The 71,420-nt window shown below is 45.7% G+C and overlaps 2 protein-coding genes, 6 non-coding genes and 1 pseudogene across 8 annotated transcripts; 1 reads left to right on the forward strand and 8 right to left on the reverse strand.

The window, feature by feature from the left end:
• Window positions 1-19,710: 19,710 nt before the first annotated feature.
• TRNAG-CCC (transfer RNA glycine (anticodon CCC)) lies at window positions 19,711-19,781 on the reverse strand. The gene has a single exon. It is a non-coding gene; the product is annotated as a tRNA-Gly (tRNA).
• A 78-nt stretch (window positions 19,782-19,859) lies between these two features.
• Window positions 19,860-19,932, reverse strand: TRNAA-AGC (transfer RNA alanine (anticodon AGC)). Its single transcript has one exon. It is a non-coding gene; the product is annotated as a tRNA-Ala (tRNA).
• Window positions 19,933-21,512: 1,580 nt separating this feature from the next.
• TRNAG-CCC (transfer RNA glycine (anticodon CCC)) lies at window positions 21,513-21,583 on the reverse strand. The gene has a single exon. It is a non-coding gene; the product is annotated as a tRNA-Gly (tRNA).
• A 78-nt stretch (window positions 21,584-21,661) lies between these two features.
• Window positions 21,662-21,734, reverse strand: TRNAA-AGC (transfer RNA alanine (anticodon AGC)). The gene has a single exon. It is a non-coding gene; the product is annotated as a tRNA-Ala (tRNA).
• A 2,780-nt stretch (window positions 21,735-24,514) lies between these two features.
• On the reverse strand, window positions 24,515-24,587 carry TRNAA-AGC (transfer RNA alanine (anticodon AGC)). The gene has a single exon. It is a non-coding gene; the product is annotated as a tRNA-Ala (tRNA).
• Window positions 24,588-26,764: 2,177 nt separating this feature from the next.
• LOC125528857 (RNA polymerase II transcription mediator) lies at window positions 26,765-30,635 on the reverse strand. The gene is made up of 8 exons (XM_087534064.1): window positions 30,306-30,635; window positions 30,024-30,222; window positions 29,820-29,933; window positions 29,409-29,494; window positions 28,935-29,322; window positions 28,314-28,778; window positions 27,894-28,217; window positions 26,765-27,342 (listed from the first exon to the last, which is right to left on the reverse strand). The coding sequence occupies exons 1-8, from the start codon at window positions 30,392-30,394 to the stop codon at window positions 27,013-27,015; spliced, it is 1,995 nt and encodes a 664-aa protein (XP_087390190.1). The 5' UTR covers window positions 30,395-30,635; the 3' UTR covers window positions 26,765-27,012.
• Window positions 30,636-35,975: 5,340 nt separating this feature from the next.
• Window positions 35,976-40,338, forward strand: LOC147957735 (uncharacterized; annotated as a pseudogene).
• A 2,637-nt stretch (window positions 40,339-42,975) lies between these two features.
• LOC147957736 (uncharacterized) lies at window positions 42,976-43,919 on the reverse strand. The gene is made up of 3 exons (XM_087531845.1): window positions 43,728-43,919; window positions 43,490-43,636; window positions 42,976-43,356 (listed from the first exon to the last, which is right to left on the reverse strand). The coding sequence occupies exons 1-3, from the start codon at window positions 43,782-43,784 to the stop codon at window positions 42,976-42,978; spliced, it is 585 nt and encodes a 194-aa protein (XP_087387971.1). The 5' UTR covers window positions 43,785-43,919.
• Window positions 43,920-49,080: 5,161 nt separating this feature from the next.
• TRNAA-AGC (transfer RNA alanine (anticodon AGC)) lies at window positions 49,081-49,153 on the reverse strand. The gene has a single exon. It is a non-coding gene; the product is annotated as a tRNA-Ala (tRNA).
• Between the last annotated feature and the right edge of the window lie 22,267 nt (window positions 49,154-71,420).

Consider the following 71,420-nt stretch of genomic DNA (forward strand, 5'->3'; position numbering starts at 1 on the left):
ATCCTATGAATCAAAGGACGAATGTAGGAAAAATTCCAAAGGATTTCAATCCTCGAAAAATCCTATAGGATTCCTTGAATCAAAGGAGCCCTTACAGTATATTCAGATTGGAAAAAATACTTTTCAAGTAGTGTGGCATCAATTCCCATACCTCCTTGCATGATAAGCAAGCCCTCTACCATCTGAGCTACACCCCCTTTTATGTTAGTATCTATTAATGAACCACTTAAATACCTACCTTGTTGAAAATAGAAACTGTCAGTTAAAAAATAGAAATGTGTGGTGTATAAAAAGGTGGTTAGAGCATCTACAACCGGACTCCACAAATTAATCGGACGGATGCAGGACCACTGACCGGACAGGACAGAGAAGGAAAAGGTTGACCCAACCGGACCCCTCAAAGCCTCCTTAAATGTCCGGACTATCCGGCACTCGTCATATTACCCTCATATACGAGATGAGTATGAGGAGTGCCAAGGTGTGTCCTGTCAGTGGTCCTGCGTTCGACACATAGGATTTGGCCAAACATGTGTTGGAAATATGAGCAATTTACCGAATGATTTTATTAACAGAAATACTAGATAAAGCATGACTAATATAATAGAGATAAAACAAGTCATGCGTTCGGACAGAGAGAAGGTAAAGAGCATCTGCATATATGAACTTGAACTAAACACATCTAGAACAGACACTAGATGAAGTTGCATATATGAAGTAGAACCTAACACATGTAGGACGGAAAGTAGAGCAAAGAACTGTGTCATGACATCTAACAGAAAGAGCAAGAACACGTATGGGACAACAGCAGTGGAAGTGCTGGACTTGGGGTCGGTGTCCTCGCCTACCATGTCGTCGAGGAGATCGTGGACGTCGGGGAAGAAGTCGTCGTCGGGGAAGTAGTCGTCGGCGACCAGATCATCCGTGATGAAGCAGCCAGTAGTCGCGCTGAGCGCTCCCCAAAAACCTTATCACCCTTCTCCCGTACAGGACTCAAAAGGTGCGGTTTCGGAGGCCTACTGTCCCGACCTGCGGTGCACGCCGCAAGCCGGGATGGGGAAGATCGTAGCAGCAGCGCAATGCTCAAGAACTTGTGGCGAGAGGAGGAAGAGGTTCTGGTGTGTCTCTCTGGGAGGAGCGACCTCCCTTTTATAGGCGCAAGAGAAGGAGGCGAGAGGGCAGCGACGGGAGGCGAAACGAAGAGACGGAGGCGAAGCGAACAGCCAGCAGCCGAAGGGCTGCACCGTTCGCATTCGAACTCCACTTTCGCAAAAATCTTTTTAGCTTCCGTGTGACCTTTCGTATACCCATAGTGCGTGGAAAAAATTTAGATATCAGCTTGGCTCATTCCCGCAACCCGCGGCGCATCGTGACGAGGCGTGGCGTGGCGAGGCGGGCGGCGGAGGAGGAGCGCGCGTGGATATCCCTCTTGTTCTCATGCTCATACATGTGGGGAAAGAACCTCCCTTATAAGGAGGTCCAACTCCCACTCAACTAGCAATGTGGTACTAAACTTTAGTAATATCCCTTGCCTTGCACAAATGGGCTAAGTGGGCCTCTAGGATTTATTAGGAATTTCTGAAACTGCTATTGGGCTAGGCCCAAAATAGAAAAAATTCCAGCAATCCCCCACCAGATCCCAGAAGCACACAGAAATTGCCTTTGGTTCCAAAACACTGTTTTATATACCGGTACTGCAGTGGAGACTGTTAAGTTGAAGTTCCACCTAGAACTCTATGCTACACTAGTAAGCAACTTGAACAGTGGACTGGGCCTTGAGCTGCAAGTTTTCTGCGAATCTAGCTTCACATAAAGCCTTGACCGATACGTGGCTACTGTGGGTCTTCCCCGCGGGTGAAGCTTATACGTCATACTCCGTGACCTTTCATGAGTTTACTAGAGAGAACCCTACTCTCATAGATTGCGACGTTTGACAACCAGACTCATATAGGTGTGTTCTTCAAAAGATGTTCTGCAGGATAACATCTCTGCTTTAATGAGCCACTTAGAACACATTAAGATATATATCAACCTGCCATGCAGATTAGGAGAGTATTACATCTTCATGGAGTGGTATTGTGAATAGTAAGGATACTCTCCTCTCAGTTGACCAACAGCTTGTCTTCCACATCTAATTCACGGGATCTCCGATCACAAAGAATAGGTTACCACTATGAACAACCCATATTGTGGGTCTCATACCCATCTCCCTCGATGCATTATCTATCGCATTACGTGATAGACCCTTAGTAAAAGGATTTGCCAGATTTTTAGACGTTTGGATATAATCCAATGCTATAACTCCAGAGTTTTTCATTTTCCTGACAGACTTTAACCTTCTCTGAACGTGTCTTGATGACTTCATGTTATCCTTTGAGCTGCTCACTTTCGTGATCACAGTTTGATTGTCGCAGTTCATAAGGACACCCGGTACAGGTTTCTCAACAACCGGCAAGTCATTCAAGAGCCGACGAAGCCAATCTGCTTCCACCGTAGCTGTATCTAGTATTGTGAGTTCTGCTTCCATTGTTGACCTCGTTAAGATGGTCTACTTGCAAGACTTCCAAGAAACAGCGCCACCTCCATGAGTGAATACATAACCGCTCGTGGCCTTTATCTCATTAGCATCTGAGATCCAGTTTGAGTCACTATACCCTTCAAGCACCTTTGGGTGCCTGGTGTAGTGAATTCCATAATTTGCAGTGCCTTTCAAATAACGCAAAACTCTCTCTAGATCTTTCCAATGCACATCTCCTGGTTTTGAAACAAACCGACTCAGTTTGCTAATAGCAAAAGAGATGTCAGGTCTTGTAGCACTGGCTAAGTACATAAGCGAGCCAATAATCTGAGAATACTTCAATTGGTCTCTAGCAATTCTTCGATTCTTTCGAAGCAACACACTAGCATCATATGGTGTTGGAGAGGGCTTGCTGTCACTGTAGCCAAAGCGACTCAAGATCTTTTCCACATAGTGAGATTGAAGTAATGTAATCCCACCATCATCGTCTCTCAACAACTTGATGTTTAGAATGACATCAGCCACTCCTAAATCCTTCATCTCAAAACAACGAGATAGGAAATCCTTGACCTCCTTAATAACATTCAGATTTGTTCCGAAAATCAGTATGTCATCAACATACAAGCAAAGGATAACTCCCTCGCCCCCACCATGGCGATAGTACACACATTTGTCAGCTTCGTTTACAACAAAGCCTGCAGCTGTTAAAGTTCTTTCAAACTTCTCATGCCACTGTTTGGGTGCTTGCTTGAGTCCATACAAAGACTTCAGCAACTTGCATAGTTTTCCTTCCTGGCCAACAGTACAAACCCATCTGGTTGTTCCATATAAATTTCCTCGTCCAACTCTCCATTTAGGAAAGCAGTCTTAACATCCATTTGATGAACGAGAAGACCATGTGAGGCAGCTAGTGAAAGTAGAACTCGAATAGTGGTCAGTCGAGCCACAGGTGAGTAAGTATCAAAGAAGTCTTCACCTTCCTTTTGGGTATAACCCTTTGCCACGAGCCGAGCCTTGTACTTTTCAATAGTACCATCAGGCCTAAGCTTCTTCTTGAATACCCATTTGCATCCTATAGGTTTGCACCCATAAGGACGATCAGTTATCTCCCAAGTTTCATTCGCCAAGATGGAATCCATCTCGCTACGAATCGCTTCCTTCCAGTAGTCAGCATCTTCAGATGTATAGGCCTCTGAAATAGAATTGGGAGTGTCATCTATGAGATACACAAGAAAATCATCACCAAAGGACTTTGCAATCCTCTGTCTCTTGCTCCTAGTAGGAACTTCATTGTTCTCCTCCACAGGACTTTCAAAGTGTTCTATCGAAATGGCAGGTTTGGTAATTGTAACTGGTTCCTGATTCGATGAACTAGGCATCTCCTGATTAGATGAGGTAGCCATATCCTTCATGGGAAAGATATCTTCAAAGAAAGTCGCATCATTCGACTCCATGATCGTACCGACATGCATGTCAGGTACCTCAGATTTTACAACCAAGAATCTATAGCCAATGCTATGAAAAGCATATCCCAGGAAAACACAATCCACAGTCTTTGGTCCAAGCTTTCGCTTCTTTGAAATTGGAGCATTGAGTTTCACCAAACAACCCCATGTTCGCAGATAAGAGAGTTTTAACCTTTTCTTCTCCCATTGTGACGCCCCCGATTTGACCGTACACTAATCATGCACGCAAATGTGTACGATCAAGATCAAGGACTCACGGGAAGATATCACAACACAACTCTACAAATAAAATAAGTCATACAAGCATCATATTACAAGCCAGGGGCCTCGAGGGCTCGAATACAAGAGCTCGATCATAGACGAGTCAGCGGAAGCAACAATATCTGAGTACAGACATAAGTTAAACAAGTTTGCCTTAAGAAGGCTAGCACAAACTGGGATACAGATCGAAAGAGGCGCAGGCCTCCTGCCTGGGATCCTCCTAACTACTCCTGGTCGTCGTCAGCGGGCATCACGTAGGAGTAGGCACCTCCGGTGTAGTAGGGGTCGTCGTCGACGGTGGCGTCTGGCTCCTGGGCTCCAACATCTGGTTGCGACAACCAGGTAGAAGGGATAGAGGGAAAGAAGGAGAAAGCAACCGTGAGTACTCATCCAAAGTACTCGCAAGCAAGAAGCTACACTACATATGCATGGGTAAATGTGTAAAGGGCCATATCGGTGGACTGAACTGCAGAAAGCCAGAATAAGAGGGGGGATAGCTAATCCTTTCGAAGACTACGCTTCTGGCAGCCTCCGTCTTGCAGCATATAGAAGAGAGTAGACTGAAGACCTCCAAGTAGCATCGTATAGCATAATCCTAACCGATGATCCTCCCCTCGTCGCCCTGTGAGAGAGCGATCACCGGTTGTATATGGCACTTGGAAGGGTGTGTTTTATTAAGTATCCGGTTCTAGTTGTCATAAGGTCAAGATACAACTCCAAGTCGTCCTGTTACCGAAGATCACGGCTATTCGAATAGATTAACTTCCCTGCAGGGGTGCACCACATACCCCAACACGCTCGAACCCATTTGGCCGGACACACTTTCCTGGGTCATGCCCGGCCTCGGAAGATCAACACGTCGCAGCCCCACCTAGACCAACAGAGAGGTCAGCACGCCGGTCTAAACCTAAGCGCACAGGGGTCTGGGCCCATCACCCTAAGCACACCTGCACGTTGCGTACGCGGCCGGAAGCAGAACTAGCCCCCTTAATACAAGAGCAGGCTTACGTTCCAATCCGGCGCGCGCCACTCAGTCGCTGACGTCACGAAGGCTTCGGCTGATACCACGACGCCGGGATACCCATAACTACTCCCGCGTAGATGGTTAGTGCGTATAGACCAAATGGCCAAACTCAGATCAAATACCCAGATCTCGTTAAGCGTGTTAAGTATCCGCGAACGTCGACCAGGGCCAGGCCCACCTCTCTCCTAGGTGGTCGGAACCTGCCCTGTCGCTCCGCCTCAAAGATCCACTCGCGGGTGCTCCTCAAGCCGACCCGTCTTTAGTCACCACATGTATCATGTATAAAGTATATAGTATATACCCGTGATCAACTCCCGAGTGATCACGGCCCGATAGTATAGCATGGCAGACGGACAAGGATGTAGGGCCACTGATGATAAACTAGCATCCTATACTAAGCATTAGGATTGCAGGTAAAGGTAACAACAGTAGTAGCAAGGACAGGCTATGCATCAGTATAGGATTAACGGGAAGCAGTAACATGCTACACTACTCTAATGCAAGCAGTATAGAGAAGAGTAGGCGATATCTGGTGATCAAAGGGGGGGCTTGCCTGGTTGCTCCGGCAAGAGAGAGGGGTCGTCAACTCCGCAGTCGTACTGGGTAGCAGCGGCGTCGGTCTCGGTGTCTATCGAGAGAAGAGGGGGAAGAAACAATAAATATATAAGAAAGAATATGCATAGTGATGCATGACATGACAAGTAACGACGTTAGAGGTGCCCTAACGCGGTATTAGGTGATACCGATGAAGGGGGATAACATCCGGGAAAGTATCCCCGGTGTTTCACGTTTTCGGACAGATGAAATAGAGGGGGAAAGTTGCGTGTTCGCTATGCTAGGGATGCGTGGCGGATAAACGGGCTGCGTATCCGAATTCGACTCGTCGTTCTGAGCAACTTTCATGTACAAAGTTTTTCCATCCGAGCTACGGTTTATTTTATATTAATTTTAAAAGATTTGAATCATTTTCAGGATTTATTTAATTATTTTAATACAACATTATCCAGAACAGTGCTTGCTGACGTCAGCATGACGTCAGTAGTCAACAGAGGTGTTGACTGGTCAACTGACGTGTGGGACCCACTGGTCATTGACTGTTTAGCCTAATAAGTGTTTAACTAAACTAACAACTGTTTAATTAAACTAATTAGTTAGTTAGGTTAATCTAATTACGATTAATTAACTTAATTAATTAATTAATTAATTAATTAAATTATTATTATCTATTTATTTATTTTACATATTATTTTTAATCTTAATCTTTTTTTATTAAACGTTCTGTGGGGTGGGGCCCCCGTGTCTGTGACCAGGGGAGTCCATAGCGGGTTCTGGGCAGTGGATACGGGGCGGGCGCCGGGTGCCCGCACACCCGAGCCAACAGGGGGTTGCAGGCGAGGCTGCAGAGGCGGGGTGGTCGCCGGAGCGCGGCCACGGCGAGTACGGCGGCCGCGCGGGAGGGCAGGGGCGCATGCAGGGTCGCGCTGGGCGCGGAGAGAGGGCGGTGCGAGGGGAGCAAGCGGGCACGGCAAGGGGTCAGTGCGGTGGCGCAGCGCAGGCCGGTGGTCACCAGTGGGGCGGCGGCCGCGGCGCGAAGCAGACGGCACGGCGCAGGCAGCGAAGAGTCAGGCGGGGGGGCGCGAGCGGCGAGCCACAGTGCAGAGCAGGCGCGGTGGCACGGCCGGGCGAGGACGGCGCCGGAGTAGGGGCGGCCCCAGACGACGGCGGCCCTGGTGGGCGCGGCCAGGCGTTGCGGGACGGAGGCGATGGTGGTCGGGCGCAGTCACGGACGGAGATAGAGAGAGGGAGAGGCCGGAGCCTCACCGGCGTTCGTGGGGGAAATGGCAGCGGGCTCGAGCTCGAGGAGGACGGGGACGACGGGCGGAGTGGGAGGCAGTCCGGTGGAGGAGGGCGAAGCAGGCCGGCGAGGAAGAGGCGCTCCGGGCGGCGGAGGCCAACAGCGACGGCGAGGCGCGTCGGTGGCCTCCTCTCGATCCCGATCCAGATCGGGAGAGAGGAGGGGAGGGGATATTTTGCGGGAGAGGAGTGGGGGTGTCGGTGGAGTGGGGGGGTGAGGATAAGGCGTGGCCGGCTGGGCCAGTTGGGCCGGCCATTTCGGACGGCGAAGGCCAGCTGGGCCACTTGGCCCAGCGGGGGGGGGGGCTTACTGTTTGTTTTTTTTTGTTTTTCTTGTTAGTTTAGTTTTTCTTTTTTGTATTTTCTTTTCCTTTTATTTATTCTTTCCTGCTTTATTGTAGTTGCATTTTATTTTAGTAAAACATACACTTAGTATCTAAATTAGTATTACAACCTAGTCCATAGTCACAAAAAGTTTAGACCCCAAATAACTTACTTTGACATTTTATTAAATATAAAAGTTATTCAAATAATCTTTTTACTACTGTTTTATTCATCTCATGGTATTTAAACATTTTATAAATGTGTGGTTTTTCCCCCATAATTATCTATGCAATATTTGGTTCACTCCGAACATTTTGGTTTTAATATTTGAAAACTTTTATTGTTTGCCAAATTTTGAATTTGAATTTGAATCGGTTTCGAACTAACTGGAGATTAGCAAATATAAACGAGGTGACGTGGCATCATTAGCAGAGGATCTCTGTAGCTTAATTACCCGGGCGTCACAATTCTCCTCCACTACAAGAAATCTCGTCCCGAGATTTAAGAGGGGGGTAAGGGGGAAAGTTCTGGTTACGATATTCTAACGGATCTTCTCGGTCTTGGTTGCTCTTCTCTAAAAGGTCGATCCACTACGTTGATGTCTTCATTCCTCTGCTCCGGGTCATCATGATGAAGCCGGCATCCTTTTCTTCAAGATCTCCATCGTACATACGAAAGGGTAAGAAGGGAAAACTCGATATGGATGGATTCTAACAAGATCGAGCATCAGACGGTTAACTCAGGGAAGAAGCATAAGTATCTCTCAATTTGAAACTTAAGAAGATATTGAGAGTGAAGTAAGAAGGTACCATGAGAAGCTTCAAACGGATAGGCAATCGTTCGATGCCTAACCAGAAGGTGAAAGGGTTTCAGGGCAACGAGAATAGGTATTGCGCCTCATACCAGAATAGATCACTAGACAGGTGGTCCGTGAATTACATACGAAGTCAAGCGCGAGGAACAACCTTGGAAACAGGGTGTATAGGAGAGTCAGGTTTCGATCCTGGGAACTGTGGGTTATGGGCCCACCATGTGGGTTAAAACTAGGAAGGGCGTTGACATCTTGCACGATCATGTGAGCAAGGCATGTCAGAGGATAGTCCGTCGGTTAAGTCAGCAACAACATCGGTACCAAAGGGACGAAGAGATCCATTCTCCTGCTCGTTGAAACAAGGCGGACCAATAGGCAAGTTCTCGTCCATCGGTGGTTACCGAATATCATCAACAATCGCAACAGGGTCTTGCGGACAGAGTGGTACAACGAGGTGTTTACACAAGCAGGGAAATATTACTGGTTATATATTATAGATCACAAGGAGGTTTAAACAAACCAATGGAAGGAAAATGTGATCATCAGATCAAACCGAACAGTGTAAAGGATAACGTGTTTGACACATATACCAGGGGTATACCCTTCCCAAGGACAAGCAGAGTATGATATCCATGACAGGATATAATGTAGAAAACCTTTTAGGTAGGGGAGAGAAATTTCATGACATTATCCATACAACGATGTTTGGATAATTTGATTAAGAAAATTTAGCTTTGTGCTTCAAGTGTTCTTATCGATGATAGGAGTACCACATACATGCTTCGAGATAGCACTGACATGGTCTTCAAACAAAGGTCGGGCTTTGGATATACAAAGGATTCATCAGGAACAATTTATAAAGAAAGTCATTCCATTTCCTCATGGAAGAATGGTTAACCTTGCTAAAAAGGAAACTAAAACATTAGGTCCTCCGGTCAGGTGGGCTAGGCATGACATCACCTTACCGGGTCATATAAGGACCAATGATATGTCTCTTGAAGAATGTTCCAACCATCATACCTGACCAAGATTTAGATCTGATTGGTGTCAGGATACCTCAGACTCAGGATGCCTGAGAAGAAAAGGTGCAACACAATTGACGAGACGAGATTGTAAGATTCTCGGGAAATGTACTATGGTAGCGAGTTCCGAAACAAGAGTTCATCATTAATCCATGGAGAGGATGAGGAGGTGGCTGATGGACTCAGCGACAATTCAACGGGGTATCGAAAAAATGGATCTCCACAATTATGTGGATAAGGAGATAACATTTGTCAGATCAAATGATATAATGAAATATGCTCGAGGAAAACATACACAATTAAACCTTGGTTGAAAGGTGCACCCGAAATATGGGTTGGGCTGCACGACCAATGTCAGAATGGTGATTCAATAATCAATAGTCCAAGAATGAACGGCCGACCATTAACTTCAAAGCAATAGGGTTGCTAGAAGGGCAGAATCCAAACAGCACCGTTCACTTGTTGGTACCCCGGTTGGAATCAACACGAGGACCAAGGAATGAACGGAGATGGCAGGAAGTATCACTTGTACAAAGAATTCATAAGGGTGGTGATATTCTCATGACATTCTTGGCAACAAAGGTGGTAATACTCCAAGGTAAAGGAGAACAATTGCTGGATAGCAAGGATCTTAAGGTATAACACCAAACACGGACAAGCTTGTGTTGAACAGAAGGCAATAAAGTGGTCGATGTTAACACAAGTCATCCAGAGAAAAGGGTGGTATTTCTCCTCAAGAATTCAATAGATATTTTGGAAGAGCTCGGGATGTTGATGATGTTCACGACACATTTGTCGCGGGATTTCATGAAGATGTAATCGATCAGCGACAACATCAGTTCAAAGGAATGATGAAGCGAAAGGTTATTGGAACCACGGGTACATCACAAGCTCGGAATCAAGCTTGTTGAATAAGGCGAAATGATAAGACGAGGAAGGTCGACGTAAGTTTAGCTCATCGTCGAAAAGTTGTGCTCCGGGAAGAAGGACCAGGTAGCACAGTTAAAAGTTGCACGATAATGATATAGCCGATCAGGCTAGGAATGACTTGAAGGGTTAATAAACTCATAAGCAATGAGGATTACTTAGAGTTATTGAATGGAATTGATTCACTTATCGGCATTCTCGATTGACAACAACACAGAACCCGTGGAGTGAATATGACGGGGAAAGGTACTACTTCATCATAAATTCATAAGATGAAGTGCAATGGGTTGATATTCTCGAGATACCAGAGGGTAATACTCGAAGGTAGAACAAAATAGAGGCTAGGAAGGCGTACTGATCTGCAGAAGGCAAGTACTTTAACTTGTCCGAGAAATAGAATCAAATGAGAACAACCATGGTCGGAACCACAGTTGCAAAGGATCAATTCACAGATACCAGATGATATATATCAAGGAAATGGTTATTATTACAAGAAGTTTCCATGATAGGATCTACATCATGTCCATGGGCATGAACACAAAGTTCAAGGTTGACTCCCACTTATTTAATGCATAACCTTTCATTCACTTCTCGTCTTCGAAGAAGTTGCAGTGTTGAAATTTTATCTGGCGAAGCACCAGAAGAGTATGTCTCGTGAAAACTTTCGGGTTCACACGGTTTTAGAGAAGGTATAGGTTCAACCCGTCAGGGTATCGGGGAAACATATACCACAAGCTTCAATAGTAAATACGACCAGCTCGAAAGCAGAGCATGGTTGGCCAAGCAGATGATACCATTTACCAAATGCATTATGTATTTGAGGGAAGGCCCACAAGGTTATTGAGTATGAAGGACGCTGTTGGATAAAACCCAACAAAGGATCTGCCGGTCCATAATGGAGCTGATGTGAGTATCGTCACACGATCAGAGGACAAAACAAAGCAAGGGTTTGAATTATCGAAACAACTGACTAATCCAGAGCTCAAATGCAAAGGGATAATGATTTTTAAATCAAAGGATCATAAGCAAACGCTTTGATTAAGGATGGATAAGTTGAGTAAGCTTAGGGGTAAAATCGACAACAATTTGATGGGTCGAGATCCAGCTCATGTTTAAAATGACGTTTGAGCCGAAAGGATGAATTCTAGGATCCAATTGAGGATTGCGAGCATTCGCAATATTTTTGAATCAATGGACTCAAAATGATAGAGACAAAGGCTGCCAATAAGATTACTATACTTATGGGCTTAACCATAATGCAAGCAAGCAAGAATTTCAAGAGCAATAAGCTGCTAAGGATTTTCGGAAGATCGAATATTATTTCGAAGACCTTAGTGAAACACATAAACAACGGGGAAAGAACGGATATCTGGTAAGTGTGAGGAATTATCCGTAGGGGGTATTCATGTGGCAAGAACTGCAAGGCAGTGGGCACAAAGTATACTCGAAACATTATAGAGAATTTCGGGTTATCTTGTAATAACAAGATCAACTGGGAATAAAAGTAAGAACGACAGGTGTAAGTATTTATCCATAGGGATATTTCGGTGCAAGGGAATTGCAAAAGCAACAGGCACAAGGTCTTGAGAGAATATCAAAGAGTATCTTCGAAATCTTCTAGTGCAGCCAGTGATCATCTGGACTGAAGGGGCTCTCTGGGAGAAATTATTTTCGAGAACCTAAAGTTAGATTTTAGTAAAAATCGTTTAACCCGAATAGAAGAGAGTTCAGAATCCCAGAGTAAAGATCGAGAAGTAAAAGATCCTAATACCACCCGATGGCGACGTGGGCCCGTAAGGCACACAGCCAAGTTAGTAAAAGCTTTTGCAATGTCTAGACTCGACTTCGGCCAAGGAGTGTGGAAGGGGGGTTCCTACAGGCAGTCGGCTCTGATACCAACTTGTGACGCCCCCGATTTGACCGTACACTAATCATGCACGCAAATGTGTACGATCAAGATCAAGGACTCACGGGAAGATATCACAACACAACTCTACAAATAAAATAAGTCATACAAGCATTATATTACAAGCCAGGGGCCTTGAGGGCTCGAATACAAGAGCTCGATCATAGACGGGTCAGCGGAAGCAACAATATCTGAGTACAGACATAAGTTAAACAAGTTTGCCTTAAGAAGGCTAGCACAAACTGGGATACAGATCGAAAGAGGCGCAGGCCTCCTGCCTGGGATCCTCCTAACTACTCCTGGTCGTCGTCAGCGGGCATCACGTAGTAGTAGGCACCTCCGGTGTAGTAGGGGTCGTCGTCGACGGTGGCGTCTGGCTCCTGGGCTCCAACATCTGGTTGCGACAACCAGGTAGAAGGGATAGAGGGAAAGAAGGAGAAAGCAACCGTGAGTACTCATCCAAAGTACTCGCAAGCAAGAAGCTACACTACATATGCATGGGTAAATGTGTAAAGGGCCATATCGGTGGACTGAACTGCAGAAAGCCAGAATAAGAGGGGGGATAGCTAATCCTTTCGAAGACTACGCTTCTGGCAGCCTCCGTCTTGCAGCATATAGAAGAGAGTAGACTGAAGACCTCCAAGTAGCATCGTATAGCATAATCCTAACCGATGATCCTCCCCTCGTCGCCCTGTGAGAGAGCGATCACCGGTTGTATATGGCACTTGGAAGGGTGTGTTTTATTAAGTATCCGGTTCTAGTTGTCATAAGGTCAAGATACAACTCCAAGTCGTCCTGTTACCGAAGATCACGGCTATTCGAATAGATTAACTTCCCTGCAGGGGTGCACCACATACCCCAACACGCTCGATCCCATTTGGCCGGACACACTTTCCTGGGTCATGCCCGGCCTCGGAAGATCAACACGTCGCAGCCCCACCTAGACCAACAGAGAGGTCAGCACGCCGGTCTAAACCTAAGCGCACAGGGGTCTGGGCCCATCGCCCTAAGCACACCTGCACGTTGCGTACGCGGCCGGAAGCAGAACTAGCCCCCTTAATACAAGAGCAGGCTTACGTTCCAATCCGGCGCGCGCCACTCAGTCGCTGACGTCACGAAGGCTTCGGCTGATACCACGACGCCGGGATACCCATAACTACTCCCGCGTAGATGGTTAGTGCGTATAGACCAAATGGCCAAACTCAGATCAAATACCCAGATCTCGTTAAGCGTGTTAAGTATCCGCGAACGTCGACCAGGGCCAGGCCCACCTCTCTCCTAGGTGGTCGGAACCTGCCCTGTCGCTCCGCCTCAAAGATCCACTCGCGGGTGCTCCTCAAGCCGACCCGTCTTTAGTCACCACATGTATCATGTATAAAGTATATAGTATATACCCGTGATCAACTCCCGAGTGATCACGGCCCGATAGTATAGCATGGCAGACGGACAAGGATGTAGGGCCACTGATGATAAACTAGCATCCTATACTAAGCATTAGGATTGCAGGTAAAGGTAACAACAGTAGTAGCAAGGACAGGCTATGCATCAGTATAGGATTAACGGGAAGCAGTAACATGCTACACTACTCTAATGCAAGCAGTATAGAGAAGAGTAGGCGATATCTGGTGATCAAAGGGGGGGCTTGCCTGGTTGCTCCGGCAAGAGAGAGGGGTCGTCAACTCCGCAGTCGTACTGGGTAGCAGCGGCGTCGGTCTCGGTGTCTATCGAGAGAAGAGGGGGAAGAAACAATAAATATATAAGAAAGCATATGCATAGTGATGCATGACATGACAAGTAACGACGTTAGAGGTGCCCTAACGCGGTATTAGGTGATACCGATGAAGGGGGATAACATCCGGGAAAGTATCCCCGGTGTTTCACGTTTTCGGACAGATGAAATAGAGGGGGAAAGTTGCGTGTTCGCTATGCTAGGGATGCGTGGCGGATAAACGGGTTGCGTATCCGAATTCGTCTCGTCGTTCTGAGCAACTTTCATGTACAAAGTTTTTCCATCCGAGCTACGGTTTATTTTATATTAATTTTAAAAGATTTAAATCATTTTCAGGATTTATTTAATTATTTTAATACAACATTATCCAGAACAGTGCTTGCTGACGTCAGCATGACGTCAGCAGTCAACAGAGGTGTTGACTGGTCAACTGACGTGTGGGACCCACTGGTCATTGACTGTTTAGCCTAATAAGTGTTTAACTAAACTAACTACTGTTTAATTAAACTAATTAGTTAGTTAGGTTAATCTAATTACGATTAATTAACTTAATTAATTAATTAATTAATTAAATTATTATTATCTATTTATTTATTTTACATATTATTTTTAATCTTAATCTTTTTTTATTAAACGTTCTGTGGGGTGGGGCCCCCGTGTCTGTGACCAGGGGAGTCCATAGCGGGTTCTGGGCAGTGGATACGGGGCGGGCGCCGGGTGCCCGCACACCCGAGCCAACAGGGGGTTGCAGGCGAGGCTGCAGAGGCGGGGTGGTCGCCGGAGCGCGGCCACAGCGAGTACGGCGGCCGCGCGGGAGGGCAGGGGCGCATGCAGGGTCGCGCTGGGCGCGGAGAGAGGGCGGTGCGAGGGGAGCAAGCGGGCACGGCAAGGGGTCAGTGCGGTGGCGCAGCGCAGGCCGGTGGTCACCAGTGGGGCGGCGGCCGCGGCGCGAAGCAGACGGCACGGCGCAGGCAGCGAAGAGTCAGGCGGGGGGGGGCGCGAGCGGCGAGCCACAGTGCAGAGCAGGCGCGGTGGCACGGCCGGGCGAGGACGGCGCCGGAGTAGGGGCGGCCCCAGACGACGGCGGCCCTGGTGGGCGCGGCCAGGCGTTGCGGGACGGAGGCGATGGTGGTCGGGCGCAGTCACGGACGGAGATAGAGAGAGGGAGAGGCCGGAGCCTCACCGGCGTTCGTGGGGGAAATGGCAGCGGGCTCGAGCTCGAGGAGGACGGGGACGACGGGCGGAGTGGGAGGCAGTCCGGTGGAGGAGGGCGAAGCAGGCCGGCGAGGAAGAGGCGCTCCGGGCGGCGGAGGCCAACAGCGACGGCGAGGCGCGTCGGTGGCCTCCTCTCGATCCCGATCCAAATCGGGAGAGAGGAGGGGAGGGGATATTTTGCGGGAGAGGAGTGGGGGGTGTCGGTGGAGCGGGGGGGTGAGGATAAGGCGTGGCCGGCTGGGCCAGTTGGGCCGGCCATTTCGGACGGCGAAGGCCAGCTGGGCCACTTGGCCCAGCAGGGGGGGGCCTTACTGTTTGTTTTTTTTTTGTTTTTCTTGTTAGTTTAGTTTTTCTTTTTTGTATTTTCTTTTCCTTTTATTTATTCTTTCCTGCTTTATTGTAGTTGCATTTTATTTTAGTAAAACATACACTTAGTATCTAAATTAGTATTACAACCTAGTCCATAGTCACAAAAAGTTTAGACCCCAAATAACTTACTTTGACATTTTATTAAATATAGAAGTTATTCAAATAATCTGTTTACTATTGTTTTATTCATCTCATAGTATTTAAACATTTTATAAATGTGTGGTTTTTCCCCCATAATTATCTATGCAATATTTGGTTCACTCCGAACATTTTGGTTTTAATATTTGAAAACTTTTATTGTTTGCCAAATTTTGAATTTGAATTTGAATCGGTTTCGAACTAACTGGAGATTAGCAACTATAAACGAGGTGACGTGGCATCATTAGCAGAGGATCTCTGTAGCTTAATTACCCGGGCGTCACACCCATTCCTCGAATGGAGCTATCTCTTTGTTCTTTGTGGGGACTCGGTTCAGGACATGGCATGCTGTCAATATCGCCTCCCCCCACCATGCCTTGGAGAGACCCGATGTGTCTAACATGGCGTTAACCAAATCAGTTAGAGTACGGTTCTTTCTTTCGGCCACCCCATTTGACTGAGGTGAGTAGGGAGGCGTCCTCTCATGGATTATACCATGTTCCGCACAAAAAGCATCAAACTCATTGGAAAAATACTCTCCACCACGGTCGGACCTAAGCCTCTTGATTTTTCGATCAAGTTGGTTTTCCACTTCAGCTTTATAGATCTTGAAAAAGTTCAAAGCCTCATCCTTAGATTTCAGAAGATACACACGGCAGTATCTAGTGGAGTCGTCAATTAACGTCATGAAATATTTCTTTCCACCTTTTATCAAAACACCATTCATTTCACATAGATCTGAATGTATGAGCTCTAGTGGTGCAAGATTTCTCGTTTCCGCGGTCGTGTGAGACTTACGAGGTTGTTTAGCTTGCGCACACACTTGACACTTTAGATCCCTTGACAGTGGTGAAACTAGGGATTAAGTTCAACTTTGCTAGTCGCGACATGCAACCAAAGTTAACATGACAAAGACGTGAATGCCACACATTTGATTCACTATTGTTGCAAACATGATTAACAACTTTATTGCAAACGTTTGATAAGGATAAATGAAACAGGACTCCTGACTCATAGCCTTTATCAACAAAGGTTCGATACTTGGATATTACAAATTTATTCGACTCAAAGACAAGCTTGTAGCCATCTCTACACAGAAGAGATCCGCTAACAAGATTTTTATTGGCGGAGGGGACATAATGCACGTTCTTCAGTCGCACGATATTCCCCGAAGTAAACTTCAGATCGACCATGCCAACACCACGAACAGAAGCACTTGAACCATTGCCCATCAGCACGGTTGAAGTCCCTGCGGTCTAATAAGACGAAAACATGGAAATATCACCGCATACATGCACATTAGCACCCGTATCAATCAACCAATCAGGAGAATGACATACTGAAAGAATAGTGGGAAATATACCATACCCAGCATCCTTCATGTCAGTGTCTCCAATGACAACATTAGCGGTCTTGCCGCCTTTCCCAGGATGACGCTTGTCATAGCGATTAGGGCAACTAGGAGCCCAATGATCAGGATCCCCACACACATGACAGACACCTTTCTTCTTGTCATTCTTCTTCTTGAAGTTCTTGTGCTGGACAGCCTTGTTCTTCCCATCAAACTTTGCTTTACCATCAAACTTGCCCTTGTTCTTGAAATTGTTGGGCTGGAAGTTCTGCTTATGTACCACATTGGCACTAGATCCTCCCTCAATACCTCGAGCACGTGTGTCCTTTGCTCTCGCATTTTCTTCCACATCAAGAGTGCCAATGAGATCCGGAACGGAAAACTCCTGCCTCTTATGCTTCAGTAAGGTAGCAAAGTTCCTCCACGAAGGAGGAAGCTTAGTGATGATACCTCTGGCAACAAACTTGTCCGGTAGCATACAATTGAAGTGCTCAAGTTCTCTAGCAAATGACTGTATCTCATGAGCTTGCTCAACCACAGAGCGCTCTTCAGTCATCCTGTAATCATAGAATTGCTCCATGATGTATGGCTCAGTGCCTGCATCCGAGACCCCAAACTTGGCCTCGAGTGCGTCCCACATATCTTTTCCATTATCAATTGACGCATAAGCATCAACTATGTTCTCACCAAGAACACTCAAGAGAGCAGCCTTAAACAGAGTATCCACCACAAGACTGCTCTCACGCGCCACCTCTTATAGTGGATACCCTCAAACATAGGAGGTCTCATGGAAGCAGCAAAACCACTTGGGGTAAATTGCCTATAATAAGGTTTTTGGATTGTTGGAAATATGAGCAATTTACCGAATGATTTTATTAACAGAAATACTAGATAAAGCATGACTAATATAGTAGAGATAAAACAAGTCATGTGTTCGGACAGAGAGAAGGTAAAGAGCATCTGCATATATGAACTTGAACTAAACACATCTAGAACAGACACTAGATGAAGTTGCATATATGAAGTAGAACCTAACACATGTAGGACGGAAAGTAGAGCAAAGAACGGTGTCATGACATCTAACAGAAAGAGCAAGAACACGTACGGTACAGCAGCAGTGGAAGTGCTGGACTTGGGGTCGGTGTCCTCGCCTGCCATGTCGTCGAGGAGATCGTGGACGTCGGGGAAGAAGTCGTCGTCGGGGAAGTAGTCGTTGGCGACCGGATCGTCCGTGATGAAGCAGCCAGTAGTCGCGCTGAGCGCTCCCCAAAAACCTTATCACCCTTCTCCCGTATATGACTCAAAAGGTGCGGTTTCGAAGGCCTACTGTCCTGACCTGCGGTGCACGCCGCAAGCCGGGATGGGAAAGATCGTAGCAGCAGCGCAGTGCTCAGGAACTTGTGGCGAGAGGAGGAAGAAGTTCTGGTGCGTCTCTCTGGGAGGAGCGACCTCCTTTTTATAGGCGCAAGAGAAGGAGGCGAGAGGGCAGCGACAGGAGGCGAAACGAAGAGACGGAGGCGAAGCGAACAGCCAGCAGCCGAAGGGCTGCACCGTTCGCATTCGAACTCCACTTTCGCAAAAATCTTTTTAGCTTCCGTGTGACCTTTCGTATCCCCGTAGTGCATGGCAAAAATTTAGATATCGGCTCGGCTCATTCCCGCAACCCGCGGCGCGGCGAGGTGGGCGGCGGAGGAGGAGCGCGCGTGGGTATCCCTCTTGTTCTCATGCTCATACAAGTGGGGAAAGAACCTCTCTTATAAGGAGGTCCAACTCCCACTCAACTAGCAATGTGGGACTAAACTTTAGTAGTATCCCTTGCCTTGCACAAATGGGCTAAGTGGGCCTCTAGGATTTATTAGAAATTTCTGAAACTGCTATTGGGCTAGGTCCAAAATAGACAAAATTTCAGCAACATGGACCACCTTTTCTTTTTATTTATTCTTTCTCTCTTCTTTCTTTCACTCCATCTCCGTCAATTACATGCATGTGACCAGATGTATAAGGATAAAGGCAGGGGACATGGCTGTGAAAATGAAAATTTAAGAGGTGACCAGTCACTGTCCATGGACACGCCCGGACACGTCCACGGATGTTTGAAGGGCCAGATTAGATGTACATGGCCGTAGATTCTCTTACGTATACCTCACTTCTTTGTTTTTGGGGAGAAATATGTATATTACTCAACCAATATGGTTACAATCAGCTCCATCAAAGTTTAAAATTTCACCAGGCATCACCTCAAAGAGAGCATGATTTCAGTCCCATTGTTTGAGGCGCAAGAAAGATGTTGTGAACAAGGAGCCTCTATTCCACATATTGGTAAAAGATGCTATGCTCCATCTTAATGATTTGGAGTGGTTGTTTGCTGTGCCCATAGAGCATCTATCCTGTATGAACCTCGCCTTTTGTTCTATGTTCTTACTTTTAGTACTGGTAGAACTGAACACTTAGCACCTTGCTGCAATTATCATCTGGTGCTTGTTATGCAATCCTGATTGACTTTCACTAGTTATAATCTTGTAATTGTTGCTAGCTGGGGTTTTTCTTTGCTACTGCTTCTATGGCCAGGATTTGCGTTGGCCAGCATTATTTTTCCTTTTGACCCCCTAAAGGTATCAGAAAAATGTGCTAATTCTCAGTACATTATTTATCTAAAAAATTGGTAATAATTTGGCCGATTGAGATGGCGACAGTTTCCAGAGCAACACCTCTAGTAGATGTATGAAAGAACTTAAACATACAAAAAATAAAGAGAAAAGGAACTTAAACTTACAAAAAGAAAGAAAAAAGAAGAAAAATGCGCATCCAGGGAATCGAACCCTGGTCAGTACCGTGGGAGGGTACTATGATACCACTACACCAGATGCGCCTTGATGGTTATATGTTTTGTCTTCAGCTTGTCATCCTCATAGACCAGGCCATGTGAAAAAGAACAAAAATTGAGAAATGGAGAAGTGGGGTATCGATCCCCATACCTCTCGCATGCTAAGCGAGCGCTCTACCATCTGAGCTACATCCCCTTGGAATTTTTTGATTTTGTTTTGATTTTTTTTCTAACCGGGTGCAGATAAGCCTGATTACCGAAACGCCCTACTCGGTGATATAAATCTTGTATAAGTGTTGCTAGCTGGGGTCTTTCTTTGCTGCTGCTTCTGTGACCCGAATTGTCATAGTGGAACCTAGTCTTGTTCCTTTTACCCCCAAAAAAGGACCAGGCAGTTGAACCTGGTCTTTTTTGGTTCAGCAATGTGCTAATTACCAGTTCATCTTGGTTTGTATGAAGATCTGTACCTTGCATGGTCACAGTTTCACCATGATATTTCTATTATTTTATCTAAAATTTTGCTGATTTTTTGGCCATTCCGATGGCGACAGTTCCCACAGCAACAAAACAAAATGTACAAAAACTTAAAACGTAGAAAGAAAAATTAAAAAGGAAAAGAAATGCGCAGATAAGCCTGATTACCGAAACGCCCTACTCGGTGATATAAATCTTGTATAAGTGTTGCTAGCTGGGGTCTTTCTTTGCTGCTGCTTCTGTGACCCGAATTGTCATAGTGGAACCTAGTCTTGTTCCTTTTACCCCCAAAAAAGGACCAGGCAGTTGAACCTGGTCTATTTTGGTTCAGCAATGTGCTAATTACCAGTTCATCTTGGTTTGTATGAAGATCTGTACCTTGCATGGTCACAGTTTCACCATGATATTTCTATTATTTTATCTAAAATTTTGCTGATTTTTTGGCCATTCCGATGGCGACAGTTCCCACAGCAACAAAACAAAATGTACAAAAACTTAAAACGTAGAAAGAAAAATTAAAAAGGAAAAGAAATGCGCAGATAAGCCTGATTACCGAAACGCCCTACTCGGTGATATAAATCTTGTATAAGTGTTGCTAGCTGGGGTCTTTCTTTGCTGCTGCTTCTGTGACCCGAATTGTCATAGTGGAACCTAGTCTTGTTCCTTTTACCCCCAAAAAAGGACCAGGCAGTTGAACCTGGTCTATTTTGGTTCAGCAATGTGCTAATTACCAGTTCATCTTGGTTTGTATGAAGATCTGTACCTTGCATGGTCACAGTTTCACCATGATATTTCTATTATTTTATCTAAAATTTTGCTGATTTTTTGGCCATTCCGATGGCGACAGTTCCCACAGCAACAAAACAAAATGTACAAAAACTTAAAACGTAGAAAGAAAAATTAAAAAGGAAAAGAAATGCGCAGATAAGCCTGATTACCGAAACGCCCTACTCGGTGATATAAATCTTGTATAAGTGTTGCTAGCTGGGGTCTTTCTTTGCTGCTGCTTCTGTGACCCGAATTGTCATAGTGGAACCTAGTCTTGTTCCTTTTACCCCCAAAAAAGGACCAGGCAGTTGAACCTGGTCTATTTTGGTTCAGCAATGTGCTAATTACCAGTTCATCTTGGTTTGTATGAAGATCTGTACCTTGCATGGTCACAGTTTCACCATGATATTTCTATTATTTTATCTAAAATTTTGCTGATTTTTTGGCCATTCCGATGGCGACAGTTCCCACAGCAACAAAACAAAATGTACAAAAACTTAAAACGTAGAAAGAAAAATTAAAAAGGAAAAGAAATGCGCATCCAGGGAATCGAACCCTGGTCAGTACCGTGGGAGGGTACTATGATACCACTACACCAGATGCGCCTTGATGGTTATATGTTTTGTCTTCAGCTTGTCATCCTCATAGACCAAGCCATGTGAAAAAGAACAAAAATTGAGAATTGGAGAAGTGGGGTATCGATCCCCATACCTCTCGCATGCTAAGCGAGCGCTCTACCATCTGAGCTACATCCCCAGGAATGATTATGTTGATTAATAACACTACTCATCTGTCAGTAATGCACGTGTCTCGTTGGTGCAATTGCTATACGCGACCATCTCCCTTTTCAGAGGCATGGTGGCTGCGGTTTGAAATGCTAATTCCTTGGCGAAAAGTTATTCGAACTTTTGTTGTTGAAATGATTAGTTACATGCTCCCCTCTGTAGCTTAACATTTTGATCTTTTATGCTCAGTGCACACTTTGGCCCTACTGCTTTTTTCACCTTGTCGCTCCCGCTCTTTGTATGGAGATGTTTTTCATCACGCATATATCTGGGAATGTCATTGTTACTAGTGGCAAGTAATTCGGTCTTTCTTTCCACCTGATTTTTGTGTCCAGGATTTGTGGTGCCGCCTTGGTCAGCATGTTATGGTCTGCCGGAAGGTTGGTGTTGGCCGGTGTTATTTTTCTGCAAGGCCGCCGTTCCCTGTCTCCACCGATTGTCTTAGGCCGCTCGATGCTGTTGTTAGGATGCTATGGTTTGACCTGATCAGAGCTGAAACCGTTCTTAGGATGGTCGGGTGAAGCGTGAGATGATCTCGCTGTAGTTTGAAAAAAACAATACCACGGCTGCAGATCAACATTTCAGGCACTATTTTTTTTTTTTGATAGGGCACCGTAATCAGGTGCCTACTGTGTGGATATATAAGAGCTGTTTTTTTTCTCCTGGAATGTTTTAGCTGTCTCTTGATGTGGATGTCGCATTGGCGAGATTGATTGACAGAATAAATTTGGTTCCGTGAAGGGCAGAACATATGGACAAGTTTTCTTCTTCTTCTGGAATGCTGAAACTGTGTCTCCAGGTATCATTTTGCTCTTTCTTTTTTCTACAGAAGGATAGTTAACAAAATCATGATGGTGACATTTTGCTCTTTGCGCCATTGGTGTCGTTGAGATTCTTAAAAAAATACTCATTTTGTTTTAAAATATAAGGTGTGTATTGCTTTTTTGATAAGTCCAACCTCCTTATGTTTGATCAAATTTATGAAGAGATATATCAAAATTCGCAATATCAAATTGGTGTTATTAGATTCATCATGAAATGAATTTCCATAATTTTCTGGCTTAATATTATGGATGTCGATATTTTTGGCTCTAAACTTGGTCAAAGTTAAAGAAATTTGACTTTCCAAAGAACTAGCACCCCTTGTATTTTGGAACTGATGGAATATTTAGTTTGGCGGATGGGGGAAACAATGGTGTGTGTTTTATGTTTATTTATAATGCGGTTATTTGTGGGCTTTCATGGTGTAAATCAAATCATACTTTTGTGGGTAAATTTCTGCGTCGGTGGCTACATGTACTATATTGATGCTATAGTATCATCACATGGTGGCGCTTTTTTTTCTAGGTGATAAGAGGGTGCACAGGGTTGACATGTTTTTCTAGCCGGTTGGTGTTGATTGATTTGAAAAATCGTTGGCCCGATCAAAACTGTAAACCAAATTCAAAATCGAATATCTCAATCAAATAAAAGAGGTTGAAAATTAGGGAATATGGTGAATTAAAATAATTAAATGATAGATCTCCTTGAGAAATTATTGACCCGGTCAAAATCAGGTGGCCAAGTTCTAAACTGAAGACCTCAATTAATTATGAGGACTTACAAATTAGGAAGTAAAGTGTAGTAGTATATAAAAGAATTGAATGAGAGCTTTAAGAAATTGTTGACTTGATCAAAATCGGGTAACCCAATTTCAGTTTGGACACCTTAATTGATTGTGAGGCCTTTTACCCCTAAAGAGCTTAGTGATGTACTCCCTCCATTTCTAAATATAAGTCTTTTTAGAGATTCTATTATGGACTACATAGGGAGCAAAATGAGTAGTAGATTGCACCATTTCAGTTTGCAGCACAGAATGTACCCATGTTTCTTATTTTCCTTTTGTGTCTAGAGGGATTGTGTGCATGTTTGGGAGATTTTGGAGTTTGCAAAAGTGAAGTGAAGAATCATGAAGACCTCAATTAATTATGAGGACTTACAAATTAGGAAGTAAAGTGTAGTAGTATATAAAAGAATTGAATGAGAGCTTTAAGAAATTGTTGACTTGATCAAAATCGGGTAACCCAATTTCAGTTTGGACACCTTAATTGATTGTGAGGCCTTTTACCCCTAAAGAGCTTAGTGATGTACTCCCTCCATTTCTAAATATAAGTCTTTTTAGAGATTCTATTATGGACTACATAGGGAGCAAAATGAGTAGTAGATTGCACCATTTCAGTTTGCAGCACAGAATGTACCCATGTTTCTTATTTTCCTTTTGTGTCTAGAGGGATTGTGTGCATGTTTGGGAGATTTTGGAGTTTGCAAAAGTGAAGTGAAGAATCATGAAGACCTCAATTAATTATGAGGACTTACAAATTAGGAAGTAAAGTGTAGTAGTATATAAAAGAATTGAATGAGAGCTTTAAGAAATTGTTGACTTGATCAAAATCGGGTAACCCAATTTCAGTTTGGACACCTTAATTGATTGTGAGGCCTTTTACCCCTAAAGAGCTTAGTGATGTACTCCCTCCATTTCTAAATATAAGTCTTTTTAGAGATTCTATTATGGACTACATAGGGAGCAAAATGAGTAGTAGATTGCACCATTTCAGTTTGCAGCACAGAATGTACCCATGTTTCTTATTTTCCTTTTGTGTCTAGAGGGATTGTGTGCATGTTTGGGAGATTTTGGAGTTTGCAAAAGTGAAGTGAAGAATCAAGATAGTTTTTCTTTTACAGAGATTTGCAAAGAAAAACAAAAAAAAGGATTGGAGAAGTGGGGTATCGATCCCCATACCTCTCGCATGCTAAGCGAGCGCTCTACCATCTGAGCTACATCCCCGTAATTGTAATTAGGATATTTATTATCATGAAACACCTTCTCAACGTACCACACCATTAAGAATCGATTTTGGGCCAAGCAATGTTGCAACAGCGTCCTGATACCTTTGGTGGGGCGAGCCAGTTCAATCACAATCCCAGTTTTTATTAATTTTTTGCTGTTTCATTCAGTCTGCCACAGAATTCTTATTGATTAAGAAGAGTGAGAGTTGCCTGGTAAATTTGCAGAAAAACAGGCTAAAACCGACACAGAATGCTTTTTAATCAGTTTCCAAATTGCTTTTCACAAGTCATCAGAAGCAAGCAAAATGATCAAGTCTGGTGTACTTGGAAGATAAAAGAAAATCAACCAAACGAAATGCCCCACTGGTTATTCAAGCCAAGATCAGTCTCCCTTGAAAAGTAAGCAATCAGGTATAACTGCTGGATTTGCTTTTTAGCAAGGCCAGAGACTTCTTCTTCCTGGTGAATTTACACCAGACAACTGCAACTGCGTTAGGGGCTGCCATGCATTCCAGAGAGCCAAAGAACTGTCAGAGGAGACGGTCGACTGGTCGAGGTACTCGTCATCGACGGTGGTGTACTTCACGTCAGGGTACAGCTCGGTGGCCTCGACGCCAAAGGACGGCTCGATGTCGAAGTTGGTTTGGTCGCCCCTCATGAAGATGGAGAGCCAGAGGGACAACAGTATGTTCAGAGGGAACGCCGCTTCTGCATGATTACATGGCTGTAACATCACCGATGCTCGGAAGGTAGGTTTCGGCGAACCCGTTGCAGCAGACGTATGTGTGAGGTATACCCTCCGCCTCGATCAGACGGGGGAGCCTGACTTTACCAGCATACAATGTGGCCGCTGGATCCACCGTGTGAACCCGCTCTACGTCAGAGCCAAACTCGGATGGCAGGAGCCTCTGTGCATCAACTATCCAGTGATCGATCCGCAGGCGTAGTTCCACCAACAAAGAAGACAAGTTGATTATCTGACCTTGATGACATTGCCGGCCTCCTTCACTGCCATGACAATCCTCATCTACTCGGCAAGCTGACGGGGCCCCACAGCCAAGATCACGTCATCTGCACCCTTGATGGCATTCACAAAAGGCTCCTGTGGTCAAATAAATCTCCCTGGTCATCAGACAGAAAAAGAATCAGAATCCACACACAGAAAACTATCAAAAGAAAAAATTTGAACGGCTACAAGACTCCTTTTGTTTTTCCTGCTCAGAGCTGGCTCATGATTTAAACGGCAACTTGCTGAAGCAATTAGCATTTGTGGTGCACTATTTTTCACACAACTGGTTTGCAAAATGACAACAGTGCTGCATTAAGAACTTCAGTTACATGCATTCTTTCATATAACTAATTCTTTGCATCACCACTTGTATAATTTCAAATGCTAATTTCAAGGTAAGAAGCCTTATGTACAGGACCAGCAGTCTCCAATAAATAGATTTCACTACAAAGACCCTATATTCCCGTAAGCAATTAACAGTAGAGTAAGCATAGCATGGAACTGAGGCATTTCAGGGGATGATAAAATTGTAAATTTCATTTAACTTGGGAAATTATTACCATTTGTGATACATGATTTTTCATAGAGCTGGTTCGCAAAATGACACACTTGATTAGAGGGCATCTGTACAGACACGTAGCAGGACAATAATGCAGCATTAAGCACCTCAGTTAAAATATCACTACTTGTATCAATATACAGCAATAGTATAATTTCAAATGCTAGTTTCAAGGTAAGAAGTCTTAACTATAGCAGGCTCAAATAAATACATTTCACTTCACCTCTCATAAGACAGATATAAGTTAGTAAGCCATTGACAGTAGAGTTAAGCATGATATGAAACTGAGGCATCTAGGGACAATAAAAAACATTCATTGCAACAATAACATGGCATAAATATCGGGTGTCACAAAACAGAACTGTTTGGTCTACCAGATTGGTCAGAGCGCCACAGCCAAAATAAAAACAAAAGCAGTTTTTATTGGCTAACAACAGCTTTCGTCCCAGTGCGGTGGTGCTTCCAGAGAACAGAGCCAGGAGACAATGCCATGGATCAAGTCCAGCTGGCCGCCGAGGTGGTCCGGCAACTGGTGGCATCACCATCTCCATGATTCTGTTTCGGTCCAAACCAAGGACCCGAATTAAAGCCAACAAAACATGTCAGATACCAGAAATCACGTTGTCTTCCGTAATAATACATGGCTTATCTGAATTAAAACCAAAGATTCTGTTTTGGTCCAAACCAAGGATCCGAATTAATACATGGCTTATGCTTGTAACTACACGCCCAGCATCAGTGCACCTAAGCAAGGCACCGAAGGGCAGCACAAGCAACAGACTGCCACCAGCAGCAAAGGCAGCCAGTGCTTACACCATCGCACGACACACAATACAGCACTGCAGCACACTTCTATCATCTCAGAGGGCGGGCGCCAGTGCCGCAGAGGTTGATGAGGTCCAGGAGGGTGGAGTAGAGCACCTCCAGGGACAGGTACCCCAGGAACCTGCGCTTCTCAGCCCAGGGGTCGTCCGCCGCTGGTGCCTTCCCGTCATCCTCCGCCGGGTGGTCGACAGTCAGGTACCATGAGATGCACCCGTATTCATCGTCCGGGTCCACGTGCGCCACCAGGCCCAGCGTATCACCGTGCTCCAGGTCGAAGTAGAGGCACAGGAAATCCCGAGTCACACTCATCCCCAGGACCAAAGCCTCCTCGTGGAGCCAGTTTATTATCTGGCTCGCAACCTGCAGATATATGTGCAGACAATGTGCTCAGCACCTTACAATAAAGTAGGCCCCGAAGAGATGCGCATAAAGACACCAGTCAGTTGAGTAAATCTCAGCCTCTGGACTTGTCTTATATGCATGTGTATATGTATAGTGGGGATGGTATTAACTTCTGAACTATGGAGCCCTGGCAATGATCCTAAGACGTATCATCGTACCTATTCTCTGAACTGAAGTCAGGCTGAACTCAACATTCCGACTAGCCAAACAAACTATTCGCGTACGTCGATGGACACATACATTCAGTGCAAGGCTTTCCCAAGGAACATACAGTAAATAAGTGTAAACGACTGAACAACAGCCGTTGCAATCAATCATAGAACAACTTTGGATTTACTAAGCCTTAATTATAATATGGTGAAGTGGTTCATGCGCTATCCTGGCACAATTGATGCTTCAACCTTGTGAATCATAAATACTCTCAACAGTAGTAAAGTTAATAAATTAATCCAGTGCATATCGGCGATAAAGGATAATGACTTGAAAGGTTTTATTTATCACAAGTTTACCTGCTGGAGAACCATCGTTGGGAGGTCCTCCAAGTCACAATTGTAACTGTTTATCAGATAACCATCAGAGGGCTTCCTAGTCAACGACCCGGCGATGCTCGGAGAACCCTCGCCCAACAAACTTATCTGGCCGTCCTTCAAGACAATCTTCGTGTTGAACTGTGTCCTGGAAGATTTGTACTTGGGCTCGCCATTGTCCGAAGGCTTCGTGGGCCGATCAGCAGCCAAAATGGGTTGCGGAACTCTTAAGCAGAGAGACCAGGAAGAAGTTCTAGAGTGCCATGTAGGAAGGGACCGCAGCTGGAGATAAGGAACCCTGCTAACCTGCATGCATTAGTGAAAAGGAAGTTACAACGCCAATCTACTACACCCATGGTATGTATATTGCATTAATGAACGGGGAAATAATAGTAGTTATACCACACTCTCTAGCTCCAGCTGCACTTTTTTTGAATATGTTTTATGAGCCACTGTCATGCAAAAATGACTTAGCAAGCCACAATCTTCACCTGCAGACTCTGCGGACTGAGCAGGACTCTGGTAGCGAACAATATTACGATATTTCTCCCTGACTTTTCTGAGAATGTTCTCGTGGAACAGGTGTAGCAAGTAAATCTCCAGACTTTTCGGGTTAAGAAACCCTGAGGTGTCCCTTTTTGAAGGCTCCTGCTTCCCATTGGTGGTGGCTAGCACAAGATTCGCCTCTGAATTATTATGCTCTTCATGGCCTGCCATTTCTGAGTCACCATCCTGTCCAGAATCCACAAGTGAAAGGCACAACAAACTCTCCTCGCCAATTGCTAGTTGGAGAAAATCCTCACGCATTCCAGTTACGTTGACACCTTGAGTTTGGACAAACGTCTCACGGATCACCATATCCAATACCTGCAAAGGCATAAACTAAGCTAAGCACGAGGTGGTATGAAAGATAAAAATAACAAAAGGAGAGAGCATCTTTTGTCACAGGAATAATTTTTCATGGATTTCTAGTTGGTCAAAATGACAGGTTTGCAATAATTCATAAGCATTTAGACAACCTACCTGCTCCTCAAATATAGACTTGTGGATATTGCGAAGAATGGAATGTGCCTGTTTGACAGACTTATTGACATCATCATCATCCCCCAACATATCATCTTCCGCTGCAGAAGAAATAGTGCTTGAGACACCTTTTGTTCTGCAAGCGTAGCTTTCTGGGCCGTTGGCACTGTCCCGGCGGAACTGAAGGCTCAAGAAACGGCACGACTTTTGGGGGACTTGTACAGACAAAGTGCCCGACGAGTCCTGGTCAATCGGAACCAGTGACAACGACGACATCCGTGGCATCGCTGCCGTGTCCAACTGAGAAGTGTCAACCACATCAAACATGAAGCTGTTGATTCCTGGAGCATTCCCACGCTGCCTCTTGACTTTCCAGTTCTGCTGCAACCTGCCAAATCCAACAGCACCGGTCATGGCACAAGCATCGCTACTTAGATGATACCTGGAATTCGCAATCCCTGCAACAAGACGAACCTGATCAATGAGCCGTAGAACCTAGCCTCCTTCTGGAACTGCTGCTGCATCGTCTTTGCCGATTGTTTGAAGTACCGTCCCAGATGCTGAGATTGTGGAATGGAGCATAATAGTTAGGGTATGTGGTGTAGGTTCAAGCATGAACTACTCAAAACATTTTATTCTGCAGTTTATTTTCACTCCCCTCCTCTTACTGGTACTCCCTCCGTCCGAAAATAATTGTCATCAAAATGGACAAAAAGGGGTGTATCTAGAACTAAAATACATCTAGATACATCCCCTTTTATTTATTTTGATGACAAGTATTTCCGGACGGAGGGAGTAAGTTGCAAATATCCCATGGGTCTCAGTCCATGCCTCTCCAACTAATTGGCTGCAGATGATCTACTAGTTTCTAGTACAGGGGCTTACCCGCAGCCGCTGGAGCTTGGTGGCGGCGGAGACGGCCATGTCGACGAGGACTTCGTCCGGCAGTGGCCTGGGCTTGGAAATGGTCGCGACGGCCACGGTGTCGTTCGCCTCGACCTGCATTGTTTGTTAATTGTTATTATCCATCCATCATAACCAGGACATCAGCTCATACGAGCGGCTGGAGACGCGGAGGGAGGGACGGACCGTGGAGATGAGGTCGAGGACGACGGTGAGCTCCTGCTGCGCGAGCTGCAGGCTCTCGTGGAGGCCCTGCCAGGGCCAGGCCTTCTGGGCGGCGTCCTCGGCCGCCGCCTTCTTGGCCTTCTTGGCGTCCCGCTCGACGACCCAGGAGAAGTCGACCCGGCGGATGGCCGCCAGCCGCTGCTCCTCGCTGCTGGTGTCCCTGTTGCGCCGGGCGGGTCTGGATCAGGAGCGAGGCGAAGGGAAGGGGGGGAGGGGAGGGAGGGAAAAAAGCTGCCGGCTTACGGCGGGTAGTGCTCGTTGCCGGCCTCGTCGATGGCCTCGAGGCGCTTGATGGGGAGCTTGTCCAGGTCCAGCCGGAGGTCGTCGCCCATGGCCGCCGTCTGCTGCCCCTGCTCCTTGATTGATGGGGAAGGGGAAGGGGCGAGGGGCGAGATCGATTGGCCTGGAGGCTGGCGGCGCGAGGCGGACTCGGGGGCCAAGAGCGGCAGGCAGGTAGGTGGTTGCCGCCGGTGAGCGGCGGCCGGCGGGATCGGGCGACGAGCGGACCGGAGGCAGGGGAGATAGGGCGAGGGTTTGGACCTTGGGAGTTGCAGTGGTGGTGGTGCGGACTAAACCGGGCCGGGCCGAATCGCCGAAGAAAGCAGGCCTGATGGACGAACCATTTTTGCATGATCCTAAAATAAAACAATTTTTTGCATCATTAAAGAACAAACATTGTGGACTCTTTTTCCAGCAGAATATTGTGTTGTGCAGTCTCATTAAATTTATCGTCTTCCAAAAAATTCATATCGAATATATACTGTGTATTACTATATTTGACTCTTTTTTTATTAAAAGTTTGCTTTGTTTAACCATCTCATACCGCCAGACATAACAGTTTCAAATCGATTATTAAAGATAACTCAAAATAAAAATTTGTAAAAAAACCTGTGTGAATTTATTGCAAAAGTTCTTTTTGTGAAAACAATTATTGTATTACTCAATGATTAAGGAGTGCAGTCTCGTCCAACAATGTTCAAGACTTCTTCTGGGCCAGAGCCTAAACAAATCACAGGCGGTCATTCAACCTATCTAAAGACATGAAATGACTAGCATTATTACAGTTCTGACGAATATGAGTAATACAAGAATTGTGTTCCCCCCTACTAGTTTTGATCTCTCTGATCATAAATGCATACTTGGACCTATGAATTTATTGCAGCAGACAAGCCACAAGTTTTTTTTTAGTTGGGACAAGACAAAAGTTAATGTGTAAGACACATGACTTCAAGCTACGACATTTTAGCTTTCACAATTCTAATACTCTAAAAAGAACAAATGTGAACTTAATTAGTTTCATTACTTCAAAAAATAACTAAAATACATACCGATACGTTTCAAAAAACAAATATGAAACAAGATAATTCTCCCATGAGAATAGAGATTTGTATCCGAGAGTTTACATTAGAATTTTGAGCAAAATAATCAACATCAAAATATTTATATATTAAATTTCAATATAAATGGAATTTACATTTGGAGAATAACCAATAATAGTATGATCACAATTCCATAGATTAAGAGAAATAAATATTTGTACATAACCAATATTGTATTATTAATAATTATTTGAAAAATTATGTAATGTTTATATTGCATATGCATGTGACTTTTCCATATCGTTAATGTTTGCAAGTAATAAATATGTGTGTAGTTGTACTTTTAGTGCTTTAATGTGTTTTTAGTTCTTATATTTTAGAAAAAAGTCCATTTTACTACCCGGAATAAAGTTTGTGGTTCACAATACCCCCTCATCTGTTTTTCTGTTCCTTTCACCCCCTAAACAAACCCATACCGGATGAAAGAACCCCCTGGGTGGTTTTGTCTCCACTTGCTGCTGATGTGGCATTGGTCAACAGTGGTTTTGACCTGCGGGTGGGCCTCCCTTGGCAAGTGTGGCTGAGATTGACAGGTGGGGCCTAGAGGAGGCGGGGTCCGCTTGACAGGTCTGTCTCCTTCCTCTGTCGCTCGCCCGCGGGACAGAGAGGAGCTCGGGTGCTCGTCTCGGCGGTAAAGGCCACCCCCGGCGGAGCTACGACCACCGGATTGACCCCCGCGATGCAGCGCGTACCCCGGCAGCAGCAGCAAGCAAGGCAACAACGGCACAAGCAACAGCCACAAGCAAAGCAGCAGCGAGCGAGCGCACGGGGGTAGCTGCAGCTGCGGCGCGCACGGGGGTAGCTGCAGCTGCGGCGCACACGGGCACAGATCGAAGGGGGAATCGGCAGAGTAGCTCACCGCGGAGCTAGTGGACGAGGTTAGCGAGCGCGGGTGTCGATGGACACAACGAAATCGATGACAAGATGCGGCGGTCGTGGACGAAGACGATGGCGATGGCGAGCGTACGTGGCTTCCTAGCCCGAGCCCTTCGGCGAGGGTGAATGAGACGACGATGGCGGAGTACTGGACGTCTTGGCGTGACGAGGGGAGGCCGGCGGCCGCGGGATCGACGCGGCGACGGCGACCATGAGCTTCAGGCGACGAACAAGGGATATGCGGGAGATTTGGGGTTAGAAAAGAGGGAAGGAAGAGGAAAGAGAAGGGAGGAAGGAGAAGCAGGGCGCTCGGCGCGGCGGCTTGGAACTCCGGCGGTCGCCGGCGTCGGCCGGAGGCGGCGGGGTCGGGCGCAAGGGGAGGCTGGAGCTCCTCTATCTCAGCCCAGCCTGATGAGGGGGGCCCACCTATGGTCAAAACCACCGTTGACCACTGCCACATCAGCAGCCATTTGAGTCAAACCACCATAGGGACCGATTTTGTCCGGTATGGGATTGTTTAGGGGGTGAAGGGAACAGAAATAAAGATCAGGGGGTTATGTGAACCACCAACTTTTTTCAGGGTAGTAAAATGGACTTTTTTCTATATTTTATAGGAGGCAAACCATATCACAACAAAACTATTTTAGATTTTCATACCATATAAAAAGTTGTATTGCAAGCTAAGCCATGCGAATGAACAACTAGTTATGCTAATCCAAGGAATTTCCATGATTCCCTTTGCTGCAAAATTATGTCTCTTAAGAAATTTAGAATTCACTACTGATTACATCAGTCAGTTGAAGCGTAGCTGAAGATGTTCGCTTAAGCGAGCGCTCTACCACCTGAGCTGCATCCTCTTTTGTTCTACTTTCCAAATCCTTCTGAAGAAACTGCAGTACATGGCGCAGTTGCAATGCAAGGTCCATATACAAAAATAATGTTAACCAAAGCAGGTGCAAAACTACAAATGGACACCCATTTTCACTGAAGACTGTTCAATTTGGATGAAATCGTGACAATGAGCAATTCTAACTTTCTTACTCTTCTCTTATTTTCGATGCAATAATAGTTGAATTCGTCTTGTAAGCGAAATATACATTTCAGACGCCGGGGTTTGCCTCCCTTCCACACAAAAAGAAATCCGAAAACATACATTTTACTGACCCTGCAACGTTTTCAATGTCTGTCAAATGTAACAAGAGAAGCAAAATATCGTTGTGTGAATGTGCAGAAGAACAATGTAATGTGCAGAAACTAGTATTCTTACAACATTGTGGGATACAGCCTGAATTTTGTTCAAAAAATATCCCAGAAAAATGCAGCAAGTCGTGTCCGGGCACATTAGCATCGCCATGTTCAGAATTCGATATCCGTCAAACACAACATTCATTTTCTGCTGGTCTAAAAAATATATTTATTCGCTTCTGACAGACTGAAACTTTAAGCAGAACAACAGAACTCAAGTTCCCACTCAATGCAAGAACCACCACATCTGTACCGACACCATCTAACAGAGATGCAGCTAGCAACGTTCAAGTAGTGGCCATTGTCAACGCATTTTTACAGATTAATGGAGAGTGTCATGGTCAAACAGTTTCAGGATTTCAGAATCGTGATGGCAAAGCTAATAGTTTCATATACTGTGAGAAGAAGAAACCAAGCCTAGCTAAGCAGAAACACAAGACTGCATGCTGAGTTTTTCTGAATCCATATCTCAACGAAAGGAACTGGGTTCTAATGTCATTGTGTCCGAGGCGGTGACACTTCTGAAGAGGTGGACAGGAAGGCGACTTCTAGGGAGTAGGGCGGTGTCTCTCTACTCTGCGTCGACATCAGCATATCGCAGCGCCGCGTGGGCTGAATTAGCAGAAACTCTTGGACTGGTTTGGGTTTTCATGCGTAACAGGTGCTGCAACAAGTTTAGATAAGAATATAAAAACGAGAAACACAAAACTCATAGTTGAAACACAAAATGTTCAGAATTCGATCTCTGTCAAAACACAAAATTCAGTCTCTGCTGATGAACTAAAACTCTAAGTAGAACAACAAAATTCAAGTGTTCAACTCATTGCAAGGACCACTACATCTGCGCTTCATCTAAGAAAAAAAATGCTGCTAGCAACGTTGAAGTACTGGCCATTGTCAACTCACTACAGATTAACATATGTCACTGCACCATTTTTCGAACAGTTTCAGGATTTTAGAACGGCGATGCCAGAGCAAATAGGTGCCCTACTGTCAGTTGAGAAAAGCAAGTTTAGCTAGCAGAAAGAAAAGAACTGCTGGGTTTTCATGAACCCATATCTCAACAAAAGGAACTGGGTTTCTAATGTCATCGTGTCCGAGGCGGCGACGCTTCTGAAGAGGTGGACAGGAAGGCGACCTGAAGGGGTCCTGGCTATGGTATCTCTCTACTCCGCATCGACATCCGCATACCGCAGCGCTGCGTGGGCTGAATTAGTAGAAAATACCTCAATCAAATTCAAAATCGAATATCTCAATCAAATAAAGAGCTTCAAAATTAGGGAATATGGTGAATTAAAATAATTAAATGATAGATCTCCTTGAGAAATTATTGACCCAGTTAAAATCAGGTGGCCAAGTTCTAATCTGAAGACCTCAATTAATTATGAGGACTTACAAATTAGGAAGCATAGTGTATATAGTATATAAAAGAATTGAATGAGAGCTTTAAGAAATTGTTGACTTGGTCAAAATCGGGTGACCCAATTTTAGTTGGACACCTCAATTGATTGTGAGGCCTTTTACCCCTAGAGAGCTTAGTGATATACTCCCTCCATTCCTAAATATAAGTCTTTTTAGAGATTCATTATGGACTACATACGGAGCAAAATGAGTAGTAAATTGCACCGTTTCGGTTTTGCTGTTTCTTATTTTCCTTTTGTGTCTAGAGGGATTGTGTGCATGTTTGGGAGATTTGGAGCTTGCAAAAGTGAAGTCAAGAATCAAGATAGTTTTTCTTTTACAGAGATTTGCAAAAGAAAACAAAATACACAAGATGGAGAAGTGGGGTATCGATCCACATACCTCCATTCCTAAATATAAGTCTTTTTAGAGATTCATTATGGACTACATACAGAGCAAAATGAGTAGTAGATTGCACCGTTTCGGTTTTGCTGTTTCTTATTTTCCTTTTGTGTCTAGAGGGATTGTGTGCATGTTTGGGAGATTTGGAGCTTGCAAAAGTGAAGTCAAGAATCAAGATAGTTTTACTTTGAGAAAAATTCATCATAGGTCACCAAACTTGAGCTGGCTGACACTTAAGTATCACTACTTCAAAATACCCGAAATACAGTCCATTTACTTGCGCAGGTGGTTCACTTTGGTCCGTATATACGATTGGAGCTACGTATTTGCTGACTTGGCCGAGTCAGCCGTTGCCAGCTGTGCTTTGACTACCACTTCTGCAGCACCTGTCGGGGGGGGGGGGGCGTTAATACTAGATGGCTGGAGGTTTTTTTTGCAAATGCGCGCACCTGGTCGGACCGCACCCCACCTGGTCATTAAACGGCCCGCACCTGGTCGGACCGCACCGGGTCGCTCCTTTCTCCTCCCTCCCGCAACCTCTCTGCTCTCGCACCCTCTCTGCTCATCGTCGCTGCCGAGGTCGGACGTCGTTGGCGTCGACGACAGCTCCATGAGCACGTCGTCGGACGCTGAGCCGCCTCCGTCCGCGCCGTTCGGGAGGGGCCTGCGCGACGTGCCTCTTGCTCCTTCGCGTCGCCGTGATGATACCTTGCCGCCCCTGTACGGTACGTCGCCGTCGCCAGCAGCTCCTTTGCTCGATCTGTGCAATTTAGCTCCCGTAAAGAGTTCTTGGCCACATCAATTGCGCGTAGGAGCTAGGGTTTGGCCGTTTGTTCTACTCTCTGACGGATTGGGTGTGGGGTGGTAGGGTTTTAACAGTTTGTGAAGATCTTTCTGACAGGCCAAAAATAGGGCTGCTTCATGGGGGTTTGCAGTAGGAGCTAGGGTTTGGCCATGTTTGCAGAGATCTGGAGTGGTTATGGTTCTTTCTCCCCCCCAATTTTTCATCGGTCCAGGGGTCTAGGGTTTAAGCAGTAAAGTTTGCTCTTAGTGTCAGAGTGTTAATTGGACCAAAAATTATTGTAATTTGCAATTACATTGTCTCAGATTGACCAAAGATGGTTGCTTTTCGACCTGTAAGATCATACATTTGTTAATTGGAGCCATGAATCTCTGTTTTTCTTTCTGAAAAAGTAAAAAAGTCTGAATCTTTGAACTGTAGTCTGAAATGTCTGAATCTCTCTATAGTCTGAAATGTCTGAACTTTTTCAACTTGATTGTTTTGCAGGTCACTTAAGCAACCACTTCTCTGTTGAGGTCATACATGGTGGCTACTTTCTGTGTGCTGGCAAGCATAGGGGTTATCACAAAGGTCACTCCATTTGGTATGATTACTGTGACATAGATAATTGGACACCTAATGTTGTTGACACTCTAGTGGAGGAAATTGGATATGAGTTTGAGGACAGGATCAGGGCTTATTGGTGTGTTCCTGGATTGACAGTGTATAAGAATGGATTAAGAGAGATCAAGATAGGGGACAACACTATGACAGAAAACATGAAGGATTGTGTTCTAAATGGCAACCACTTCCAACAGATATTTCTTGATCATGATGAGAGCATGAGATCATATATTTTTGTTGTTCAAGTCCACTCTGATGATGAGGATCCACAAATTGTCAGGTTCAGTGGCATTAGGCCAAAGGAGAATGCCCACCAGCAACAAGCAGAGCAGACACGGCAGTTGCAAGAGGAGCAGGATCAGCTCACTCTAGTGGAACATGAGCTAGCTCAGCATGATCAAGAGCATGATTCTGATCAAGAGCATGAGCAAGATGAAGCAGAGTCAGAAAGTGGAGCAGAGTCAGAAGAAGATGATTTCATACCAAGTCCACCCCAGCCTGGAACTACTTACCTTTCATCTCAGTTTGGGTTTAGGGCAAGGAAATCCTGTAGGTTTTTGAACATGGATGCAGCAGACACAGTAGTGCAGGATTCAGATGAAGATTATATTCCACAAATTGTTGATTCAGACATTGATCTGCAGGATGATGATGACTTGTTTGACAAACATGTTGATTGTGAGAAGGGCAAAGGACCAGCAGTCCAAGAAGAAGTTGATGATCCTACTGAAGATGTAGATATTTGTCTGCCATCCTCTGATGAAGATAAGGTGAAGCTGAATTTCAAAAGTTTTAGAGAGGAAGACCTGACTAAACCACAGTTTCAAGTTGGCCAGACCTTTGGATCTGTTGAGTTCCTTAGGAAAGCTATCAAAGAGTACAGCTGTCAGGAGAGAGTTGACATTAGGTGCCCTAGAAATGATAGGAAAAGACTGAATGCCATTTGTGAAGATGGGTGCCCTTGGACCTTGTCTGCATCATTTGATGGGAGAATCAACTGCTTCATGATCAAGAAATACAACCCAAAGCATACATGCATAAAGAAATGGTGTGTTAAGTCATTCACTGCTCCTTTTATGGCTGGAAAATATCTTGATTCTTTCAGAGCAGATGAAAACATGAACATGAATTTTTTTGCAAGGGTGGTTCAGAAAGATTGGAACATGACAGCAACAAGAAGCAAGCTTAGAAGGGCTAAGAGGTTAGTGAAGAAAGTTATTGAAGGAGATGAGTTGGAGCAGTACAACAGCATGTGGGATTATGCACAAGAATTCAGAAGATCAAACCCAGGGAGTTCTTTCTATGTGGGTGTCAGTAATGGCATATTTGCAAGTTGTTATTTCTCTCTGGATGCCTGCAAAAGGGGTTTCATGCAAGCTTGTAGGCCTGTCATTTGTTTGGATGGATGCCACCTGAAGACAAAGTATGGAGGTGTTATGTTGTGTGCTGTTGGCATGGATCCTAATGATTGCATTTACCCTCTAGCTTTTGCAGTTGTTGAGGTAGAGAACACTGACACATGGAAATGGTTTCTGTCAAATCTGAAGAGTGACTTGGGAATTGTAAACATAGACCCATGGACTATAATGTCAGACAAGCAAAAGGGCCTGATCAAGGGAGTGAGGCAGCACTTTCCTGATGCAGAGCACAGACACTGTGTTAGGCATATATGGCAGAATTTTCAGCAAACACACAAAGGAGATGTTCTTAAAAACCAGCTATGGAAGTGTGCAAGGAGCACAACACCAAAACTGTGGGCTGCAAGCATGGAGGAAATGAAGGTCATAAGCCTAGAAGCATACAAGTGGCTTGAGCAGCTACCACCCAACACTTGGGTTAGGGGCTTCCAAAGAGAATTGGTTAAGTGTGATATCCTTCTGAACAACAACTGTGAGGTTTTCAACAAATATATTCTTGAGGCTAGGGAGATGCATCTCAGATCAATGATTGACAAGATCAAAACACAGCTCATGGTCAGGTTCTACAACAAAAGAAAAGAGGCAGAGACCTGGCCTGGCTCAATATGCCCAAAAATTAGGAAAAGAATTGAGAAGAATATAGAGCTGTCAGCTACATGCATGGTTTCAGGGGCTGGTGATGGCATCTTTCAGGTTGACAACAGGAACAGGACATACATTGTTGACCTGAAGGAAGAAAGCTGTACATGCAAAAGGTGGGATCTTAGTGGAGTTCCATGTCACCATGCAATTGCATGCTCCGGACATGAGAGGATTAATCCCGAGAGTTTGGTGCACTCCGGTTACAGTATAGAAGCATTCAAGCTAGCATACAAACCCATTATTAAGCCTTGTAGAGATAGGAGTGAGTGGCAGAAGATGAATGGCTGTGAAATCAAGCCACCTGTCTTTGAAAAAAAGTAGGGAGGCCTTCAAACAAAAGTAGGAGAAAGCAGCCTTATGAGATTGAAAAGAAAGATGGAACCAAGGTGATGAGCAGACATGGAATCACAATAACATGTTCATACTGCCATGAAACAGGCCACAACATCAAAGGATGTAATCTCAAAAAGGCTGGCATTTTGCCAAATCTAGCAGAGAGAACAACAAGAAGGGGTCCAAGGGCCATTCCTGATGATGTGTCAGATGATGAAATTGTTTTGGCACAACAAGATGATGGCCAAGGTACACAGGAGGAGGTTCAGGTAACACAAGAGGATGGCCAACTTACACAGGAGGAGGTCCATGTTGATGGCCAAGTTACACATGAGGAGGCCCATGTTGATGGCCATGATACACATGAGGAGGTCATTGTCACACAAGATGATGAGGTCATTGTCACACAAGATGATGGAGCAGATGCACCAGTTGTTTTTCAGGCAAATTCTCCACTTTTGTCCCTTAATTTTGACCTCTTTTGTCCAGTCATTTTTGTTGTACTGATGTTTTCATGTGATGTTTGTTTTGTACAGGTGCAGGACTTTGGATTTACAATGCTTCATAGGATGCAACAATCCAGACCTATTCCTAGAGAAGAACCTGAAATCATTTTGCCAGATTCCTCATTCATCTCAAATGCAGCTAGTTCTCACACTGTAGCACAAACAACAACAACTACAAATGAAGGCAACCTGACCATGAAGTTGCTGAAGATGAAGAGAGACAAAGAAAGACAGATGGCAGCCAGGAGAGATGCAGCACTTGAGGCCATGAATGAGATGGCAGAGAAGAAAGCAGAGGAGGCAGAAGCAAAAAGGCAAGAAATTGCAAGGAGGAAAGTAGAGTCTTCACAAAGAAGAAGAAGAAGAGCAGCACAAGAGAAGAAAGCTTTGGAATCTGCAGCAGCAAGAAAAGCTGCATTGCAAGAAGAGAAGGAGGCCAGAGCCCTTGAAGCAATGGCAGCTAAAGCAGAGGCAACACTGAAGAGAAAAGAAGATCAAGAAGCAAAGAGAGCTATGGCAGCACTGAAGACAAAAGAAGATCAAGAAGCAAAGAAGATACAACAAGAAGAGGCTAAGAGATTAAGAGCTGAGCAGAGGAAGCAGGCAGGACCAAGTGGACATGTGCCCAAGAAGCCTAAGAGAGTGAACATGTTTGATGAGTTTAGATGATTCAGTGCTTTTGCACTTGTAATTTTTTGGCAAAAAACTTAAATGAGACTCTTTGAAACTGTTGGAGTTGGGATGATCCAGTGCTTTTGCACTTGTAATATTTTGGCAAAAACTACAATGAGACTCTTTGAACTGTTGGAAATGTGAAGATTTAGTGGCTTCATACTTCCATTCAAAATGAAAACTGTTGGAGTTCAAAATGAAAAGAAATCCCAAATGAAAACTGTTGGAGTTCACTGGCTTTATTATTTAGTTGGAGTTCATTAATTTATTCACGGTTGGAGTATAGATAATTAACTGCATAAAATTTCAAAATTAATACAAAAAAGGTTGGCCTGGGTGTCGAACCCAGGACCTGTGGTGTGATAAACAGGGTGTAATGCCAGTGTGATAGGAACGGTGCTTTGCTCAAGTGTTACTTGACAACCTACTTATTATATTTCCACTCCCCTCCAACTTACTTAACTGAATTTTTACAGTTCACTGAATTCAAATTATCAGAATTTTTACAGTTGACCAAATGTAGTTTGCAAAGATATCTGAATTTAGTTTGAAAAGCTAACAGATTTTTTACAGTTGTCTGAATTTAGTTTGAAAAGCTAACTGATTTGATTATAGTTAACTGAATCTTAATAGTTGTCTGTATTTAGTTAAGACATAATTCAGTTAAGACATAATTCAGTTAAGATAGAATTCAGTTAAGACAAAGATTCAGACAAAAATTCAGTTAAGATTCAAAACCTTAGCAGCTACTTCTTTTGGAATTATTGCCTTATATAGCAACAAGAGAATTTTGGATTGTTGCCTTATATAGCAACAAGACTGCATCAACACCATTACATACCAACAAAACACTTTTGGATTACTGCCACTTTTGCATCAGCACAGTTCAGCACATATATAGCATCACATCCAGTTCAACACTTATATAGCATCAACAACCAGTTCAACAGAGTTCAACAGACAGAAATTACAAATAACTTATGTGCTTAATATACAAGCACACCTAACAAACTAATATTTTATAACTTATATGCTGAAAATCTGTATATTTCAGCATACCTAACTACTGCAACTGCATCTTCTTCATGCCTTCTACTGCAACTGCATCATCTTCAGTTCTTCAACTTCTGGAGGCGCTCCGAGCGGCGAACCTCCATGTCAGCTGCCACCTTCCTCTTCTTCTTCCTCTCTGGCTGTGCTGCGACGTCCTGTGCTTGCAGGGCCAAGACCACCTCCACCTCCTGCTTGACGATGTCAGGAACATTGGGAAGCAGCTCGATGTCAATGGGGCGGTGCTTGTCACCCTCCCTGGCGACCGGCGCCACCATGTGGACCTCCGGCTCGGGGACGATGGGCGCCGCCACATTTACCTCCGGCTTGTCGTCAGAGAGCACAATCACCTCCGGCTCCTCCCAGCCAGCCGACTAGGACGAGTCGGCGGCGTAGCCAGAGTCGTCGTCGGAGCCGGAGTCGTACTCTGAGTCGGATGAGATGTACTCGGAGATATCGTCGCGCCCGAGGTAGTCGGGCTGGTAGTGGTCCTAGTAGGCAGTGTTGACAGGTGCAGGGACGGCCAGGTCGACGTTGTGGCGGACGCGCACCGGATCCGGCTGCCGCGGCGCAGTGGCGGACCGGTACATCCACCACCGGGCTCATTGCCCCGGGTCATCGGAGCGCGTCTCCTGCATCGCGAAGCGAAGGACGAGTGCATAGTGGATACCGTCGTGGTCGGGGCAGGCACGGTCCAGCTCATCGTCGGTCATGACCTTCAAGAGGCCACGCGCATGGTGACGCAGCGTCGAACAACTGGGGAACCACTTCCCGATCTCCGTCAGGTCCACGCGCATGGCCTTGTCGTCGCATGCGAGGTCATCGATGACCCTCTTCCAGGTAGGGCAGTTCTCCATGTCCGCGGCAGCAGTGTGGTGGTCGGCGGCGAGGGTTTTCTTGCGTGGGGGTTTGGTGCGGGGTAACCGAGGCGACGCGGTGGACTGAGTGGAGAGTGGAGAGTGGAGCGGTGGGTGGGTGGGCTTAAAGAGGAGACAAGGAAACGGAAGAGGCGTGAGCCATTGGGCCACTAGCAACTGCTAAATAGCTACGTTAGTACCTGCCCTTGATCAAAGCACTACTACTTACCACACTGGCATTGCCACCAATGTTCAATACCACAGGTCCTAGGTTCGAGACCTAGGCAAAACTCTTTTTGTGTAATTTTTTTTCTTTAAGAAAAATTTGGTACAGGCATACAAATTCAGTCATATAAAACAGCTACTACAGACATATAAATTCAGACAAATTCAGTCATATAAAACAGCAACTGCAGGCATATAAATTCAGGCAAATTCAGTCATATAAGACAGAGACAGTTAACTTCATTTTCTTATCTGAACCAACTTCAGTTTCTTATCTTAACCCACTTCAACTTCAATATCTTATCTTAACACAATTTAGTTGACACAAATCCAGGAGGAAAGATACAAAGTGGTTTTTTTTTACAATGACACAGATTCAATCAAATTCATTCAGCATGCCCTTTAGCTTCCTTATCTTCTCCTTGGTGGCCTCTGTTTGTTTGAATAGGTCACCAATCATGTACTCAAGCTTCCTTTTCTCATGCTTCAAGTCATCCCTCTCTTACACTGCTTGGTCCCTCTCTTTCTCTGCTTTAACCCTGAATACCTGATGAATGTTGGTTACTGACTTATCTGCAATCTTCTTCTTCTCAAGTTCTTCCTTTAGATCAGTCAGAGTAAGTTGTGTGCTGCCTAGTTGGCTCATTGCCTGCTCCTTCTCAGCCACCATCTTAGCAAAATCAAGCTTGAAATGCCTCAACTCATTCTCCATCTTCTTCTTCTCTTCAAGAACCTTCAAATTTTCTTCAGCACTCATAACATTCTGTCTGAGCCTCTGTTTTTTCTCCTCTTCATACATGGTCCATATAGTAGCTAGGCTCATCTTCAGAGCATCAGGCCACTCAGGGTCAACCCACTCAACATATCTGCATTTGGGTACTTCCTAACAATTTAGAACATACAAAAAAGAGATTCAGTTAACTGCCAGTATTCAGTACTGTGCCTGACGATGGAACTTAAGACATACTACAAAGAGAAAAATGTTTAACAGTGCCAAATGCAAAAAAATTACTAACCTTTTGTGCACAAGCTAGAAACCTTCTGCCAGTATCAACAGATTCAAATGCCACATTCTTCTCACACAAAGATCCATGCCCACATCTAAAGCTAGGCAGATCTGCAGCCAAGCCACTCCATTCCTCACAGGATATTGTGGCAGGTGGCTAAACAAAAGAGAGACATTTGGAATCAATTGAGAAACCCTAGCTGAGAAACCCTAGACTGGATTTGTGTGAGATTGAGGAGCACACTAACCTTGCTGGTCACTGAGTCATCTTCAGAAGAAGTGGGAAGATCATCCCAGGACACCATGGTTGCTGCTAGCTGAAGATGAGAAGGGGATCTATTGGTGCTATTGGACAGAGGAGAGAAGGGATCTGGTGGTGCACGAAATTGAAGATGAAAGATGAGGAAGAAGGGGATCTGGTGGTGGTGGTGGTGGTGGTCGACTGGTGGACCAAAGCTACATGTAGAGTGCAAGTTGCTGGGTGGGTGTTTGCAGCAGGTGCAAGTACATGCTTGCTTTTGAGTTCAGTTGTGCTGAGATTCACTTACTTCATTTAGTACAACAATTAGTTTGCAAAGTTAGTTCAGTACAGCAATTAATTTGAAAGCAATGAGGTTAAGTACAATGAGGTTAACTTTGCAAACTAAATTCAGTTAACTATAAAAATTCAGTGAACTGCAAACATTCTGTCAGAATTAGTTTAACTACACTTCTGACATGAAATACATCTGTCAGTTTTTTCAAAGCAATTAGGTCTAGCATTTCAAAGCAACTAGGTCAAGCAGGCTTCACATTACTGACATATTATCCATTACAACAACCATTACAACTAAGCATTACTAAGCAAACAAAAGGAACCATTTTAGTATGCTCATTTTACACACCTGCACCTACTGAATTAACAACACTTCACTTCTTCATAATTAAGGTGAAACACATCACACAAAGCACTATAACAAAACCAATCATCAGCTTCAGCAGCATCAAAATCTCTCTGCCTAACCCTAAAAGCATAGCAATTTGCTGCTTGGTAGCATACTTATTCTCACTGGAGCTGCCATAATTATCTCTTCCAGCCCTGCCTCTCCCAGCCATGACCCTTCCAGCCGTGCCTCTGCCTGCCATTGATTCAGTCCTCTGCCTCTCAAGCTCTTCCCTCTTGTCCTCAACAGCACCAATTGCATCTACAACAGCATCACCAACCAGACGCCTTGTTTCAACCAGATGCTGCACATACTCAAGCTCCCAGTGCCAGAAATCACAAGTGACCTGATTAATCAGTGGAAAAATTAGTTAACCAACTCCAGAAAATTACAGATTTAATGATTCAACTACTGCATTGCTCTAAACTACTGCATTAGTTAACCAGCTGCTCTGCTTCATTACTAAAGTGAGCTGACACGACATGAATCTACTGAACTGGCACTTACATGGTGGTTCACGCACTTGTAGAAGATCCATCCATCGTGCTCATCGGGGCTAGACCGGTAGAACCTCACCTGCTCGCCGCAATCCGGGCACCCGATCAGTGGTACAGCAACAGAGCGGCCACGCAGCGCTGAGCGCATGGAGCTGGAAGACGACATGAAGGAGGAGACAGAGGAGGTGGAGGAGGGCGTCGGCAATGGCTGCGGCGGCGGAAGGCGACGGCGGCGGCGCGGACGGGAGTTGGCTAGGGTTCGGAGGAGAGGAAGCGGAGAGCGAGAGGATAAGGCAGGGCGACCAGTGAAGGAAATATGCCCTAGAGGCAATAATAAAATTATTATTTATTTCCTTATTTCATGATAAATGTTTATTATTCATGCTAGAATTGTATTAACCGGAAACATAATACATGTGTGAATACATAGACAAACAGAGTGTCACTAGTATGCCTCTACTTGACTAGCTCGTTAATCAAAGATGGTTATGTTTCCTAACCATAGACAAAGAGTTGTTATTTGATTAACGGGATCACATCATTAGGAGAATGATGTGATTGACTCGACCCATTCTGTTAGCTTAGCACTCGATCATTTAGTATGTTGCTATTGCTTTCTTCATGACTTATACATGTTCCTATGACTATGAGATTATGCAACTCCCGTTTACCAGAGGAACACTTTGTGTGCTACCAAACGTCACAACGTAACTGGGTGATTATAAGGGAGCTCTACAGGTGTCTCCAAAGGTACATGTTGGGTTGACGTATTTTGAGATTAGGATTTGTCACTCCGATTGTCGGAGAGGTATCTCTGGGCCCTCTCGGTAATGCACATCACCTAAGCCTTGCAAGCAATGCAACTAAATGAGTTAGTTGCGAGATGATGTATTACGGAACGAGTAAAGAGACTTGCCGGTAACGAGATTGAACTAGGTATTGATATACCGACGATCGAATCTCGGGCAAGTAACATACCGATGACAAAGGGAACAACATATGTTATCACTACAGGAAACAGGAAATTTGCCGTCTGTGGATCACAGACGGCAAAGCCCTAAATCCAGACGGCAAAGATTTTGCCGTTAGAAAGCAGACGGCAAAGTCAGACGCAAAGATAAGTCAGCAAAGAATACTTTGCCGTCAGCTTTTTATCTGACAAACGGCAAAGAATTTGCCGTCAGCCGAAACTTCTTCGTCGTCTGCCTTATAGATCACATACGGCAAAGAAAAGCAGTTTTGCCATCAGCTAGACTACATCTTTGCCGTCAGCTATTCGAGTCTTTGCCTTCAGCCTCGTGTATCACAGACGGCAAAGAATGGGTCAAATTAAAAAAAACACAACGGCGTTGCTCCCCCGAACGATGCGGTCAACGCATGCAAGTGCAGTGCCATATCTAATATTTCTGGCCTGTCCGTACCTAGTGCCTTTCATTCAACATTAGTGAGTACAAAATGTAAGCAGGACCGCCAGAGAACTAAAGTTACAGAATAGTCCTTCAAATTTACACAGAGGACCCTAAAACATAAAATGGAAAAGCGATCAGGTCCTTCTTCGCTGCAGTGGCCTGCTCGCCCAAACTTCCAGCCAGACGCCCGCCGCGCCACTCTGCCTCCTGGTCCTGCTCGTCGTGCTGCCTCCCGGTCCTGTTCGTCGCGCCGCCGTCTGGACCCGCTCAGCCGCGCGGCTCCATCCCAGCCGCGCTCGCGAGGCATGCATGGGAGGTCGGGGATGGGCAGTGCTCGCGAGGCGGAGTCCCCGGCTGCTGTCGCGGTGGAGCTCGCGAGGCAGAGCACGCGACCTCGAGGCCGGGGCCGGTGCCCGGGGTGGAGGCCGGTGGAGGCCTGCGGGGGTGACGGGTTAGGGGCCGCCGGGGGCGATGGGGCGCGGAGACTGCCGAGGGCGATGAGCGCCGGGGCGCGGAGGCCGCCATGGGTGACCAGGCCGGGGCCGGCGGGCGAGATGATGGCCAGCGTGGCCGGGGCCGGCCGGCGACATGGCGGCTAGCAAGGCGCTGGCGGGCGCTGGCGGGGCCTACGGTGGCGACGGGGGAGGTGGCCGCGGCCGCCGGCGAGGCCTACGGTGGCGACGGGGGAGGTGGCCGCGGCCGCCGGCGGGCCTACGTTGGCTACGGGAGAGGTGGCGACGGGGGAGGTTGGGGGCAAGGCCATGACCGGGGGAGATCGATTTGGATCGAGTGGAGAGAAACGAGAGGGAGAGAGAGACGTGCGGTGGGGTTGGGGATAAGGGAGACAGTACATGGGGCGCGTGGGTGCTGCCCTGGGGGCGCGTGCATCGTGGGTGGGTGTGGACTGGGTCCGTGCGTGGCAGATGGGGTGTTGGGTGGTTGTGAAGGCAGGTGGGGTAAATGGGTGGTGAGGATCGTGCACAGGAGCAGCGGGCGGTGTTGGATCGCTGCCATGTCATCAATCCGCGTAGTTGATCCGCGTGTTGTGCTTTCTCTTTGCCGTCTTCGGTTTTTTTTCATAGTCGGCAAAATACTTTGCTGTCTTCGTTTTCTTTTACAGACGGCAAAGTGCTCATTTTGCCGTCTTTAGAAAAAAAGGAAGACGGCAAAGTATTTTGCCGTCTGTGATTTTGTTTGCAGACGACAAAGTGAGCTCTTTGCCGTCTGTGTTTTTTTACGCAGACAGCAAAGTCTATTTTTTCGTCTGTGTTTCTTTGCCATCTGCTGATGACGGCAAACCCTTTCTTTGCCGTCTGCCCGACGAAAAGCTGACGACAAAGCCGCCCCCTGACGGCAAATTAGATGTTTCCCGTAGTGTATGCGGTCTGGCCGATAAAGATCTTTGTAGAATATGTGGGAGCCAATATGAGCATCCAGGTTCCACTATTGGTTATTGACTGGAGACATGTCTCGGTCATGTCTACATTGTTCTCGAACCTGTAGGGTCCGCACGCTTAAGGTTTCGATGACAGTTATATTATGAGTTTATAAGTTTTGATGTACCGAAGTTGGTTCGGAGTCCCGGATATGATCGCGGACATAACGAGGAGTCTCGAAATGGTTGAGACATAAAGATTGATATATTGGACGGCTATATTCGGACACCGGAAGTGTTCCGGGGAAGTTTCGGATAAAACCGGAGTACCGGGGGGTTACCGGAACCCCCCGGGGGGTTAATGGGCCTCATGGGCCTAAAGTGGAGAAGAGGAGGGGCTGCCAGGGCAGGCCGCGCGCCCCCTCTCCCCCTAGTCCTAATTGGACAAGGAGGGAGGGGCGGCGCCCCCCCTTTCCTTCCTCTCCTCTCTCCCTTCCTTCCCCCTCTCCTACTTGGACAAGGAAAGGGAGGGGAGTCCTACTCCCGGTAGGAGTAGGACTCCTCCTGCGCGCCTCCTACTAGGGTCGGCCGCACCCCCCCTTGGCTCCTTTATATACGGAGGCAGGGAGCACCCCTAGACACACAAGTTGATCCACGTGATCGTTTTCTTAGCCGTGTGCGGTGCCCCCTTCCACCATAATCCTCGATAATACTGTAGTGGTGCTTAGGCGAAGCCCTGCGACAGTTGAACATCAAGATCGTCACCACGCCGTCGTGCTGAGGAACTCTTCCCCGACACTTTGCTGGATCGGAGTCCGGGGATCGTCATCGAGCTGAACGTGTGCTGAAACTCGGAGGTGCTGTAGTTTCGGTGCATGGATCGGTCGGATCATGAAGACGTACGACTACATCAACCGCGTTGATATAACGCTTCCGCTGTCGGTCTACAAGGGTACGTAGATCACACTCTCCCCTCGTTGCTATGCATCACCATGATCTTGCGTGTGCGTAGGAAAATTTTGAAATTACTACGTTCCCCAACAACCAGGTGGGTTGCGGGAGGGAGGAGACAGGAGCGACCCGGTGTGGTCCGACCAGGTGCGCGCATTTGCAAAAAAACCCTCCAGCCATCTAGTATTAACGCCCCCTCGACAGGTGCTGCACAAGTGGCGGTCAAAGCACAGCTGGCAACGGCTGACTCGGCCAAGTCAGCAAATACGTAGCTCCAATTGTATATACGGACCAAAGTGAACCCCCTGCGCAAGTAGATGGACTGTATTTCGGGTATTTTGAAGTAGTGGTACTTAAGTGTCAGCCGGCACAAGTTTTCTGACCTACAGTGAATTTTTCTCTTTTTCTTTTATAGAGATTTGCAAAAGAAAACAAAATACACAAGATGGAGAAGTGGGGTATCGATCCCCATACCTCTCGCATGCTAAGCGAGCGCTCTACCATCTGAGCTACATCCCCTTGGTGGCAAATGGTAATTAACAAGTTTACTTACCATGGCGGTGGCTACATCGCCAGCAGACATCATGGGCAAGGCTGTATCGCACCGCCCATCCTCCTCCGCCGCCGCCAAGAAAACTCCACCCTACCCCTCGTTTTCGCTCCCAAGTCCTCCTTCCCCGGGAAGCTTTCTTTCAACCAAGATTTCAGTCATGGCGTGGTGATTGTCTCCGGTGCCAGGTTAGGTTGTTTTTGGGTGCCTTCTTATTCGTCCTTTTCCTCACTCGACCCTTTGCTCTGCCCTCAGATCGTCTAGTCCAGAGACGCCACCGAGAACAGAACACCGTCGCGGCACCGCCGGCAATCCGCCACCAGAGTCCGCTCCAGAGTAAAATGAGTATTTAACCAAAAACTACCACAATTCATGGAAACATGCCCAGAAACTACCACTTTACAAATTTGTGCCGAAAACTACCATTTTTTGACCAATCTTTGACTAAAAACTACCATGTCGCAAAAGTGCCCGATTCGCCTCTTCTAAACGCCTTTCTAACAGGATGGGCCCACAAGTCAGGGATAACGTGGCGGAAAAGTCAACTCTGTTTATTTTGACCGTTAAGTTAACCGTTATGATAGATGGGACGCACACGTCATCATCAACCTTCTTCTTCCTGTCCTCCTCTCTCTCTCTCTCTCTCTCTCTTTGGCATTTCAACAAACACCTCTTGTGCATGGGACGAAAGCAGAGGAGCTCCGGCAGCCTGCTCGCTTTACACCACGTCGGACCCCAGCACGAGCGTCGGGTGAACCAGCTCCGGGCCGGCTCTGCCTCGCACTGCACGGCTGCAGTGGCGGCAGCCTTCGCGGCGAGCAGAGCCGCTGGAGCGAGCTCCATCGGTGACCCCAGCCAGGCCCGCGCGACGCCTTTCCTCCACTGATTTCTTCTCCCTCCCCTACTCTAATCTCTCTCCCTTCTTCGTTTCTTCTCTGCTAGGAGACGAATGGAGACCCGACGCCAGAACCGCCCTCGATCTGGCCTCCTCCTGCTCGCCCCCGGAGCACCTTGCCTCAGGTAACCAAGCAGAGGAGCCCCGCCGGCCTGCTCTGTTGGAAATATGCCCTAGAGGCAATAATAAAAGCATTATTAGTATATTTCCTTGTTCATGATAATTGTCTTTTATTCATGCTATAATTGTGTTATCCGGAAATCGTAATACATGTGTGAATAAATAGACACCAACATGTCCCTAGTAAGCCTCTAGTTGACTAGCTCGTTGATCAACAAATAGTCATGGTTTCCTGACTATGGACATTGGATGTCATTGATAACGAGATCACATCATTAGGAGAATGATGTGATGGACAAGACCCAATCCTAAACATAGCACAAGATCGTATAGTTCGTTTGCTAGAGTTTTCCAATGTCAAGTATCTTTTCCTTAGACCATGAGATCGTGTAACTCCCGGATACTGTAGGAGTGCTTTGGGTATACCAAACGTCACAACGTAACTGGGTGACTATAAAGGTATACTACGGGTATCTCCGAAAGTGTCTGTTGGGTTGACACGGATCAAGACTGGGATTTGTCACTCCGTATGACGGAGAGGTATCACTGGGCCCACTCGGTAATGCATCATCATTATGAGCTCAAAGTGACCAAGTGTCTGGTCACGGGATCATGCATTATGGTACGAGTAAAGTGACTTGCCGGTAACGAGATTGAACGAGTGTAGGATCGAAAGTATGTCTAGAGGGGGGGTGATTAGACTACTTGACCAAATAAAAACTTAACCTTTTCCCAATTTTAGTTCTTGGCAGATTTTGGCTAATTTAGGACAAGTCAAGCAATCATCACATAATTCAAGCAAGCATGCAAAGAGTATATAGGCAGCGGAAAGTAAAGCATGCAACTTGCAAGAATGTAAAGGAGAGGGTTTGGAGAATTCAAACGCTATTGGAGACACGGATGTTTTTCCCGTGGTTCGGATAGGTGGTGCTATCCTACATCCACGTTGATGGAGACTTCAACCCACGAAGGGTAACGGTTGCGCGAGTCCACACAGGGCTCCACCCAAGGGCAACGGTTGCGCGAATCCACACAGGGCTCCACCCACGAAGGGTCCACGAAGAAGCAACCACCCACAAAGGGTCCACGAAGAAGCAACCTTGTCTATCCCACCATGGCCATCGCCCACGAAGGATTTGCCTCACTAGCGGTAGATCTTCATGAAGTCGGCGATCTCCTTGCCCTTACAAACTCCTTGGTTCAACTCCACAATCTTGTCGGAGGCTCCCAAGTGACACCTAGCCAATCTAGGAGACACCACTCTCCAAGAAGTAACAAATGGTGTGTAGGTAATGAACTCCTTGCTCTTGTGCTTCAAATGATAGTCTCCCCAACACTCAACTCTCTCTCATAGGATTTGGATTTGGTGGAAAGAAGATTTGAGTGGAAAGCAACTTGGGAAGGCTAGAGATCAAGATTCATATGGTAGGAATGGAATGTCTTGGTCTCAACACATGAGTAGGTGGTTCTCTCTCAGAACATATGAGTTGGAATGATGTGTGTGTTCTGATGGCTCTCTCACCAAATGAGAAAGAGGTGGAGGGGTATATATAGCCTCCACACAAAATCCAACCGTTACACACAATTTACCAATCTCGGTGGGGCCGAATCAGAAAACTCGGTCTGACCGAAATAGTAAACCTAGTGACCGTTAGGAATTTCGGTGGGACTGACATGCAACTCGGTAGGACCGATTCGGTTAGGGTTTGGGCATAACATAATCTCGGTGAGACCGATTACACAAACTCGGTGAGACCGAATTTGGTAATTAGCTAACTAGAGAGTTGGTCAGGCAAACTCGGTGGGACCGATTTGCTCTTTCGGTGAGACCGAGTGGAACTCGGTGAGACCGAAAAGTTACAAAGGGGAAACACTGAGTTTACATTGCAATCTCGGTGGGACCGATTCGCTCTTTCGGTGAGACCGAAAAGTTACGAAAGGGAAACGGAGAGTTTGCAACCCCATCTCGGTGAGACCGAGATCCTTATCGGTAGAACCGAATTGCTAGGGTTTGGCAGTGGCTAATGACAAGTGAAACTCGGTGGCGCCGGATAGGAAAAATCGGTAGGACCGAGTTTGGCTTAGGGTTTAGGTCATATGTGGATATGGGAAAGTAGTTGAGGGTTTTGGAGCATATCACTAAGCACATGAAGCAAGAGGCTCATTAAGCAACACCTCATCCCTCCTTAATAGTATTGGCTTTTCCTAAAAGACTCAATGTGATCTTGGATCACTAAAATATAAAAGTGAAGAGTCTTGAGCTTTTGAGCTTGAGCCAATCCTGTGTCCTTAGCATTTTGAGGGTTCCACTTTCACATCCATGCCATGCCAATCATTGAGCTTTCCTGAAATAATCATCTTGGAATAGCATTAGCTCAATGAGCTATATGTTGTTATGAATTACCAAAACCACCTAGGGATGGTTGCACTTTCAATCTCCCCCTTTTTGGTAATTGATGACAACATATAGATCAAAGCTTCGACAAATGAAAATAAGCATGAAATATATCGTCGCTTTGAGAAGTATGTGATAAGTAAGAGCTCCCCCTAAATTTGTGCATATTTAAAATTTGCTTTGGACTGCAAATGCACAAGGAGTTAGAGTCATGGGTTACTCTTCCATGTCACATACATCTTGGTGGAGCGCTCAAAAATGATAAGATTGAAATACATGCACTCATCACCAAGAATAGTGAATGATCACAAACGATAGATAGAATGATAATATTTAAGCAAGCATTAAGCAAACATTAAGTGTAGATTATGATCAAACACATGATCATCAATGTCTCACAAATAATGACGTAGTATCAAGCACTCAAAAGCGGACAAGTTCGAAAAACCACCAAACAAAGCAAGAGAGAAAAGCAACACTCTCTCTCTCTCGAAGCCTATGATCTATACATCTTCTCCCCCTTTGGCAACAAGTTACCAAAAAGTTCCTAGAAAATGCATAGCACTAGATCGATGCTCAGGCTTGATCTTCAGGTGGTGGTGGAGTCCGGAGCACTCCAAGGACGAAGCCTTCGGTAGACGTGGTCGGAGTCGAGGCTGAAGTGGATGCTGGAGCTGGTGGAACTGAGGCTGTGGCTGGTGCAGACGTTGTAGCTCTGGTGTCAGCAACTGACAGTGCAGACGACCTCGGACCTCGTGGCACCCTCGCAAAAGCATCAGTCGTGGTCCTGCCTCTCCTCTCATTCATGTCCTCCTGGAGCTGCTCCACGGCAGTCTGTATCTCTGTCACCTTGATGTCCAAGTCATAGAACCTCTATTCCATGATCCTCTCTAAACTCGCCTGGTTCTGAGTCAGGGTGGCTATACTCTGCTCAATCCGCAGGGTGGACGCAATCAGGTAACCAAGCTGCTCTTGTTTGGTTTTCAGGAAGTAATCAGATGCCTCCGCTTGAGTAGGCATCCTGGCAGCTTTCTCCTTCTTCGCCTTCTCCTTCTTTGCAAATGCTTGGGCAGATGATGGCTCATTCTCTGTCATCACAACTTCATTGTTCTCAAAATCTGGACGGATGGGCAGGTGTTCCTTATCCAACAAATATACGCTCGTGCCCATCTTGGAGTTGATGAGCTCCTGAATCTGAGGGGCATATCCACAACTCCTCTTCTGATCTGCCGCAGTCCTTTTGATTGTTTCCACTATGAGGCTCATAACTTTGAATTTTTGAGGCACGTCAAAAACATGAAGCAAATTGATCGCGTGACCTCTGATCATCTTGTGATCTCCAGACTTGGGCAGAAGGGTGTGCCTAAGGATCCAGTTGATCGTAGGCAATCCTGATAGCAGATAATGCACTGAGCCAAACTTGAACGTGTCAAGTGCTTCATTCGGAATCTCCTTGTACATGTTGGACATGGAGTTGTGGTCCATCTTTTTCTTGGCATAAATGTCCAAGTCATCTGCTTGCTCCTCTGGGGCATTGATCAGCTTCGCCCATTCCTCAACAGTAGAGTGGTACCTTGTACCCTCTGACATCCATGTGATCCTCCCATCTGGATAAAAATGAGCCGTGGAGTAGAATTGCATGATCAGTTCCTCGTTCCACTTTGTGAGCTTCTGCCCAACAAAGTCAGCTACTCCACAAGCATGAAAGCTGTCATATACTCCTGGGTAGTGTTCCTCCTTCTCCTTGATATAGGTCCAGTCGACCCATCTCATGTCACATACAATTGGCTTCTTGTCAAGTAGCACTGTCTCATAGAAATCCTGCTGCTCCTTGGTATGAAACCTGTAGTCCACTGCAGTCCTTCTCCTAGAAGCATATGGATCTGCTTCTCTCCATTTCCTGAGCCCTGAGTCTCTCCTGAGCTTCATATCCTCAGCCACAGGACGAGCATCGTTGTGGTCTGGGATCTTGGGCTTGAGCTTCCTTAGGACATTTTCCTCCTCATCCTCAACAACAATCTCAGGCACTGGGGCCTTGTTCTTCTCAGTGACTGGGATGCTTCTTGTGTTTCTCTTTGGTGAACTCTTAGCTTAGATGCAGCCTTAGGTGCTTCCTTGGGCTTGGATGCAGCTCCCCTGACCTTATGGCATCTCCCATTAGCTTGGGTGCCTTGGGCGCTGGTGCAGCTGCCTCTTCTTCCTCTTCCTCTTCCATGATGGAAGCTTTGCCAAGCACTCTAGCCACAGTCTTCTTCACCCTCTCTTTCCTTTTCTTGCCCTCAACTGCAGCTGGCTCTTGGGAAGTGGGCTTCTCAATTGAGGCTCTAGCCTTTAACATGGGCTGCCTACCTGCTGGCCTTTTAATTTTCAGACCTGGCTTAGTGCCTTGAGCTGGTTCAATTCTCTTGGAAGTGGCCTCTTCCTCTGCCACATAGTCCTCATCTTCAGAATCTGAGGTTCTCTTCTTCCTCTGTCTAGTGGCAGCTTTAGGCAGGTTGCTGGGTGTGCTCCTGCTGCCATCATCTGAGGAACTTGAGGGGCTAGTGCCCTCACTCAACTGTACTTGCTGCTCTAACAAGTTTTGGCTGTCACTCTGGTCTGACATGCTGCAAACTGACTGCTGACCCTGCGAATAGATTATAGAGGAGATAGAGTGGATGAGCATCACAAAATGCAGAGATTTTTGCAAAAAGAATGATCCAAAAACTTACTTTTAGTTTCCCACTGAAATCATCTCGGATCTACCGATTTTCAAACTCGGTGATACCGAAGCAGTTTTGGAACCTAAACTAGTGAATTCGGTAGGATCGAGTCACAGTTCGGTGGCACCGAGACTGCTAGGGTTTCACTGAGTTCAAAAATCGGTCACACCGATAAGTAATTCTCGGTTAGACCGAGTTTTACTTGTGCAATGGCATAAGCCAAATCGGTGGGACCGAGTTTTTCAACTCGGTGGGTCCGAGATAGTTTCGGCGGAAACCTAAACCTAGAATTTTCGAATCAAACCTAATTTATGAGCGTTTTGACTGGATAGAAGTTTATCAAACGTGGCTAGAAACAATATGATCACAATGTGCTAGGAATCAGATGGAGGAATAGCACAAAGATCAAGTCCATACCCTAGTTCGGCGGGGACTTGCTACGGCGGCAACGGCGGGGCAGAATTCCCGTTGACGGCGACGGAGACCAGCGACTGGAGGCTACTGGCGGCGAGAATACGATCCGGAGACCTTGAGGGCAGAGCAGGCTATCGCGCGGGCGAAGGGGTTCGGAGAAATTTCCAAATTTTTCCCGTGACTATATATAGCCCGACCCTGTCGGTGTGACCGAGTGGAACAACTCGGTGGCACCGAGATTCATAACTGCGTGCAGTTACTGAAACTTGGTGTGACCGAAAGGTTCAAATCGGTTGCACCGAGATCGAAAACCTAGATCAACTTAATGATCTCGGTAGGACCGAAAGTGAAGTATCGGTCAGACCGAGAATCATAAAGAGGTTTTGGAAGTTTAAGTCTATGACGAATCGGGGACTCCGAGCGCTCCTCACACAGAGTGGTTCGAATCTGACTTGATCAAATTTTGTGATGCAGCATGAATAGAGTTTGAGACGAGAAAAGCATAGATAGCTAGAGGAGGTTCTTAGGCATTCTTGTCCATCCACTTGGCAAAAAGAAATAAAGCCGATCAATCAAAAACAACAAGTGGATGTCCTCGAATGAGTAAAATATGCAACCAGCATGCTCACACAATAATATGGCAAATGAAATATGTGGCAAGGCATGCACAACCAATTCTAGCATCTATCAAGCAATTTGCGATGACTAGGTTATCTATATATGAGTATATTGACTTAGGAGTCAAGTGAGAACACTTGATCATAGGTCATACTCATCGTTTAAGCTCAAGTGGGGTTACCACTTTTACATAAAGCATTGTTCTGTTCACATCTTTAGAGTTGCTTTAGCTCAAGTCTTAGAGTAAAGCTCCCCCTAGATGTGATATCCCCCCTAAGAGGGATGAACTAACCTTGGGTTTTGTCGATGATGACTTCATGTAGATATTGAAGATGTGGATGCTCAATGTTGATGTAGATCTCTTGGAGCTATCCATATGAGTGAATTGCACTTTCAATACCTACATGGGTTAGTCCCACAAGGAACAAACAAGGATATCCATAGACATAGAGTGATGCACACAAAAGATGATGTCCATGAAAACTTTTAGGTTACCTTGTCCCTTGTCTTACCAACAAGAGGGTTTGTGACTCCTTAAACTAGTGCAAGATGTGGAAGTTGATTGCACTTGTTCTTGCCAAAATGATAAGAGTGAAGTACGTTGGCGGAGTCACCCTCAAGAACTCTCTAGTTCTTCTTCTTTTGGATCCACATCATCTTGATGGGAATCCTTGGAGTTGTAGTCATACTTGATGAAGTGGAACTTGAAGTAGTCTTGGGAATCCACTTGACTAAGGTCTTAGGAGCTTCTTCAAATGCATCAATTTCCTCTTAAAGCTTGTCCTTGCCTTTTTGCTCGTAGTCTTGTGGTGGAAGATCATCTTGAGCTTGTGTCCCCTTGAAAGAAGTATACTTCTCTTGTTGAGGGACAAACTTTGTCTTGGGGTATTGATCTTCTTCCCATTCAACTCCATTGGCATTGAACTTTCATTCAAAACCAACACCTTGATTCTTCCGGTGCATTCCTTGCTTGCGCACAATTTCCTCGAATTGCTTACTCCCGGCAAGGCTTTTGTACACTCCATTCTCTATAATTCCCTTCAATAAGCTATTTTCTTGCTCAAGTTTAACTTGGCTAAGAGAATCATTAGTGGAATCAAGAGAACTACTAGAAGAAACAATATTGGATTTAGCATGATCATTGTTACTACTAGAGGAAGAATCTTTCTTGTTAGACTTGACTTGAGGCATGTAAGTGGATAAGAGTAAACGCTTGGCAATGTAAGAAGAACTTTTCTTGCGGAGATCATCATTGATTGCCTTTAAGAACTCATGCTCTTGCTCAAGATTGAGCTTTTCAAAGCGTAGTTTCTCATGAGCTCTTAAAAGTTCTCGATGATCTTCGAAGATAGTGTCATGAGCCAACTTAAGAGTTTTTAGTTCTTTAGTTAGAGCCTCAATCTTCTCCTTATCATTGTCATTCGTTTTATCTTGATTAGCATGATTAATTGGTCTTTCATCATAGTATTCATCACCAGAGTTGTCACCAAGCAAATCATCACCTAACAAGTCATCTTCATCACTATTGAAATCAACATACTCGAGGTGTGTTACCTTAGGACCGTTGGCCATGAAGCATCTTCCAATTCCTTCATTTGGTGAGTCAAATATGTCGTAGGAGTTGGTTGACACAAGTGCTAGACCGGCAACACCTTCATCTTGAGTATATTCGGAGTCGGAGTGATAACTTCTCTCGGAGTGGCTGTCGGAGTCGGAGCCGGATACCCATTCACCAACATGAGCTTGATGTCTTCGTCTTGTGTAGCTCCTTGATGATTTTTCTTTCCTTTCCGAATCCTTGCTTCTCCGTGAGTATCTTCGTTCATAACGATCATCTCTACTCCTTCTCTCTCTTGGTGGTGATCCTTTGCTTCTTCTTTTTGGAGAATCTTCTCTTCTCTTGTAGGGATCCGTACACTCATTGGAATAGTGTCCGGGTCTTCCACAATTGTAACAGTTTCGCTCTTGACTAGAAGATCTTTTGTCATTGTAGGACCTTGACTTGGAGCTTCTATCTTTGCTTCTACTCTTGTAGAACTTGTTGAAGTTCTTCACCATTAAGCTCAATTCTTCATTGAAGTCTTGTTTCTCACTTGATGATGTAGGGGCTTCACATGAGGCTTTATAGGCACCACTTGATTTGTTGTGAAGTTCCTCTTTATCCTTAAGTGACATCTCATGAGCAACAATTCTTCCAATCACCTCCGTTGGCTTGAGATCTTTGTAATTGGGCATCATTTGGATCAATGTGCACACGGTATCATATTTTCCATCCAAGGCTCTTAGGATCTTCTTGATGATGAATCTATCGGTCATCTCTTCACTTCCTAAGCCGGCAATCTCATTTGTGATGAGAGCAAGCCTAGAGTACATTTCAGTGACACCTTCACCATCCTTTATCTTGAATTTGTCAAGTTGGCTTTGAAGCACATCCAACTTGGATTCCTTGATGGAGTCGGTACCTTCGTGCATATCAATCAAAGTGTCCCAAATTTCCTTTGCATTCTCAAGGCGGCTGATTTTGTTGAATTCTTCGGGGCACAATCCGTTGAAGAGAATATCACAAGCTTGAGCATTGTATTGCAACATCTTCAACTCCTCCGCGGTAGCTTCACGGTTTGGTTCTTTCCCGTCAAAGAAGTCACCTTGCAAACCAACACACACAATAGCCCAAACAGCGGGGTTATGTCCAAGAATATGCATTTTCATTTTATGCTTCCAACTAGCAAAATTAGTACCATCAAAGTAAGGACCTCTACGGTGATAATTTCCCTCGCTAGACGCCATACTCTCCTAGGTTGTGAAACCAAGGCTATGACCACCAAAAGCTATGGAGATCAAGCAAATGGAGACCAAAGCTCTGATACCACTTGTAGGATCGAAAGTATGTCTAGAGGGGGGGTGATTAGACTACTTGACCAAATAAAAACTTAACCTTTTCCCAATTTTAGTTCTTGGCAGATTTTGGCTAATTTAGGACAAGTCAAGCAATCATCACATAATTCAAGCAAGCATGCAAAGAGTATATAGGCAGCGGAAAGTAAAGCATGCAACTTGCAAGAATGTAAAGGGAAGGGTTTGGAGAATTCAAACGCTATTGGAGACACAGATGTTTTTCCTGTGGTTCGGATAGGTGGTGCTATCCTACATCCACGTTGATGGAGACTTCAACCCACGAAGGGTAACGGTTGCGCGAGTCCACACAGGGCTCCACCCAAGGGCAACGGTTGCGCGAGTCCACACAGGGCTCCACCCACGAAGGGTCCACGAAGAAGCAACCACCCACAAAGGGTCCACGAAGAAGCAACCTTGTCTATCCCACCATGGCCATCGCCCACGAAGGACTTGCCTCACTAGCGGTAGATCTTCACGAAGTAGGCGATCTCCTTGCCCTTAAAAACTCCTTGGTTCAACTCCACAATCTTGTCGGAGGCTCCCAAGTGACACCTAGCCAATCTAGGAGACACCACTCTCCAAGAAGTAACAAATGGTGTGTAGGTAATGAACTCCTTGCTCTTGTGCTTCAAATGATAGTCTCCCCAACACTCAACTATCTCTCATAGGATTTGGATTTGGTGGAAAGAAGATTTGAGTGGAAAGCAACTTGGGAAGGCTAGAGATCAAGATTCATATGGTAGGAATGGAATGTCTTGGTCTCAACACATGAGTAGGTGGTTCTCTCTCAGAACATATGAGTTGGAATGATGTGTGTGTTCTGATGGCTCTCTCACCAAATGAGAAAGAGGTGGAGGGGTATATATAGCCTCCACACAAAATCCAACCGTTACACACAATTTACCAATCTCGGTGGGACCGAATCAGAAAACTCGGTCTGACCGAAATAGTAAACCTAGTGACCGTTAGGAATTTCGGTGGGACTGACATGCAACTCGGTAGGACCGATTCGGTTAGGGTTTGGGCATAACGTAATCTCAGTGATACCGATTACACAAACTCGGTGAGACCGAATTTGGTAATTAGCTAACCAGAGAGTTGGTCAGGCAAACTCGGTGGGACCGATTTGCTCTTTCGGTGAGACCGAGTGGAACTCGGTGAGACCGAAAAGTTACAAAGGGGAAACACTGAGTTTACATTGCAATCTCGGTGGGACCGATTCACTCTTTCGGTGAGACCGAAAAGTTACGAAAGGGAAACAGAGAGTTTGCAACCCCATCTCGGTGAGACCGAGATCCTTATCGGTAGAACCGAATTGCTAGGGTTTGGCAGTGGCTAATGACAAGTGAAACTCGGTGGCGCCGGATAGGAAAAATCGGTAGGACCGAGTTTGGCTTAGGGTTTAGGTCATATGTGGATATGGGAAAGTAGTTGAGGGTTTTGGAGCATATCACTAAGCACATGAAGCAAGAGGCTCATTAAGCAACACCTCATCCCTCCTTAATAGTATTGGCTTTTCCTAAAAGACTCAATGTGATCTTGGATCACTAAAATATAAAAGTGAAGAGTCTTGAGCTTTTGAGCTTGAGCCAATCCTGTGTCCTTAGCATTTTGAGGGTTCCACTTTCACATCCATGCCATGCCAATCATTGAGCTTTCCTGAAATAATCATCTTGGAATAGCATTAGCTCAATGAGCTATATGTTGTTATGAATTACCAAAACCACCTAGGGATGGTTGCACTTTCAATCTCCCCCTTTTTGGTAATTGATGACAACATATAGATCAAAGCTTCGACAAATGAAAATAAGCATGAAATATATCGTCGCTTTGAGAAGTATGTGATAAGTAAGAGCTCCCCCTAAATTTGTGCATATTTAAAATTTGCTTTGGGCTGCAAATGCACAAGGAGTGATGTGATATGATATGGCCAAAGTTGTGATGAATGATGAATGATATATATGTGATTTATGAGATGTTCATGCTATTGTAATAGGAATCACAACTTGCATGTCGATGAGTATGACAACCGGCAGGAGCCATAGGAGTTGTCTTTATTTTTTGTATGACCTGCTGTCATTGAGAAACACCATGTAAATTACTTTACTTTATTGCTAAATGCGTTAGCCGTAGTAGTAGAAGTAATAGTTGGCGAGCAACTTCATGGAGACACGATGATGGAGATCATGGTGTCATGTCGGTGACAAGATGATCATGGAGCCCCAAGATGGAGATCAAAGGAGCTATGTGATATTGGCCATATCATGTCACTATTATTATTTGATTGCATGTGATGTTTATCATGTTTTTGCATCTTGTTTACTTAGAACGACGGTAGTAAATAAGATGATCCCTCATAATAATTTCAAGAAAATGTTCCCCCTAACTGTGCACCGTTGCGACAGTTTGTTGTTTCGAAGCACCACGTGATGATCGGGTGTGATAGATTCCAACGTTCACATACAACGGGTGTAAGACAGATTTACACATGCAAACACTTAGGTTGACTTGACGAGCCTAGCATGTACAGACATGGCCTCGGAACATAGAAGACCGAAAGGTCGAGCATGAGGTCGTATAGAAGATACGATCAACATGAAGATGTTCACCGATGTTGACTAGTCCGTCTCACGTGATGATCGGACACAGCCTAGTTAACTCGGATCATGTTATACTTAGATGACTGGAGGGATGTCTATTTAAGTGGGAGTTCATTGAATAATTTGATTAGATGAACTTAATTATCATGAACTTAGTCTAAAATATTTACAATATGTCTTGTAGATCAAATGGCCAACGTAGTCCTCAACTTCAACGCGTTCCTAGAGAAAACCAAGCTGAAAGACGATGACAGCAACTACACGGACTGGGTCCGGAACCTGAGGATCATCCTCATAGTTGCCAAGAAAGATTATGTCCTACAAGCACCGCTGGGTGACGCACCTGTTCTCCCTGCAGAACAAGACGTTATGAACGCTTGGCAGGCATGTACCGATGACTACTCCCTCGTTCAGTGCGGCATGCTTTACAGCTTAGAGCCGGGGCTCCAAAAACGTTTTGAGAGACACGGAGCATATGAGATGTTCGAAGAGCTGAAAATGGTTTTCCAAGCTCATGCCCGGGTCGAGAGATATCAAGTCTCCGACAAGTTCTTCAGCTGTAAGATGGAGGAAAACAGTTCTGTCAGTGAGCACATACTCACTATGTCTGGGTTGCATAACCGCTTGACTCAGCTGGGAGTTAATCTCCCGGATGACGCGGTCATTGACAGAATCCTTCAGTTGCTTCCACCGAGCTACAAGAGCTTTGTGATGAACTTCAATATGCATGGGATGGAAAAGACCATTCCTGAAGTATTTGCTATGCTGAAATCAGCAGAGGTAGAAGTCAAAAAGGAACATCAAGTGTTGATGGTGAATAAAACCACTAAGTTCAAAAAGGGCAAGGGTAAGAAGAACTTCAAGAAGGACGGCAAGGGAGTTGCCGCGCCCGGCAAGCAAGCTGCCGGGAAGAAGCCAAAGAATGGACCAAGCCCGAGACTGAGTGTTTTTATTGCAAGGGAAGTGGTCACTGGAAGCGGAACTGCCCCAAATACTTAGCGGACAAGAAGGCCGGCATCACAAAAGGTATATGTGATATACATGTAATTGATGTGTACCTTACCAGTACTCGTAGTAGCTCTTGGGTATTTGATACCGGTGTAGTTGCTCACATTTGTAACTCAAAGCAGGAGCTTCGGAATAAGCGGAGACTGGCGAAGGACGAGGTGATGATGCGCGTCGGGAATGGTTCCAAGGTCGATGTGATCGCCGTCGGCACGCTACCTCTACATTTACCTACGGGATTAGTTTTAAACCTCAATAATTGTTATTTAGTGCCAGCTTTGAGCATGAACATTGTATCGGGATCTCGTTTAATATGAGATGGCTACTCATTTAAATCCGAGAATAATGGTTGTTCTATTTATATGAGAGATATGTTTTATGGTCATGCTCCGATGGTGAATGGTTTATTCTTAATGAATCTCGAGCGTAATGCTACACATATTCATAGTGTGAGTACCAAAAGATGTAAGGTTGATAATGATAGTCCCACATACTTGTGGCACTGCCGCCTTGGTCACATAGGTGTCAAACGCATGAAGAAGCTCCATGCAGATGGACTTTTAGAGTCTCTTGATTACGAATCATTTGACACGTGCGAACCATGCCTCATGGGTAAAATGACCAAGACTCCGTTCTCAGGAACAATGGAGCGAGCAACCAACTTATTGGAAATCATACATACTGATGTGTGCGGTCCAATGAGTGTTGAGGCTCGCGGTGGCTATCGTTATGTTCTCACCCTCACTGATGACTTGAGTAGATATGGGTATGTCTACTTAATGAAACACAAGTCTGAGACCTTTGAAAAGTTCAAGGAATTTCAGAGTGAGGTTGAGAATCAACGTGACAGGAAAATCAAGTTCCTGCGATCAGATCATGGAGGAGAATACTTGAGTCATGAGTTTGGCACACACTTCAGAAAATGTGGAATAGTTTCACAGCTCACGCCGCCTGGAACACCTCAGCGTAATGGTGTGTCCGAACGTCGTAATCGCACTCTATTAGATATGGTGCGATCTATGATGTCTCTTATCGATTTACCGCTATCATTTTGGGGCTATGCTTTAGAGACTGCCGCATTCACTTTAAATAGGGCTCCATCGAAATCCGTTGAGACGACACCGTATGAATTATGGTTTGGGAAGAAACCTAAGCTGTCGTTTCTAAAAGTTTGGGGATGCGATGCTTATGTCAAGAAACTTCAACCTGAAAAGCTCGAACCCAAGTCGGAAAAATGCGTCTTCATAGGATACCCTAAAGAAACTATTGAGTATACCTTCTACCTCAGATCCGAAGGCAAGATCTTTGTTGCCAAGAATGGATCCTTTCTAGAGAAAGAGTTTCTCTCGAAAGAAGTAAGTGGGAGGAAAGTAGAACTTGATGAAGTATTACCTCTTGAACCGGAAAAAGGTGCAACTCAAGAAAATGTTCCTGAGGTGCCTGCACTGACTAGATGATGATCAAGATACTTCTGATCAAGCTCCTACTGAAATTCGTAGGTCCACAAGGACACGTTCTGCACCAGAGTGGTACGGCAACCCTGTCTTGGAAATCATGTTGTTAGACAACGGTGAACCTTCGAACTATGAAGAAGCGATGGTGGGCCCGGATTCCGACAAATGGCTAGAAGCCATGAAATCCGAGATAGGATCCATGTATGAAAACGAAGTATGGACTTTGACTGACTTGCCCGTTGAGCGGCGAGCCATAGAAAATAAATGGATCTTTAAGAAGAAGACAGACGCGGATGGTAATGTGACCATCTATAAAGCTCGGCTTGTCGCTAAGGGTTATCGACAAGTTCAAGGGGTTGACTACGATGAGACTTTCTCACCGGTAGCGAAGCTAAAGTCCGTCCGAATCATGTTAGCAATTGCCGCATTTTATGATTATGAGATATGGCAAATGGACGTCAAAACGGCATTCCTTGATGGTTTCCTTAAGGAAGAATTGTATATGATGCAGCCGGAAGGTTTTGTCGATCCTAAGAATGCTGACAAGGTGTGCAAGCTTCAACGCTTGATTTATGGGCTGGTGCAAGCATCTCGGAGTTGGAACATTCGCTTTGATGAGATGATCAAAGCGTTTGGATTTACGCAGACTTATGGAGAAGCCTGCGTTTACAAGAAAGTGAGTGGGAGCTCTGTAGCATTTCTCATATTATATGTAGATGACATACTTTTGATGGGAAATGATATAGAACTCTTGGACAGCATTAAGGCCTACTTGAATAAGAGTTTTTTCAATGAAGGACCTTGGATAAGCTGCATATATATTAGGCATCAAGATCTATAGAGATAGATCAAGACGCCTCATAGGTCTTTCACAAAGCACGTACCTTGATAAGATATTGAAGAAGTTCAATATGGATCAGTCTAAGAAGGGGTTCTTGCCTGTGATGCAAGGTGTGAAATTGAGCTCAGCTCAATGTCCGACCATGGCAGAAGATATAGAAGAGATGAGTGTCATCCCCTATGCCTCAGCCATAGATTCTATTATGTATGCCATGCTCTGTACCAGACCTGATGTAAACCTTGCCGTAAGTTTGGTAGGTAGGTACCAAAGTAATCCCGGCAAGGAACACTGGACAACGGTCAAGAATATCCTGAAGTACCTGAAAAGGACTAAGGAAATGTTTCTCGTTTATGGAGGTGACGAAGAGCTCGTCGTAAAGGGTTACGTCGACGCTAGCTTCGACACAGATCTGGATGACTCTAAGTCACAAACCGGATACGTGTATATTTTGAATGGTGGGGCAGTAAGCTAGTGCAGTTGCAAGCAGAGCGTCGTGGCGGGATCTACATGTGAAGCGGAGTACATGGCAGCCTCGGAGGCCGCACATGAAGCAATTTGGGTGAAGGAGTTCATCACCGACCTAGGAGTCATACCCAATGCGTCGGGGCCGATCAAACTCTTCTGTAACAACATTGGAGCTATTGCACTTGCCAAGGAGCCCAGGTTTCACAAGAAGACCAGGCACATCAAGCGTCGCTTCAACTCCATTCGTGAAAATGTTCAAGATGGAGACATAGATATTTGTAAAGTACATACGGACCTGAATGTAGCAGATCCGTTGACTAAACCTCTCCCTAGAGCAAAACATGATCAACACCAGAATTCCAAGGGTGTTCGATTCATCACAATGTAACTAGATTATTGACTCTAGTGCAAGTGGGAAACTGTTGGAAATATGCCCTAGAGGCAATAATAAAAGCATTATTATTATATTTCCTTGTTCATGATAATTGTCTTTTATTCATGCTATAATTGTGTTATCCGAAAATCATAATACATGTGTGAATAAATAGACACCAACATGTCCCTAGCAAGCCTCTAGTTGACTAGCTCGTTGATCAACAGATAGTCATGGTTTCCTGACTATGGACATTGGATGTCATTGATAACGAGATCACATCATTAGGAGAATGATGTGATGGACAAGACCCAATCCTAAACATAGCACAAGATCGTATAGTTCGTTTGCTAGAGTTTTCCAATGTCAAGTATCTTTTCCTTAGACCATGAGATCGTGTAACTCCCGGATATTGTAGGAGTGCTTTGGGTATACCAAACGTCACAACGTAACTGGGTGACTATAAAGGTATACTACGGGTATCTCCGAAAGTGTCTGTTGAGTTGACATGGATCAAGATTGGGATTTGTCACTCCGTATGACGGAGAGGTATCACTGGGCCCACTCGGTAATGCATCATCATTATGAGCTCAAAGTGACCAAGTGTCTGGTCACGGGATCATGCATTACGGTACGAGTAAAGTGACTTGCCGGTAACGAGATTGAACGAGGTATTGGGATACCGACGATCGAATCTCAGGCAAGTAACATACCGATTGACGAAGGGAATTGTATACGGGGTTGCTTGAATCCTCGACATCATGGTTCATCCGATGAGATCATCGAGGAGCATGTGGGAGCCAACATGGGTATCCAGATCCCGCTGTTGGTTATTGACCGGAGAGCGATCTCGGTCATGTCTACATGTCTCCCGAACCCGTAGGGTCTACACACTTAAGGTTCGGTGACGCTAGGGTTGTAGGGATATGTATATGCAGTAACCGGAATGTTGTTCGGAGTCCTGGATGAGATCCCGGACGTCACGAGGAGTTCCGGAATGGTCCAGAGGTAAAGAATTATATATAGGAAGTGCTATTTCGGCTATCGGACAAGTTTCGGGGTCGCCGGTATTGTACCGGGACCACCGGAAGGGTCCCGGGGGTCCACCGGGTGGGGCCACCTATCCCGGAGGGCCCCATGGGCTGAAGTGGGAAGGGATCCAGCCCAAAGTGGGTTGGGGCGCCACTTCCCCTAGGGCCCATGCGCCTAGGGTGGGGGAAACCCTAAAGGGGGGCGCCCCCTTGCTTGGGGGGGCAAGCCCCCCACCCCTTGGCCGCGGCCCCCCCTAGGAGATTGCATCTCCTAGGGCCGGCGCCCCCCCTAGGCCCCCTATATATAGTGGGCGGGAGGGAGGGCCCCTTACTACGCCATTGGTGCCTCCCTCTCCCTCTCCAACACCTCCTCCTTCTCCATAGAGCTTGGCGAAGCCCTGCCGGAGTACTGCAGCTCCATCACCACCACGCCGTCGTGCTGCTGCTGGAGCCATCTTCCTCAACCTCTCCTTCCCCCTTGCTGGATCAAGAAGGAGGAGACGTTACGCTGACCGTACGTGTGTTGAACGCGGAGGTGCCGTTCGTTCGGCGCTAGGATCTCTGGTGATTTGGATCACGTCGAGTACGACTCCCTCATCCCCGTTCTTTGAATGCTTCCGCTCGCGATCTACAAGGTACGTAGATGCATCCAACCACTCGTTGCTAGATGAACTCATAGATGGATCTTGGTGAAACCGTAGGAAATTTTTTGTTTTCTGCAACGTTCCCCAACATGCTCTTCCTTTCTGCCTTCCATCCCATTTGCTTCTTTCTCGCTCGCGTGGCCCCTTCTCCTCACCTCTCTCATCCTCTGCTGCTACTGGAAAACGCCATGGATGGCCTGAAGCTTCGACCGTGCACCTCCAGCGACCCCGCCCGCGATGACCTCGACCCCCAGGCCGCCTGGATCCGCGCGTTTGCCACCCTCGGCTACCTCGAGGAGCTCAGGCACCCTGCTGCCATGTTCTACTGCTGCCGCTGCAAGTCCCACGCCTCCGCAGCCCTGCTTCTCGCGTGCATGCAAGCGAACGCACAGCCGCGCGCGTTGACCCTCGCTGTGTCCAGCATGCGACCGGCGGGAGCGGCGAGCGGCGACGCGGCGCGCGGCGGAACAGGCGAGTAGCAGCGGGTACAAACGGCATTGACTAACTATGCTAGCACTTACATGCAGGCCATGCCTGTCATAAGTGCGTTTAAAATGGAGGAATGGGTCGATTTACATACTTGGTAGTTTTTAGTTAAAGATTAGAGAAAAAGTGATAGTTTTCGGCACAAATTTGTAAAGTGGTAGTTTTTGGGCACGTTTTCATGAATTGTGGTAGTTTTTTTGTTAAATACTCGAGTAAAATCCCCTCGCCTCTCTCTCTCTCTGAACATTAGCCGATATGTATATATAGATCGCCGAAGCGGTTACTGTTTCTTGCCCCAAATCCGCCGCCCGATCTGCCTTTCTCCTTCATTTTTCCATGCGTCGAGTGATTTCTTGTTTCCTGCTGCTTTAGCTCTAGGCCGAGATCTACATATTCCGATTATGACCATGCCTACAGATCAATAGCTCCATGACAGCAAATGCAAATAAATTATACTTCTAGTACTTTCAAAAGAAATTGAATTTTTTTTGTTTACAGGTAGGGTTGTAGCGGCGTCGTGGGAATCGCGTGTCGTGCTTACAGGTAGGGTTGGAGCGGCATCGTGGGAATCGCGTGTGGGTGTGGCAGTGGTAGAAACAAGAAACATGATGGTCGCCGTGGTTCAACTTCCATGGACAAGTTGTCATGTCTGCTGACACATGTATATCAAAACTAGAGTGTTTATATTTCAAGCACGTGAATAAGTATTATTCTACTACTTTGGATCCATTGCAACACACGGGCCAGCACATTGGTAGTAGTAGTGTCTATCTCTATATCTAGAGGCCTTCTCTCGTTCATCCTTTTCTCTCATAAGATAAACTACTCATACAAATGCATCTTGATGTTCCGTGGTGACAAACCAGGGGACTTGTTTCATATGTGACACATCCTACAATATACTCCCTCTCTCCCAGTTTATTTGTTTTGGATCTTTTTGTTTTATAAGTTTCAAATTCAAATTTAGAGGGGCAGTGGGGCCGAGAGGGTGAGCCGTAGGTCGGGGACGTGTGGTGTCATGGGTTCGTGCGGCGTCGTGGGAATCGCGTGTGGATGTGGTAGAAACTTGATGCTCGCCGCATTTAAGGTGGCCCACATGTCATGCACACAAAGGCAGAGGGGCGGTGCGGCCGAGAGGGGTGAGGCGCACGTCGGGGGACGTGGTGCCGTGGGTTGGAGCGGCGTCGTGGGAATCGCGAGTGGCAGTGGATGAAACGTGATGGTCGCCGTAGTTGAACTTCCATGGACAAGTTGTCATGTCTACGGACACATGCATTGCATACCGTTCACTGGAAGGAGTAGTAGAGAAAGCTAGGCGGATAAATAGTTCCTTATAGTCAAGCGGACCCATGCTACTACTTGTTCCAAAGACATGCACACCATCAAAATAGTCCATCTATATCAATATACATAGAGAGGGAATATTTTTTTTACAAGAGAGGAAATAGTTCATCTATCCATAATGCCATGCTGCTGGTGCAGCATCTTCTTCTTTGTCTTCTTCTTCTTCTTTTTCTCATTTTCTGTGGGAGACGGCTTCCAACAAGCTCTTTGGACCTTGCAGCTATCTCGAAACTCACACGGGCATCGAGGGCAGCATATTTTATCCGCTCATACGTCAAGGGATAATTCTCCCTTCCAGACGACCTTAATGCCAGCGTCTCGTCACCCTTCTGAAGATTTGTTCCGAACACAAAATTTGCTACGTCGAATAGGGATGGTGTCGGTTTATCACAATATTCTACAGGAATTTTTATTCTGGTTTGTAGGTCAGTGATGCTTTTTCAAATCAAAGTTGTACGACTCCAACTTCTGTTTGTCCCCTGCGATGGCTGCCCCACAGAAATATATGTCCTCCCGAGACAAGAAATCGTGAAGCTCACCTGGTATGGAGGGTGCGTGTATGATGTGGTACACCAAAACATCATCTTCGAGGCAAAGCTGAAGGACAGCGACACGTTGGATCTTCCCAGTGGCACGCTCCGTGTACTCTACGTCGAGACCGATGACATTCATCTCCACCTTTTGGAGGGAGTTGGATACATTGTTGATCCACTTTCGAACAACCCTTGGGTGGTCGGTGGCTGTGGCAACTATGCTCAACGAGCCTTCGATGAGGACATGTTGGACGCTAAAAACCTGCATCTCGATCTCTTTCGCCATTTGGAACCGCTGGACCGGAGGGCTATGGTTTGGAGAATTAGGATTAGATGGTTAGTCTAACTTAAGAAGATGATTATTTATAGGGGCTTCGGAATTACTCCAGGAGGATGTGAAGAGGTTAAAACAATGTGAATGCAGTGTGGTTCGGATGCAAATGAAGATCAAGGAGTAGTGAAAAAGCCGAGGAAAATTGGTTCCCGATGGAGAAGTAAATGGGAGAAGTTATGCGCATGCATGAGGAGAGCTGCGGTGGTTTGACTGCTGCATGCAATGGATTGGACGGGCTCTTCGGTTGCCTTTTCTCTCTCCCACGCGCACAGAATGGTCCACTCGTATGCTGCAGTTTATTGGTTGGAGTTTGGCTGTAGCTGCTCATGCGTAGGCTAATTAATGCTGTGTATGTGGGGCATGGAGGGAAATGGGTGCATGCAAAAGGGTATATACACAGACTAATTAGAGAAATACTGAAAAAAGTTATGCGCAGACAAAAGAGGACCGAAGGGAGTACTACTCATGTTCCTACTACGGTTAAGGAATATGCGGTTATCCTCAAGAAAGAAAAGTCCTTGACGCTTCCGCATGCACGAGAATTTGGTTCTGCTCGCAATATGGATGATAGCTGGAGGATGAAGTGAATCCAGAGGCATGCTAGCACGGGAGTGTACTCATGTTCCTACTACTCCTACTACTAGTAGTAGTACAACTGTGGTGGTACACTTGATGGTCAAAATACTATTATTCATCCGGTCCTCACAGTGAAGTGACAAGACCCTACACCCGAGGTGACACCAGTCCAGGCGGCGTGTCCGGGTTACCAAAGTCAGCCTCACCTTGTGCACTGTTCAGTCACTGTCACCGCCGATGTATAGCATGCCTCGCCTCATCTCCCTCTCCCCTAGCACCACTCCATCTCCATCTCAGTCTCGCCGGAGATCCTGAGGTCACTCTTCATTATCTCACTGTGCCCCCGCATACCCTTGCCTCGCTCGCCTCCCCCAGTACCACTATTCCCCCGCTAGCTGCTCCAACACCGACAACCTTCTCCCCCGTAAATCAAGCCCCCCAAAACCCCACCTCCCAAACTCCACCATGGCCGAACGCGAACCGCGCAGGATCCATATGAGCCGCGATTGGA

Source organism: Triticum urartu, chromosome 7A, assembly GCF_056163025.1.
Source record: "Triticum urartu cultivar PI428250 chromosome 7A, HENAU_Tu73, whole genome shotgun sequence".
Taxonomy (NCBI): domain Eukaryota; kingdom Viridiplantae; phylum Streptophyta; class Magnoliopsida; order Poales; family Poaceae; genus Triticum; species Triticum urartu.

Bases quoted from the DNA above. Each gene is read 5' to 3' on its own strand.
- LOC125528857 (XM_087534064.1), bottom strand. From the start codon at position 30,394: ATGGGCGACGACCTCCGGCTGGACCTGGACAAGCTCCCCATCAAGCGC. The intron at 30,223-30,305 runs GTAAGCCGGCAG...CCGGCGCAACAG, and splicing joins GGCAACGAGCACTACCCGCC to GGACACCAGCAGCGAGGAGC. The intron at 29,495-29,819 runs GTAAGCCCCTGT...CCACAATCTCAG, and splicing joins CCAAGCTCCAGCGGCTGCGG to CATCTGGGACGGTACTTCAA.
- LOC147957736 (XM_087531845.1), bottom strand. From the start codon at position 43,784: ATGGTGTCCTGGGATGATCTTCCCACTTCTTCTGAAGATGACTCAGTG. The intron at 43,637-43,727 runs GTTAGTGTGCTC...TCTTTTGTTTAG, and splicing joins ATGACTCAGTGACCAGCAAG to CCACCTGCCACAATATCCTG. The intron at 43,357-43,489 runs GTTAGTAATTTT...CTAAATTGTTAG, and splicing joins TTCTAGCTTGTGCACAAAAG to GAAGTACCCAAATGCAGATA.